The sequence below is a fragment of the Macaca fascicularis genome, chromosome 3 (genome assembly GCF_037993035.2).
Source record: "Macaca fascicularis isolate 582-1 chromosome 3, T2T-MFA8v1.1".
Classification (NCBI taxonomy): Eukaryota; Metazoa; Chordata; class Mammalia; order Primates; family Cercopithecidae; genus Macaca; species Macaca fascicularis.
Window position 1 is genome coordinate 41,470,612 of NC_088377.1, and position 72,089 is coordinate 41,542,700.

Genomic DNA, 72,089 nt, shown 5'->3' on the forward strand with positions numbered 1-72,089 from the left:
GGACCAATAGCCACCCCCTCTCCCCCCCTTGGCTATTGGGAGCCACCTCGCAGGGGGGTGAGCCACCCCCCGCGAGGTGGGGACCAGTAGCCACCCCCTCTCCCCCCCTTGGCTATTGGGAGCCACCTCGCAGGGGGGTGAGCCAGCCCCCGCGAGGTGGGGACCAGTAGCCACCCCCTCTCCCCCCCTTGGCTATTGGGAGCCACCTCGCAGGGGGGTGAGCCAGCCCCCGCGAGGTGGGGACCAGTAGCCACCCCCTCTCCCCCCCTTGGCTATTGGGAGCCACCTCGCAGGGGGGTGAGCCAGCCCCCGCGAGGTGGGGACCAGTAGCCACCCCCTCTCCCCCCCTTGGCTATTGGGAGCCACCTCGCAGGGGGGTGAGCCAGCCCCCGCGAGGTGGGGACCAGTAGCCACCCCCTCTCCCCCCCTTGGCTATTGGGAGCCACCTCGCAGGGGGGTGAGCCAGCCCCCGCGAGGTGGGGACCAGTAGCCACCCCCTCTCCCCCCCTTGGCTATTGGGAGCCACCTCGCAGGGGGGTGAGCCAGCCCCCGCGAGGTGGGGACCAGTAGCCACCCCCTCTCCCCCCCTTGGCTATTGGGAGCCACCTCGCAGGGGGGTGAGCCAGCCCCCGCGAGGTGGGGACCAGTAGCCACCCCCTCTCCCCCCCTTGGCTATTGGGAGCCACCTCGCAGGGGGGTGAGCCAGCCCCCGCGAGGTGGGGACCAGTAGCCACCCCCTCTCCCCCCCTTGGCTATTGGGAGCCACCTCGCAGGGGGGTGAGCCAGCCCCCGCGAGGTGGGGACCAGTAGCCACCCCCTCTCCCCCCCTTGGCTATTGGGAGCCACCTCGCAGGGGGGTGAGCCAGCCCCCGCGAGGTGGGGACCAGTAGCCACCCCCTCTCCCCCCCTTGGCTATTGGGAGCCACCTCGCAGGGGGGTGAGCCAGCCCCCGCGAGGTGGGGACCAGTAGCCACCCCCTCTCCCCCCCTTGGCTATTGGGAGCCACCTCGCAGGGGGGTGAGCCAGCCCCCGCGAGGTGGGGACCAGTAGCCACCCCCTCTCCCCCCCTTGGCTATTGGGAGCCACCTCGCAGGGGGGTGAGCCAGCCCCCGCGAGGTGGGGACCAGTAGCCACCCCCTCTCCCCCCCTTGGCTATTGGGAGCCACCTCGCAGGGGGGTGAGCCAGCCCCCGCGAGGTGGGGACCAGTAGCCACCCCCTCTCCCCCCCTTGGCTATTGGGAGCCACCTCGCAGGGGGGTGAGCCAGCCCCCGCGAGGTGGGGACCAGTAGCCACCCCCTCTCCCCCCCTTGGCTATTGGGAGCCACCTCGCAGGGGGGTGAGCCAGCCCCCGCGAGGTGGGGACCAGTAGCCACCCCCTCTCCCCCCCTTGGCTATTGGGAGCCACCTCGCAGGGGGGTGAGCCAGCCCCCGCGAGGTGGGGACCAGTAGCCACCCCCTCTCCCCCCCTTGGCTATTGGGAGCCACCTCGCAGGGGGGTGAGCCAGCCCCCGCGAGGTGGGGACCAGTAGCCACCCCCTCTCCCCCCCTTGGCTATTGGGAGCCACCTCGCAGGGGGGTGAGCCAGCCCCCGCGAGGTGGGGACCAGTAGCCACCCCCTCTCCCCCCCTTGGCTATTGGGAGCCACCTCGCAGGGGGGTGAGCCAGCCCCCGCGAGGTGGGGACCAGTAGCCACCCCCTCTCCCCCCCTTGGCTATTGGGAGCCACCTCGCAGGGGGGTGAGCCAGCCCCCGCGAGGTGGGGACCAGTAGCCACCCCCTCTCCCCCCCTTGGCTATTGGGAGCCACCTCGCAGGGGGGTGAGCCAGCCCCCGCGAGGTGGGGACCAGTAGCCACCCCCTCTCCCCCCCTTGGCTATTGGGAGCCACCTCGCAGGGGGGTGAGCCAGCCCCCGCGAGGTGGGGACCAGTAGCCACCCCCTCTCCCCCCCTTGGCTATTGGGAGCCACCTCGCAGGGGGGTGAGCCAGCCCCCGCGAGGTGGGGACCAGTAGCCACCCCCTCTCCCCCCCTTGGCTATTGGGAGCCACCTCGCAGGGGGGTGAGCCAGCCCCCGCGAGGTGGGGACCAGTAGCCACCCCCTCTCCCCCCCTTGGCTATTGGGAGCCACCTCGCAGGGGGGTGAGCCAGCCCCCGCGAGGTGGGGACCAGTAGCCACCCCCTCTCCCCCCCTTGGCTATTGGGAGCCACCTCGCAGGGGGGTGAGCCAGCCCCCGCGAGGTGGGGACCAGTAGCCACCCCCTCTCCCCCCCTTGGCTATTGGGAGCCACCTCGCAGGGGGGTGAGCCAGCCCCCGCGAGGTGGGGACCAGTAGCCACCCCCTCTCCCCCCCTTGGCTATTGGGAGCCACCTCGCAGGGGGGTGAGCCAGCCCCCGCGAGGTGGGGACCAGTAGCCACCCCCTCTCCCCCCCTTGGCTATTGGGAGCCACCTCGCAGGGGGGTGAGCCAGCCCCCGCGAGGTGGGGACCAGTAGCCACCCCCTCTCCCCCCCTTGGCTATTGGGAGCCACCTCGCAGGGGGGTGAGCCAGCCCCCGCGAGGTGGGGACCAGTAGCCACCCCCTCTCCCCCCCTTGGCTATTGGGAGCCACCTCGCAGGGGGGTGAGCCAGCCCCCGCGAGGTGGGGACCAGTAGCCACCCCCTCTCCCCCCCTTGGCTATTGGGAGCCACCTCGCAGGGGGGTGAGCCAGCCCCCGCGAGGTGGGGACCAGTAGCCACCCCCTCTCCCCCCCTTGGCTATTGGGAGCCACCTCGCAGGGGGGTGAGCCAGCCCCCGCGAGGTGGGGACCAATAGCCACCCCCTCTCCCCCCCTTGGCTATTGGGAGCCACCTCGCAGGGGGGTGAGCCACCCCCCGCGAGGTGGGGACCAATAGCCACCCCCTCTCCCCCCCTTGGCTATTGGGAGCCACCTCGCAGGGGGGTGAGCCACCCCCCGCGAGGTGGGGACCAATAGCCACCCCCTCTCCCCCCCTTGGCTATTGGGAGCCACCTCGCAGGGGATGTGAGCCACCCCCCGCGAGGTGGGGACCAATAGCCACCCCCTCTCCCCCCCTTGGCTATTGGGAGCCACCTCGCAGGGGGGTGAGCCACCCCCCGCGAGGTGGGGACCAATAGCCACCCCCTCTCCCCCCCTTGGCTATTGGGAGCCACCTCGCAGGGGGGTGAGCCACCCCCCGCGAGGTGGGGACCAATAGCCACCCCCTCTCCCCCCCTTGGCTATTGGGAGCCACCTCGCAGGGGGGTGAGCCACCCCCCGCGAGGTGGGGACCAATAGCCACCCCCTCTCCCCCCCTTGGCTATTGGGAGCCTCCTCGCAGGGGGGTGAGCCACCCCCCGCGAGGTGGGGACCAATAGCCACCCCCCTCTCCCCCCCTTGGCTATTGGGAGCCACCTCGCAGGGGGGTGAGCCACCCCCCGCGAGGTGGGGACCAATAGCCACCCCCTCTCCCCCCCTTGGCTATTGGGAGCCACCTCGCAGGGGGGTGAGCCACCCCCCGCGAGGTGGGGACCAATAGCCACCCCCTCTCCCCCCCTTGGCTATTGGGAGCCACCTCGCAGGGGGGTGAGCCACCCCCCGCGAGGTGGGGACCAATAGCCACCCCCTCTCCCCCCCTTGGCTATTGGGAGCCACCTCGCAGGGGGGTGAGCCACCCCCCGCGAGGTGGGGACCAATAGCCACCCCCTCTCCCCCCCTTGGCTATTGGGAGCCACCTCGCAGGGGGGTGAGCCACCCCCCGCGAGGTGGGGACCAATAGCCACCCCCTCTCCCCCCCTTGGCTATTGGGAGCCACCTCGCAGGGGGGTGAGCCACCCCCCGCGAGGTGGGGACCAATAGCCACCCCCTCTCCCCCCCTTGGCTATTGGGAGCCACCTCGCAGGGGGGTGAGCCACCCCCCGCGAGGTGGGGACCAATAGCCACCCCCTCTCCCCCCCTTGGCTATTGGGAGCCACCTCGCAGGGGGGTGAGCCACCCCCCGCGAGGTGGGGACCAATAGCCACCCCCTCTCCCCCCCTTGGCTATTGGGAGCCACCTCGCAGGGGGGTGAGCCACCCCCCGCGAGGTGGGGACCAATAGCCACCCCCTCTCCCCCCCTTGGCTATTGGGAGCCACCTCGCAGGGGGGTGAGCCACCCCCCGCGAGGTGGGGACCAATAGCCACCCCCTCTCCCCCCCTTGGCTATTGGGAGCCACCTCGCAGGGGGGTGAGCCACCCCCCGCGAGGTGGGGACCAATAGCCACCCCCTCTCCCCCCCTTGGCTATTGGGAGCCACCTCGCAGGGGGGTGAGCCACCCCCCGCGAGGTGGGGACCAATAGCCACCCCCTCTCCCCCCCTTGGCTATTGGGAGCCACCTCGCAGGGGGGTGAGCCAGCCCCCGCGAGGTGGGGACCAATAGCCACCCCCTCTCCCCCCCTTGGCTATTGGGAGCCACCTCGCAGGGGGGTGAGCCAGCCCCCGCGAGGTGGGGACCAATAGCCACCCCCTCTCCCCCCCTTGGCTATTGGGAGCCACCTCGCAGGGGGGTGAGCCAGCCCCCGCGAGGTGGGGACCAATAGCCACCCCCTCTCCCCCCCTTGGCTATTGGGAGCCACCTCGCAGGGGGGTGAGCCAGCCCCCGCGAGGTGGGGACCAATAGCCACCCCCTCTCCCCCCCTTGGCTATTGGGAGCCACCTCGCAGGGGGGTGAGCCAGCCCCCGCGAGGTGGGGACCAATAGCCACCCCCTCTCCCCCCCTTGGCTATTGGGAGCCACCTCGCAGGGGGGTGAGCCAGCCCCCGCGAGGTGGGGACCAATAGCCACCCCCTCTCCCCCCCTTGGCTATTGGGAGCCACCTCGCAGGGGGGTGAGCCACCCCCCGCGAGGTGGGGACCAATAGCCACCCCCTCTCCCCCCCTTGGCTATTGGGAGCCACCTCGCAGGGGGGTGAGCCACCCCCCGCGAGGTGGGGACCAATAGCCACCCCCCTCTCCCCCCCTTGGCTATTGGGAGCCACCTCGCAGGGGGGTGAGCCACCCCCCGCGAGGTGGGGACCAATAGCCACCCCCTCTCCCCCCCTTGGCTATTGGGAGCCACCTCGCAGGGGGGTGAGCCACCCCCCGCGAGGTGGGGACCAATAGCCACCCCCTCTCCCCCCCTTGGCTATTGGGAGCCACCTCGCAGGGGGGTGAGCCACCCCCCGCGAGGTGGGGACCAATAGCCACCCCCTCTCCCCCCCTTGGCTATTGGGAGCCACCTCGCAGGGGGGTGAGCCACCCCCCGCGAGGTGGGGACCAATAGCCACCCCCTCTCCCCCCCTTGGCTATTGGGAGCCATTGTGGACTCACATCTTGTTTACAATATTGTGAGTAGTATCATTTCTCTCTCTGGAAATGATTAACTCTTTCACAGACGGGTGTGTATCTTCAGAATATTGCTCAGGGAACAATGATAGAATTATTTATTAAATATGTAGAGTCAATTATAATAATTATCAATAATATTATCAATTAACATTTTCTCATTAATATTGATAATTATTTTAAATAGATGATGATGGATGCCAAAAATTAATTTTTAATAATTATGTCATTTATTAATATTAATTCTTAATATTAATTATTGTGTTTTTGCCAGTATCACTTTGTATTCATTTAAGTATAATTAGTTATTGATATCATTATATTATTATTAATAGTTTTATGATTATTAATTATTAATACTAATCGGTAACATTTTGAATCAACATTAATATTTAGTATCTTTATTGTCATTATTAATGTTGATGATTAGTATCAATTTTTATTGTATTTATTAATATTAACAATTAATAGGCTTGTTCCTGATATCCGGCCTTGAGAAGATGATATTCCTCCCAATATCGAAGAAAGTGTTCCCTCCTCTATGATGTTATTCCTAATAAGCAGGGGGTAGTGGCTGACATTAATGAAACTACCGCAGCGTGTATTCATCCTTTCGGTCATCTTGTTCCCTCTATCCAAGGTGCGAGAGGATAATATTACTCCCAATATCACTAACGGCGTCGACCTCCACTGTGATATTTTCCCTCACATCCAGCCGGGGAGAGGAAGATATTATCCCCAATATCACAGGGGTGTACATCCCCTTGTGATATTTTTCCTTATACCCTGGGATGGAGAAGATAATACTAGTGGCAATATCGCAGGGATTGTACACACCCACTGTGCTATTGTTCCGAATAACATCATATGACTCCCAGTATCACCGGGGGTGGGTACATCCTCCTGTGATATGGTTTCTTATATTCAAGGGGAGAGAATGATATTACTCCCAATATCACAGGGGTTGTACACACCTCCTGCGATATTGTTCCTAATATCCCGAAGAGGAGAGCATAATATTACTCTCGATAGCTCAGCGGGTGTATACCTCGTTTCTAATATTTTTCATAATATCCAAGATGGGAGAGGATGATAAGACTCCCAATATGCCAAGAAGTGTACAGCCCCCTGTGATATAGTTCCTGACATCCAGGTGGGGATAGGATGATATTACTGCCCATATCGCACGAGTTGTAAAACCCCTTCGACATTTAGCCTACGATTCTGAGGGGGAGAGGATGATATTACTCCGAATATCGAAGAAGGTGTACACCCCGCTGAGACACTTCACCCAATGTCCACGTTGGGTGACAATGACTATATGCCCAATATCGCAAGGGATGTACACAAACCCAGGGATATTGTTCCTTATATCTAGAGTGGGAGAAGACGCTACTACTCCCAATAACGCAGGGACTGTGGCTGTACACCCCTCCTGTGATATTGTTCTTAATATCCTAGGCAAGAGAGGAAGATACTACACACAGTATCACAGGGGGACTACACCCACCCAGTGATGTTGTTCTTAATGTACTCCACCTCCCTCCACCAGGGTTTATCGTTTCTAATATCCAGGGGAAGGGAGGATAACATTATGCCCAATATTGCAGGGGAGTGTACACACCCTCTGTGATATTGTTGCTAGTATCCAAAGGTAGACACGATGATGTTACTGGCCATATTGCAGGGGGTGTACACCCTTCTGTGATATCCTTTTTGACATTCAATGGGGGAGAGGATAACATGAATCCCAATATCGCTGAAAGTGTACAGACCCCTGTGATGTAGTTCCTAATGTACAGGGGAAAGAGTATTGCTCTCAATATCACAGGGGATGTAACCACCCTGCCCCCTTTATGTTGTTTCTGATATGCAGCGGGGTGGAGGCTGATAGTACTCCCAATATCCCAGAAGTTGCACACACACCTGTGATATCGTTCCTAATATCCAGCGGGAAAGAGGCTGATTTTACTTTCGATATCGCAGTGGGTGTACACCGCCCCCAAACCTCGGGTATCGTTCCTAATATCCAGGCGGGAAGAAGATGACATGGCTGACTATATCGAAGGGGGTGGACAACTCTTCTGTGATATGGTTCCTGATATCCAGGGGGTGAATGGATGATATTACTCCCAATAAAGTAGGAACCGTACAGCCGCCCTGGGATTTTGTCCTTAATAACCACAGGGGAGAGGTGATATTACTACCAACATCGCAAGGGGTGTACACACCTCCTGTGATATTGCTTCTCATATCCAGGAAAGGAGAAGATGGTATTAGTACCAATATTGAAGAGATATACAACCCCCATGGGATATTGTTCTAAAGTTACAAGTTGAAAGAGGATGAGACTCCATCCAGTATAACAAGGGGTGTACACACCGCCTGTGATGTGAATCGTAAATCCTAGAAGAGAGAATGACGTTGCTTCCAAAAACACACGGGGTGTACACCCACCCTGTGACATCGTTCCTGTTATCTAAAGGAAGAGATGATGATACTACTCCCACTACCAGAGAAGGTACACACCCCCCTGTGATATTGTTCCTCATAACTTGTGAGGCAGAGCATGATATTACTTCCAGTATGACAGTGGCTTGACACCCAGTCTGTGATATTGGTTCTACACACCAACTCTGTGCCCCTCGTTTCCCAGGCGTTCTCTCCACACTTTTGGAACCTCGGAGGAGGCTTTGTCTTTGCTTACAGATGAAGTGACGAAGGGTCTGAGAGCTTAAGCAAGTTTGTTACTGGAAAGCGGTTCCGATCCAGACCCCAAGAGAGGTTTCTTGGATCTCACAGAAGAAAGAATTCGGGACGAGTCCATAAAGTGAAAGCAAGTTTATTAGGAAAGAAAAGGAATAAAAGAATGGCTACTCTGGCCAGGCGCAGTGGCTCACTCCTGTAATCCTATAACTTTGGGATGCCGAGGAAGGTGGATCACCTGAGGTGAGAAGTTCGAGACCAGCCTGGTCCAACATGGCAAAACCCTGTCGCCACTAAAATACAAAACATTAACTGGGCGTGGTGGCAGGTGCCTGTAATCGCACCTACTAGGAAGGCTGAGGCAGGAGAATCGCTTGAACCCAGGAGTTAGAGGATGTAGCGAGCCAAGATCATGCCACTGCATTCTAGTTCGGCCAACAGAGCGAGACTCCATCTCAAAAAAAAAAAAAAAAAAAAAAAGAAAAAGAAAAGAAAGAATGGCTGCTCCATAGGCAGAGTGGCCCCAAAGGCTGCTGGTCGCCCATTTTCATGATTATTTCTTGATCATACGCTAAACAAGGGTTGGACTCTTCATGAGTGTTCCAGGAAAGGGGTGGGCCATTCCCAGAACTGAGAGTTTCTGCCCTCCCTTCTGAGACCATGTAGGGTAACCTCCAGATGTTGCCATGGCATCTGTAAACTGTCATGGCGCTGGTGGGAGTGTCTTGTAGCAGCAAATGCATTATAATTATCACATAATGAGCCATGGGGACAATCAGAGGTCACTCTAGTGGCCATCTTCTGTTTGGTAGGCTTTGCCCGGCTTCTTTACTGCTACTTGCTTTATCAGCAAGGTCTTTATGACCTGTATCTTGTGCCGACCTCCTATCTCATCCTGTGACTAAGAATGCCTAGCCTCCTGGGAATGCGGCCCAGCAGGTCTCAGCGTCCCTTTACCCAGCCCCCATTCAAGATGGAGTCGCTCTGGTTCTCGTGCCTCTGACAAGTTGGCCTGGGTAGAGTGTTCTCTAGTGTGTGGTTGTTGGAGCTGTTCCTAGCAGTAAGATGGATTGTCAGTAGGAAACAGGCCTCTGTTAGCCCGGGGGCTGACACTCTGCCCCAGTATGTTGGCCTCATTTTAGTGGTGGCAAAACTGGGGCTCAGAGACATCAACTCCCTCATCCCGAACCCCCAGACTGTCAGTGGTGGGCTGGGCTTTGAATGTGGGGCTTGAAGACCCATCATCTCCTCTGGTCCCCCAGTCTCTGCTGCCCAAGAGGAACAGGATCCCAGGATCCCGGCCCCTCATGGCACCAGCCAGGGTGGGTGGAGATGGGGAGGCACAGTTCCAAAGCCCCCCAGACTCTGAGGCAGGTCGGGGGCCGAGAGCAAGCCGGACCCGCGGACCCCACCCCGAGAAGAATGGCTGCAGACCTGGCCCAGCGGGCAGGAGGTCTGTGTCCTCAGTCAACGTGACAGCGCTTCCCACTCCTCCATCCAGGCCGTGCTGTCTTCACGTTTCCAATCATGCGGCCTCCTCTCCAATTCCCAAGCCCAACCCACAGCGATCTGGGGTCTACATGAGGTTTGTCAGCAGCTCTGACCCGCTGCTTCCCGCCAGCCCCGCGGCTGGTTCTGTAAAGCTGATACCCCCTGGTGGGGAGGCTCGGGGCAGGGCTCTGGCTGCAAGCATGGGGTCCCAGAACCTCCTGGCTCTGTCACCTCTGCTGGGTGGAAAACCAACCCAGGACTGAACCAGTGACACCTGTGGCGCTCGCAGAACCTCCTGGCTCTGTCACCTCTGCTGGGTGGAAAACCAACCCAGGATTGAACCAGCAGATGGGTGCCTGATTCCTTATTATCAGAGCTCCGCCCACTGGCAAGTCTCTCTCCGGACCTCAGTTTCCCCTTCCATTAAACGAGGGGCTTGGGGGATACCAAGGAGGGGTAACTGCTTAGTGAGGATGGGAGGTTTCTTCTGGGGAGATGAACACATTTTGAAACTAGATGGTGTGAGTGGTTGCACAGGAATCTGAATGCACAAATGCCACCACATTAATCGCGTTGAAATAGTTAATTGCATGCGATGTGAAAGTCACCTCATTTAAAGTGTTTAAAAGAGGGGCCTGGGAGAGTGCAGTGTACGTGAGAATCACGTGGGACACCCACAGTCTCTGAACCTCGGTTTCCTTGCCGTAAACTGGCAAAGAGACCGTGTGAGCTGTGTTCCCTGGGGCCATGAGATTCCAAGAAGGAAAACCTGGGATTCCTGGGACTGGGATGAAGGCCGGGGGCCAGAAGGGGAGGGGCATGTAGGGAGGGCTGGGGGGCAGCCCAGATAAGGCTTTCAATACAGGGTAGCAGCGTCTACACAGGCAGAGATCCCAGCGTCTCACTTCCCGCAGGGCTGACCAGTGGCCAGAGGTGGGACTGGCCAGGCTCGGCCCAACCAAGTCTGGGAGCAGAGGACACTGAGTGAGGGATCCCAGGGGCCACCCTCACTGGCCTGTGGCTCTCCTGACACCACAAGAGAGGTCCAGGAGCTGACCTGGGGTCCTAATGGGGGACACCTTCCTGGCTGTAGGCTGGCAGGATGGTGTGGTGGTCAGTGTACTGGGCTCTGTGTCTCCGCCCCTACGTGCCGTGTGACGGTGGGCCAGACACCTAACCTCTCTGTGCCTCTATTTCTTCAATGGCGAACAGGGACACTAGCAGCCCCCACACCTGATCACAGTGGCCTGAAGGTTAAAGGCAACAGCGGCACGAGACCTAGAGCAAAAGCTCTGAGCAGGGAGAGCAGGGAGCTGCCCAGGGAGTTCCACCACCATCTCCCATCTGGCCGCCGAGGAAACCGAGGCTCATGGTGACCTGGCCCAGGTCTGTTAGACTCAGGGTCCTTCTCATCCCCAAGATCAGAGGGCTGCCACCAGGGAAGGAGCTGGCCCCTAGACACAGCCCAGGAAGCACACAGAGAAGGATGCCCTGGGGACTTCGGTATGTTATTGCAAAAAAAAATTTATTGCTATTTGAACTCTGCTTTCATGCCTCCATTTCCCAGAAAATGAGCCACGGGAGACACCAGGAGAGGCAGGAGATCATCCTCCTTGCACAAAACCCGCTCCCTCGGATGCTGTCCTCAGCGAGGGTGGCTGGGGGCCAACCAGGGGGCCCACCGGCAGAGTGGCAGAGGAGGTGGGTTGACCCTGCGGACGTTGAGTTCTGTGGCCAAGGTCCTGGCATTCTGGTAGAAGAAGAGCGACTTCTTGCGGTCCAGGAGGAAGTTGTGGGAGATGGTGGCCGGCCGCGTGTAGATCTTCAGCTGTGCCTTCTTGTTGCCCAGGTCCACGGCAGCTGCCAGTGCCAGCTGGTAGTACCTGGCTGCATCAAACGGGTCCTGAAGGGGACAGGTCATGGTCAGCAAAAGGGGGACTCGGAGCCCGTCTTCCCAGAGGCCGTTCCTGTCTCCAGGTCATTCCACATGTCCAGCCAATGCTGGCTCACCCCATGAGCCCCGAAGCCTGTGACACTGCTGTGGTCTCAGCTGCAGGAGGTGGGGATGACCCTGACACCCCTGGAAGCCTTCCTGAGTGTCCCTATGCCCCACTCACCCCAAGCCTCCTGCCCCAGTGCCACCCTCTCTGCAGGCAGTGGCTGCTTTCCCCATGGGCTGAGGTCAGGGCAGATCCTGCCTGCTCTGACAGTTCCATGCAGGACCCTTGGCTCCAAGCCACAGCAGGGGCACAGCGTTGAGTGACCCAGGCTCCCCTCTGGCCCCTGTCCATGCTGACCATTTCCAGGCCCTCCACGGGACAGGCCAGGTACAAAACCATCTCACAGGTGTCCTCTCTGGCAATGTTCCCTGAAATACTGACGGAGTGTGACTCCCCAGACATCCACTCCCATTTTCAATGCATCTTTGGCTCAAACTCACCATCCCTGGGTTGGGATGCTGTCTCCCAGACCTCCTCCTTGACCCTCCCATCCCCCACCCGGCTTCTCCCCAGGCACCTCCTCCACATGGGGGTCACCCAAGGGACCTCTCTAAGACCCATGCCTGGCCTGTTCCTCTTTACCATCTCAAGATGGCTCCCAGGGCCAATGAGAAAGTCCAAGATGCAGCAGTCCATTCCCTCACTGCCCCACCCCACACACGGAACAGGGGCGTGAGAAGGCCCCGAGTCACCGCCACTGCTCATCCAATGCCCCCCAGCCCAGCCGAACACTGGACTCTGTGCTGGGTGCATGGCGGAGCCTAATGTCCTCGCTCCCAGTCTGAGGGACCTGGGAGCGAACACTGACCACACAGGGTGGCTTGGGCTGTGGCAGAGGGAAGCCCAGGAGGCCCCAGACTCAGCCGGGGTGGGCAGCAAGGGCTTCCTGAAGGGGTGGGGGCTTCCCAACAAAACAGGAAGGAGCCAGCCAAAGCATATGTCTCTGCGTGTGCCTGTGCATGTGCCTGTGCGTGTTTGTGTGCCTGTGTGTGCATGTCCCTGTGTGTGTGCGTGTGCCTGTGTCTGTGTGTGCATTTCCCTGTGTGCATGCCTGTGCCTGTGTGTGCGTGTGCCTGTGCTTGTGTGAATTTCCCTGTGCATTTCCATGTGCCTATAGTGTGTGCAGCAGCTAGTGAGTGGCAGGCTGAGCCAGTAAACATCTAATCCACCCTATTCCAGGGCTCACTCTCACGTGTGGACTAAAGGGGACCCCATTTTAGAGGCAATTGGCAAAGATGCCCATTTACCCCTGCTTCTCTGCCTTCTCAGCCTTCCAGGCTCCATCCAGCCCGGCTTTTTCTCCCACTCCTCTGGGCCCTGGGTCCAGAGTCTCCTATACAAGGAGGAGGGTGTAGCCTTGGAAAGACAGCCACCCTTGGGGAATTCCAAGGGGGCCTCCCTGTGGGAAGCTGGCCCGCGCTGACAGCATAGTCACGATGAGGCCCAGAGGGCTGTGCATGGGAAGGAGGTGAAGGAGGACTGTGCATGGGAAGGAGGACTGTGCATGGGAAGGAGGGCTGTGCATGGGAAGGAGGTGAAGGAGGCCTCTGCCCCTCGACCCCAACCGTGGACTTCGGCCTCTCAGGTACTACTTGGCCCTTTCCTTTCTCCTGGACAGGCGGAGTGGGCGGCAGGCTTGACCAAGAGAGATAAAGGCCTCTTCTGGGAGGCCCGTCCCCCTGGGTCCCAGGCAAGCCCCTGGGCAGTGAGCAGCGTCCCTCTGGGCCTGACACTTGGCACCTCCCTGTCTGGCTGGGACTTGGGAGGCCACAGGGACCACTTCTCACCACCAGGTGTCACCAGCACTGGGCTGAGGCCTCCCGGGCAGCCCCAGGCCTGCGGTGGGGAATACAGGGCAGGGTCTTAGGGCTGCCCCACCTCCTCATGTTGTTCTAAGGCCCACAAGATCTTGGCCCCTGGACTGGAGCGCCCTGGCCCCTCAGCCCATAAGGAGCACTGACGCGACGCCGGTGCGATGCTGAGGAGGGGTCGCGCCTGCTGGGCAGAGGGGTGGAGACACCCCAGGTCTGAGTCTGCCAGTCCCAGCTCTCCACCCCTGCAGGGCTGGGGGCAGAGGGAGCACAGCACCTCCCCTCGAGACACACCCGACCCAGCAAGGCCTCAGCCTGGCTGGCAGGAGCCCCACCCCACTGCCCCTGTCCTGAGCTGGGGTTTCCCTGTCTGTGAACCCAATGGTAAGACACTGGTCCCACCCCACCCTTCCTGGGTGGTGTGAAGATTCAAGGTGTCTCGGGACTCCAGGAAGGAGTTGCTCAGTGCAGGCTGGCACCCTGGGCAGGCTTCCTAGAGGAGGTGCCAGGATTTGGGTTGGATCTTGCAACGTGGATTCAATGTGAGGATGATGCCGTCCTCCGAAATGTCCTTCTCCCGACCTGTTTTCTTTGTTAAATGCAACTTGACACTTGACTGTCAAGTCTCAGTTTTGCTGTCACCTCCTCCAGGAGGGCCCCCCTGACTACAATCCCCCTTCTTTACCCAGAGGCCACCGTTGCCCACTCATGTGTCAGCCTCCCTGGCTGAGACTGAGTTGTTGAGGGTGGGGCCTGGCCAGCTTGGGAGCTAGGTTGTATCTGCTAACCTTGCCAGCTCCTCCAGCTGGGTGCAGGGCTCCAGGGAGGCCACTGGGTCATTCCTACGGAAGGCTGGAACCCAGGCCTCTGGGGTGTGGGTGGAAATCCAACTCCAAGGGGGCCGGGAACACCCAGAGCCCTGCCCCTCCCACCCACCTTCAGGTCGTAGAAGATGATGTCACCGAGCACCAGATACACCTTCACGTAGTAGAGGGTCTCCTCGTTGAACTCCAGCGGCGAGTGGCAGAGCTACAGGGCCTTGAGGTAGAAGTGCTCCGCCAGCTTGCAATGGCCCAGCCGGTGGTGCAGGGCAGCTAGCCGGTGGTAGGCCATGTGCTCGTTCAGCCGGTCCCCTGGGGTGCAGGCCAAAGGGGCAGGTGTGAGGATGTGGCTCCCTGGGGCAGGGAGGACACATGCCCCTCAGGAGCAGGTATGTAGATCCCAGGCAGCACACCTGGCTTGCCTCCAGGCACCTGTGGTCACCTGGGCAGCTCTGGCCAGTCCCTTCCAGGTTCCCAGACTCGCTTTCCCATCTGCAAAGCAGAACTAATAAGGCCTGCCCATGTCTACTGTGAGGCTTATGGCAAAGTCGGACTTGGATGGCCCAGCTCTGTACCTACACATAGCCACCTGCCTTTGCTCACTGGGTTTAACCAGGGGAGCCCAAAAGCCATGCTGCCCAGGTGCTCCCGGACACCCCGGCTCCAGGCAACCCACAGATGTGACATCCGACTCCTCCTGGGTGTGGCACGATCACAGCCCCCTACCTTGGGGAGTCAGCTGCACACCTACTGTGTACTGGGCTACGGGGCACAAGGCACTGGGGCATGTGGCCTGCCTAGGGTTCCCTGTCTCTGGAGGGGGACAGACGACCCTGGCACAGCACCAGGGGATGCCTGGCCTTAAGGGGCAGACTGCTGGAAGGGGAACTGGGATTTTATCAGCCAGAGAGCCGTGTGGTTGATGAGGGTGGGAAGGGCACAAGAGAAAGGGAATGTGTCACTCAGCCTGGCACATACAGGGACCAACGAGATGCCTGGCATGTCTGGAAGGCAGAGGGCACACTGGGCGGCCCTTGTGGTCAGCAGCGGGAACAGGCAGAGGAAGCAGAGCTCAGTCAGGCAGGGAGCTCTGCACTGCGTGAGAGACCTCGGGCTGTGCCCCACAGCCGGACGGGGAAGCCAGCTGGGCAGATCTGCCTGCCTGGACAGGAGACCAGGAAAATCCAGCAGCTGTTTCAGCTCCTGGCCTGCAGACCTGGAGGCTGGGCTCTGGCAAAGTGTGGGTCCTGGCAGGGTGGGGCTCAGGGGACTTACCCAGAGTGATGCTGAGTGCTAGGGCCATGTAGGTAAACTCCAAGCCCTCCTGGGACTCCTCCAGCGTGGCCAGGAGTGCCACCAGCTTGTTGCACAGCTGTAGCTGCAGCTCCGCCTTGTGGTTGTCCGTAGTCACTGCCAGGGGCAGGGCCTGGTCCTACCACACAGGCAGGTGGGGTCAGGCTTCCCGCAGCACCCACCTTGCCCACAGCCCTCCTCAGAGCTCAAACATGTACTTGGAGCTTCCCACGCCCCAGCTACCCCTGCACCTCGACACAGCTCTGTGCTCTGGGATAACACACAGTTCAGACACCAAGTTGGGGGCTGAATAGTCACCTGAGGCCCATCCAGCTACACCTGACAGCCTCAGACCAGCCTCTCCCACCTGGGCACCGGGAGTCTGACTGGGGGGAGCCAGCACTCCTCTCTGCTCTAAAAACACCACATTTATCTGTGCCCAGGGCTGAGCCACACCGTGAGCTCAGAGGAAGGGAGAAGCCGTCCCACTTCGGGGTGCATGCAGACCTGGGCCTCCCACTGATGCTGTGTGTCCTTTGACATGTCCCTGTGCCTCTCTGAGCCTCAGTTTCCTCATCTGGAAGATGGGGACAGGACTTCCCACTCATGGTTGCTTGAGGTCATCAGGTAGATGGGTAGAGCCATTGTCACGTCCAGGCCCCGAGCGTTTGTCCCGGGCAGGGGCATGGTCAATATTCCTGGTGAGACCACTTGGAAACTAATCATGTATATGGGTGGCCCTGCCTCCAGGTGGGAGGCCTCTACCCTGCCACACCTGTACCTCAGCCTCCAGGTGCCCCACTGAGGCCCACCCACATCAGCCCACAGGCCAGCTCACCCGGTAGAAGGACGTGCCTTCCTCCCGCTCCCAGGCCCCATTGAAGAAGATGTCTCCAGCTGCCTCAAACAGCTCCAGCCCCAGGTTGGGGTCGCCTGTGTACAGGTCCACATTCTGTGCCACCTGAAAGGAGACAGAAGTTCCCTCAAGACCCACACCTAGCGAGGTGGCTATGCGCACCTTTGCCAGCCTCCTTCCTCTCACACACTACAGGTACACTTGAGTATTTTTCAGACCCTGCGCATGAGGGCTGCCCCCACCACTGGCATGAGGACAATGAACTGATGCACCTGAGTGCCAGGAGGTGACTGAGCAGCTGCAGCCTAGGAGCCCGACACCTGTGAATCCTACCACCAGGGCTAGCCCTAGCCCACTCCCCCTGCACTCAAAACAGTCTCCGTGGCCCCCAGATTGCTGGGACCCCAGCCCCTGGCTCCTTTCTGCATTGCCACATCCCTGCCACATCCGCAGTGTTTGTGGGTGGGCCTTGTCCCCTCTTGGCCATGAGCTCTTGATCCCTCTCCTCAGCTCAAGGAGGTATACAGTAGGTACTCAATAATGAAAGCTTCACCAGGCTCGTGGGCTTCACAATTTGTTCCAGATCACACTGTGTTTGGGAAAGCGTCTGAAAACAGCCGCTATGATAGATTCATTTTGTAAGGAGATTTGCCACGTGTCGCTTGGAGCAAGCTCTTCTGTGTGTTAACTGAGTGGTCACATTATTTGAGCATGTGCTGTATACCAGCAGGTGCTGGGCACTGTGAGGGGCCGCGCCTCTGCCCTCAGGGAGAAGATGCTGGCCACTGGGGCAGGATGTGAGGGAACCAGTTGGAGGGAGGGAAAAGGCACACAACAGGTGCTCAGCAGTGGCTTAGGAATGAGTGGATGGATGGATGGATGGATGAATGGATGAGGAGATGTAGACACATGGATGGATGGATGGGCGTGTGGCTAGATTAATGCTTGGATGGATGGATGGATGGATGGATGGATGGATGGAATGATGTGTGTATGTCTGTATGTATGTATGGGTGGGTAGATAATGTATGGATGGGTGGAGGGTAGATGATGTATGTACATGTGGATGGATAGATGGTGGATAGACGAATGTATGGGTAAACAAATGGAGAGATAGATGAATGGAGGGATGGATTAATAGATTGATGGGTGGATGGATGAATGATGGATGGATGGACGAACGGTGAATGGATGGATGGGAGAAAGGATGGATGATGGAAGGATGGATGGATGATGGAAGGATGAATTAATGGATGGGTGGATGGATGATGGATGGATGGAAGGATGAACAGGTGGATGGATGGATGATGGAAGCATGGATGGATGATGGAAGCATGGAGAGATGATGGATGGATGGATGGATGAATGGATAAATAGATATGTGGATGTATGATGGATGCATGGAAGGATGAACAGGTGAATGGATGGATGTTGGAAGGATGAATGGACAGATGGATGAAACAACAGGTGAATGGATGGATAGACGGGTGAATGGATGGATAAAAGGATGGATGAATGATGGATGGATGAATGGACGGATGGATGAATGGACAGATGGATGGATGATAGATGGATGGATGGATGATGGATGGATGGATGGATGGATGGATTATGGATGGATGGATTATGGATGGATGGAAGGATGAACAGATGAATGGATGGATGATGGAAGGATGGAAGGATGGATGGATGAATGGATAAATAGATAGATGGATGAATGATGGATGCATGGAAGGATGAACAGGAGGTGAGTAGATGGTTGATGGAAGGATGGATGGATGATGGATGGATATATGGACGAATGGATAAGTGGATGAATGGATAAATGGATGGATGGATGAATGATGGATGGATGAATGGTGGATGGATGAATCGTGGATGGATGGAAGGATGAACAGGTGAATGGATGGTTGATGGAAGGATGAATGGACGGATGGATGGATGAACAGGTGAATGGATGGATGATAAATGGATGAAGGATGGATGATAAAAGGATGGATGGATGAATGGACAAATGGATGGATGATGGCTGGATGGATGATGGATGGATGGAAGGAAGAACGGATGAACGGATGGATGATGGAAGGATGGATGATGGAAAGATGGATGGATGATGGAAGGATGGATGGATGAATGGACGAACAGGTGGATGGATGGTGGCTGAATGAATGGATGATAAAGGAATGAATGAATGATGAATGGACGAATGGATGGATGGATGGATGGATGGACAGGTGAATGGAAGGATGAACAGGTGAATGGACGCATGATAGAAGGATGGATGGATGGATGGATGGATGGATGAGCAGGCGAGTGGATGAATGATGGAAGGATGGATGGATGATGGATGGATGGATGATGGATGGATGGAAGAATGAACAGGTGAATGGATGATGGAAGGATGGAAGAATGGATGGAGGGATGGATGAACAGGTGAATGGACGGATGGATGATAAAAGGATGGATGATAAAAGGATGGATGATGAATGAATGGATGGATGGATGAACAGGTGAATGGATGGATCATGGATGGATGGAAGATGGTTGGATGGATTATGGAAAGATGGATGGAAGGATGGATGGAAGGATGGATGGATGATGGATGGATGGATGATGGATGGATGGAAGAATGAACAGGTGAATGGATGATGGAAGGATGGAAGAATGGATGGAGGGATGGATGAACAGGTGAATGAATGGATGGATGATAAAAGGATGGATGATGAATGAATGGATGGATGGATGAACAGGTGAATGGATGGATCATGGATGGATGGAAGATAGTTGGATGGATTATGGAAAGATAGATGGAAGGATGGATGGAAGGATGGATGGATGATGGATGGATGGATGATGGATGGATGGAAGAATGAACAGGTGAATGGATGATGGAAGGATGGAAGAATGGATGGAGGGATGGATGAACAGGTGAATGGATGGATGGATGATAAAAGGATGGATGATGAATGAATGGATGGATGGATGAACAGGTGAATGGATGGATCATGGATGGATGGAAGATGGTTGGATGGATAATGTAAAGATGGATGGAAGGACGGATGGAAGGACGGATGGATGGATGGAAGGATGGATGGATGGACGGACAAGGAGGTGAATGGATGGACGAAGAGGTGAACAGAAGAATGATGGATGGATGGATGGACAGAAGGATGAACAGTTGGATGGAAGATGGAAAGTTAGACGGAAGGATGGATGGACGGACGAACAGGTGAATGGATGGACGAACAGGTGAATGGATGGATGGACAGGCGAATGAATGGATGACAAAAGGATGGATGGATGATGGATGGATGGATGCGTGGAAAGATGAACAGGTGAATGGATGGATGATGGGAGGATGAAAGGATGGATGGATGGATGATGGATGGATGGATGGATGGAAGGACACACAGGTGTATGGGAAGATGATGGAAGAATGGATGGATGGATGGATGATGGATTGATGGATAGAAGGATGAGCAGGTAAACAGATAGATGATGGAAGGATGAATGGATGGGTGGATGGACAGGTGAATGGATGGATAGACGGGTGAATAGATGGATGATAAAAGGATGGATGAATGATGGATGGATGGATGGATGATGGATGGATGGATGATGGATGGATGGATGGATGGAAGGATGAACAGGTAAACAGATGATGGAAGGATGAATGGATGGGTGGATGGACAGAGAGTGAACAGCACAGGGGTCCTCCTGCATCCCTTGTCACTCACCTGGATGTACAGGTCCACCAGCTCGCTCTGCCGCAGGATGTAATAGATCTTCCCTGCTTGTAGCCAGGCATGTGCCTCCTTCTCTTTCCTCTGGAGGTCAATGAAAATCCCCAGACTTCGTTTGCTGTAGTCCAGAGTGGATTTGTAGGCCCTGGAATCAGACGCAGGTGTCAGAACAAGGGCTCTCATCCTCCTGGAACCAGTCTGCCTCCTCCCGTGGGTCTGGTGACAGATGAATCTGGCATGTGGGGACTGGGAAAGGCCCTCTCGTGTGTGCAGTGTTCTGCTCTTCCCAGGCTGCTGGGAGGGCCAGGGTGAACTCACACGGCATGGAAAAATGAAGGACATCGTCTGAGGGAATCAAGCATCATGCTGCCCTGTGGCAGGAGGAGTGTGCTAGTCCATCTCCCCTGCCTCCCAGACATGGCCTGTGTCTTCTCCAGATGCACCAGGAGCCGTTAGTGTTCAGAGGCTATCTAGGCCGATGGTTCTCAAGGTGTGCAGGCATCACAGTCACTCGGAGGCCTGACTGTAGAGCTTGCTGGCCCTGCCCCCAGAGCTCCCGGCTCCACAGGCCTGGGGCAGGCCCTAGAACTCCCACTTGCCACAAGCTCCTAGGTGACATGGATGCTGCTCTACTGGTCGAGGGACTACACTTTGAGAAGCATGGCTCTAGCCCACTGGCCCATTTTCCTTCTGTGAACCTGAGGCCAAGACTGGAGCCAGTCTCCCAGGTCCCCATGGAATCTTGATCCTTCCCTGCTCTCTCAGTAAGTCCAACACTCGAGGGGGTGTGACTGCAGCAATGTCACTGGGCCCTGTGGGTGGGGTGGCCAGGGCCATGGTTACCCCACCAGGTCAGGATGCTTGAGGGAAGCTGAGTAGGCCACATATGGGACGTGAGACCTTGAAACCCTGCCCCAGGGAAGCAGGTGACATAACTGGCTCTGTCTTCTGTGGAAGAGAAGCCACAGGTGGCTGCTGTGGTCACACTTAAGGGGACAGATGAAGACCAGGAATGAAGATTCGGGGCAGGCAGAGGTCAGATGACAAAAGTCACTATAGTAGGAAGAACAGCCCAGAGTGCACCTACTGCCTCTGCTGGGGTTGAGATGACCTTTGACCCAACAAGGGAGGCTCAAGCTGGGACTCACGGGCCAGCAGCAGCCCTGGGACGACCCCAGGCCCACCAGCTCAGAGCATCTGATGCCAAGGAACCAAATGATCAAAAGGAGAGGGGCTGCTGGCGCCCTGGGCCAGCTTCCCTGTGCCCCTCTCCCTGCCCTGCCCGCCCCCACCTCTACCACTGCAAAGCCAGCCCTTACCACTCCGTGCCCAGGGACAGGTAGAGCTGACTGATGGTCTCCAGGAGCTGCCCCTCCAGCACCTTGTCAGACACCTTGTGGGCCAGGGAGAGCTGGAGCTCGTGGTAGATGACACACTGGGCCTCGCTGGGCATGACGGCGCTGTATAAGTAGCACAGCCACTGGATGGCCGGCAGCTGGCCTGGGCAGAAGACAAAATGGAAGACGTTAGTCTCCCAGCATCGAAGCGAGGCTGGCTGTGCTCGGAGGCCCCTGCTTGCCTCTTTCACACCTCTGTGAGCCTGGGCCCCATAGGCGGGGAGCCTGAGCGCAGACAGGCCATGCACCCGTGCCAGGGCAGATGCCGAGCACACCGTGACATGGGCACACCTTGGTGCAGATGCTCATGGTACAGGCCGGCCTTCTTTACAATTCCCAGGGCCGAGGTCCTGGCCAGGCTCGGCCCCTGCACCAGGCCATCTATTTCTGCTTCACAAAGCCCCTCTGGCCAGGACCAGGGCCGCCTTCAGCCTGAGCTGATGAGGCCAGGGGCACAAGTAGCCCCTGTCGCAGATGGAACCCTGAGAGCAAAGCCAAGTGTCATGTCTGCCACACATGGCATCATGTTGGGGGAATGGGGTTCAAAGTCGGCCCCTGGTCTTCCCACACATGCTTCTCTCATGCAACCAGGCTCCTCCCAAAGCCAGGGCACTGGGAACGGTGGAAAGCTTCTGATTCTCTAGCGTCAGAAACATTCCGGAGATTAACACCGGAAACCAGGTACGCCGAATGGACATCTGTCACACACACCCCCCAACAACTGCTGAATACACAGTCCTCTCGAGCACCCATGGGACATTCCCCATGACAGACCATGTGCCAGGTCACAAAATGAGCCTCAGTGAATGGAGAAGGACTGAGACCAAAGCAGAGGTGTTCTTCAGCTGTACTGGCATGAACACTCGAAATCGACAGTGAAGGAAATGTGGGAAATTCAAAAATATGTGAAAATTACACACTCCTAAACAACCAGTGAGTCAAAGAGACCATCCGGGAAACCGAAAACTAATTTGAGAAGAATGTAAACAAATGCACAGCCCGGGCCAGCGCGGTGGCTCACGCCTCTCATCCCAGCACTGTGGGAGGCCGAGGTGGGAGGATCGCTTGAGTCCAGGAGTTTGAGATCAGCCTGGGAAACATGGTGAAATCCTGTCTCTATAAAAAAAAAAAAAAAAAAATTCAAAAATTAGCCAGGTGGGTTGGTGCACATCTGTAATTCCAGCTACTCGGGAGGCTGAGGCATGAGAATGGCTTGAACCTGGGTAGAAGTTGCAGTGGGCCAAGATTGCAACACTGCACCCCAGCCTGGTCAATAGAGCAAAACTCTGCCTTAAAAAATATATATATAGCAGTGTATCAAAAATTCCAAGATGCAGCTAAGGCAGCGCTGAAAGGGAAATTTATAACTGTAAATGTCTACATTCAAAGAAAGAAGAAAAATCTCAAATCAAAAACCTAACCTTCCACCTTGAGAAACTAGAAAAAGAACTAAACACAAAGTGAATAAAAGGAAGAAAATAATAAACGTGAGAGTGGAAATGGGAAGTAAAAATACAGAGAATGGAAAAACAAAAGAGATAATCAACAGAACCAAAAGTGGATTTTTTGAAAATAATAACAAAACTGACAAATCTTTCACCAGACTGACCAAGAAAAGAAAGATGGGACACAAATGACTAAAATCAGAGACTGAGCACCATGGCTCAGGCCTGTCATCCCAGCACTTTGTGAGGCCGAGTTGGAAGGTTCGCTGAGGTCAGCATTCAAAACCAGCCTGGGGAAACATGATGAGACCCCATCTCTAATAAAAATGAATAAATAAAAAATTAAAAACCCAAGTTTCTAAAATCAGAAATGAAAGAGGAATCATTATTGCCAACCTGACAGAAATAAAAAGATTCCATGAAAACACTACAAACAATTGTACACCAAGAAATCAGACCATCTAGACACAACAGCCAAACTCCTAGAAGGACACAAACTACCGAAAATGACTCAAAAATGACCCCAAGTAAGCATGTGGGGTATCAACCCCACCCTCGGTCTCCTCGACCGTTCAGCGCAGGGTGGGGAGACAGGGAAGCATGATTCCCGTTCCCTGGCCTGCATTTCCGAGTCTGAATCCCCCAGCACGCCGGGGAGGGCCTCGTAGGAGGAGGTGCCACAGGCTGTTGTGCCAGGAGCAACCGGAGGCTGCAGTGGGGGCTGGGGCGCTGGGTTCCTGGAGGGTCTCCTTCCAGTCAGAGAATGCCCCTGGGGAAGAAGCCTGGGTCTGAAACCCCCAACCCTCCTTAGGCAGATGTGTGGGACCGGGGCCCCTTCACACGGTCCTTTCCAAAATCTCATCCCTCCTAGGGCCAGGAGTGGGTGCCAGGCCTCTGCTGGGAAATGGGCAGGTTTGGTCACAGCCCCTGGGGCTCTGGTCCAGGCCACAGGAGACACCTCTGAGTGGTCTCACGATGCCATGACAAAGCGCTGCAAGGCAGAGGGGACTCAACAGTATCCCTTGACTCAGCCATTTCCCTGGACTCAACTTCCTCATCTATCCTCTGCGGCCTAGATTTCGGACAGCCCTGCCCACCTGCTGTCCGTTCACTGCTCAGTCTGTAGTGACTGTTCGATAGCACCCCATGGCTCCCCAGTGCTCTTGGGGAAAAGGCCAAGCCACAGCCTGAGGCCCCAGGCCCTGCTTAGCTCTCCAGAAGAGCTTCTCACCATCCAGCACCTAACCCACCCACTCCCAACTCTGCACCTCCCTGCATAAGCCCTGCTCACTCACCCCTGCTCACACCCCACTCATCCCTGCTCACACTCCCGCTCACTCACCCCCTCACTCACTCCTGCTCACACCCCAGTCATCCCCGCTCACACTCCCGCTCACTCACCCCCGCTCACTCACCCCTACTCATCCCCACTCACACTCCCGTTCACTCACCCCCATCACACCCCGCTCACACCCCACTCATCCCCGCTCACACTCCCGCTCACTCACCCTCGCTCACACCCCACTCATCCCCGCTCACACTCCCACTCACTCACGCCCATCACACCTCCACTCACTCACCACCACTCACACCCCACTCATCCCCGCTCACTCACCCCCACTCGCTCACCCCTGGGTCTTCACACAGGCTACACCTCCAGCCCCTCCACCACCACCAGCCCCTCATCCACCACCTATTACTTGACTAAATCCTCTCAACCCTCTGGTCCCAGACTAAAGAGGCTTCCCTAACCCGGGGCCAAGTGCTGCCCCGCCATCACGCCACTCACCCTTTTGTCGCTTCTGTGGCCTGAAGCTCACATTCCCACGCTCAGTCTCTGCCACCTGAGGACCCCACAAGCCCCATTTGTGGGTGGGGCCTGGCACACTCTGCACAACAAGCTGCTTTTGCATGAAATGCTCTGTGGCTTTGGGCAATCACCCGCCCCGTGTCCTCTGTGAAGTGGGATGACAGGTGCGCAGGCTGCCGAGATACCAAGCAGATAACACAGGCACAAGAACTGGTGTTCAGGGCCTGGCTCATGGAGGGGCCCCAAGTCCCAGCGTAGCAGAGCCTGCCTTGATCCCAGGGTTATGTCTAGGGATTCCCAGCACGCAGGACTTTCAATGCTCAAGGCAGGATGGTCCCTGGGCAAACCAGGAAGAGCTGGCTGCCTCAGTAGGGCACAGAGGGCCTGGCCCTGAATGGGAACCGCCTGTCTCCAGGGCGCTTGCCAACATCTCCTACTGGCCATGACTCAGCACTTTCGATGGTGGAAAAACCATCACTTGTTTCCGAATCACAAACCCCAGGTGTGCCCTGACCCATGTGGCCCCAGAAGGCTCACAAGAGGAACTAGGGCACTCACTCTCCACGTGGTCCATCTCCACGGTGACCAGAAGAGCCCACTCGTAGTAGCACTTGCCCTGCTGGGCTGGGCCCTGGCGGGTGCAGAGGTGGCCCAGCTACAGGTGTACGTGGGTGAAGTCCCGGCCACACTCCCTGCAGGGAAGCCTCGAGAACAGCCGCACAGCCCCCAGGAGGTAGTGCTGGGCCAGGCTGCTGGCACTCACATGCAGGCACAGGGTCCCGAAGTTGGCCAGCACCACTGCCTGGTTCCTCCGCTGGCCCAGGTCCCAAGCCGCCTGTAAGGCGTAGTAGTAGCCCTCGGCTGCCTGCCTCGTCAGGCCCGTCCTCTTCAGAGCCACGGCCACCATGTTGGCAATCACACCCTCCTGGTCCTCGCTGGCCACCACTGCATCCTGGACAGACTGCAGGAAGTTCAGGGCCACCGGGCTCTGTCCATGAAGCACGTGAAGCCAGGCCAGGGCCACCAGGCAGTCCATGATGGCACAGACTCCGGCAACAGCACTGGCTTCCACAGCCTGCGTCATGAAGGTGACGGCTGGGCCGTGGTAGCCACGGTGGCTGTACGGCTGGGCCAGGCTGGCGTGAAGAAGGCCACGCAGCGCCTGGCCTGTGTCCGGGGATAGGGAGGCCAGCGCTCGCCTGAGGTAGTGGGAAGTCTGGGTGGGGAGGCTGTGGGGCTGGAGGGCGTTCTGGAGCACCAGGTTCACGCTTCTCAGCGAGCCGGCCAGTGAGTCCTGTGTCCTCAATGAGACCACCTTGACACAGCTCAGCACCAGGTGGGGCAGGCACTTGCGGCCAGGAGTAGGAGCCAGGAGTAGATGTCAGCCAGGAGTAGGGAGCAGTCTGAGAGCCACGCAGCCTCTGGGGCTCCCGAGTCCCTGTGCAAAAGCAGCAGCCGCTCCAGGAAGGGCAGGGCCTCCTCGGGCTGCTTGAGGTGCACATGCTGCCTGGCCAACTGGAAGCAGGCCCGGGCCTCGGCCTGCAGACTCTGGCCACCCATCGCCTGCTGCGGCGCCAGCTGCAGGAGCTCTCCCTCCACCTCGGTGCTGCAGATGTGGCCGGGCGTCCCCAGAAGCAGAGTCACGGCTTTGGGAACCACCTGTGTACACTTCTCCGTTCTGCTTCCGGTAAATGCTGGCCAGGTTGGCGTACACAGCCACCACCAGGAGCAGGTCCCCAAAGCTGCCCTCCAGGGTCCCCAGCGCTTCCTCCAAGTACACCCGGGCCTGGGACAGCTTGAGCCTCCTGCTGCACAGCCGCCCCAGGAGGAAGCAGAGTCTGGCCAGGGCCATCAAGAGGCCAGCTTTCTTGGCTGCCCCTCGGGCCTGTGCCAGGCACCCAGTCAGCTCCTCCTTGTCGCTAAAGCTGCAGAACATGCTGCTCAGCCATAGCAGTGCCAAGTTGTACAGGCCACGGAAGCTGGCCTTGTACCTGAGGGCGTTCAGGAACAGCAGCAGTGAGCTCAGGGCCTCTGAGTCCTCCCAGTCATCCTCAGATTCCAAGAAGAAGGAGGGCTCCTCGGGGTCCTGCAAGCTCACGTTGCTGGATGCTGCACAGAGATCCCAGGACGCTGGCTCCTGGGGACAGCCTGGCCAGGTCTTGCATTGTTCCAGAACATTCTTCACCTTCGGCAAGGTGTCCTGTGGCTCCAGGCCCAGGCAAGGTGGAGGTATTTCTGCAAGTCACAAAAACACCTAGACAAATTAGAGTCCAGCAGTGAGTCCTTTGTCCACTGGGGGCAGGGTCCCCACATCCCCACCCTCTGTGTCTCTGGCGCAGCTTGCCATGAGCCCTTGAGAATTATGTGCAATGCAAACCCGGGCCTGGAGCACGTAGAAACTCCGGCACTATGGGGACAGAGAGAACACTCGGGCCCGTGGCCCGACTCTCCTACAAAATCACCCTCCTGTCCTGCTTTGTCACCCACCTGACAGCATGGATTTAGGAGACTATGTCAGCTCAGTGATCCCTCAGAGCATTCTACCTTCCACTCAAACATTTCAGAAAAAAAAAATTATATCCACAGAGAGAGAAAAAGAAAGTAAAAATGGGGTGAAATGTTTGGGGAATCTGAGGGAAGACCATACGGGAATTCTCTGTACTATTTTTGCAACTGTTCTATAAGTCTGGATTATTTAGAATTCAAGAGTTAAAGAAAAAAAAAAACAACACTATCTCCCTTTGTGAATCCATCCTGTCTTTCCCCTGGCAACTTAAGGACGCTCTCAACTAACACATCTGTTTTTTCATAAACACTAAAAGAACCCTTGCCTAGTTTTGACTTTCTGTGCTTGGCAGAAGTGTGTGTGTGTGTGTGTGTGTATTTCATATATATGTGTGTGTGTATATATGTATGTGTGTGTGTTGTGTATATATAGAGAGGGAGAAATATATACGTGTGTATATATATAAATCTATATTGTATATTTACTATGGTAATATGTATATCTGTGTGTGTGTGTGTACATATATTACATACCCCATAGCCTGTCCTTAACCAGTTCTAAACTTAGTGGGAAAAATACATACCTAAGCAGAGAATTTCAAAATAATATGATGAATGTTTTGATACAGGGATGTGTTGCTATGGAACACGCTGCTAAGACACAAAACCTCCTAGATGGGGCAATGAATGAACGAAGTTTTGCACCTGTAGTCACCCCCTCTGATATCCCCACAAATGTTTATAGTTATATGCATTTGCTTCCCCCAGGGCCCCCGATTCATAAGGGTTAGTCCTAGAGCCTAGCAAGTTCCTACTACAGCTGGAACACATATGCCATTCAAGAAACAGTGGCGGAGTGAATGACGAGTTAAGAACCATTTGTCAGCCAGTGCTCAGTAACACAACATGCACTGGTATGCAAATTATATTTTTGTTGAAAGCAAGGGCAGGATCACAAATTATCTTTCCAGAGAAAGCAAACCTCAAAAGCTTCTTTACCCTACTAAAGCACATTATAAGAAGCTCCCCTTATATAAAAGAAAACCTCCTCGTTCATTATCAATGGCGTGTAAACCAATAAGCCTTCACCTGTGATGACATCTCTTCCATCCCCAGGGCTAGATAAAGGAGGTTCCGGAACCCCTGGTAGTTGTGAAGGCAGCTCCCAGCTCTGACACTCTTGAACCCTGCGGGCGCGGAGGTCACACAGCAGAACAACCGAGGGAAGCATCATCAGGCTTCGAATATGTTTGAACCAGAGACGGCAAATAGGCTTCAACCAGCTGAAGACACCAGAGATTCATGGTGGCCACCTGAGGGGTTTTGCTCTTAAAAAACAAAAATTAAACATAAAACTAAAAAATTAAGAAAGGAAGGGGTCAAGAATCCATCAGGTCTGACTGAGATGCGTATCAGTGACTAACACCCCGTAAGGCAAAAGTGCTCTGGTGCGCTTTGGGTTCTTTTCAGCAGTATTCAAAGGCGTGTGCTTCCCTAAGACTAAGCCACGGGATACCCCCAGCAACACTGCCAGGAGAAACGTCTACCATGGATTTGGCAAGAAATACAGTTGTCTTTAACAAATTAACACTGAATAAATCCTGACTTATTAGAGCCTGCGAGAATGACCTTCTCAATGATAACAGTTATCACTACAATCTCCAAACATCTGCGATCCTGCAAGGAGGAACTGTGACAGCGCAGGTCACATGTCCAGAATGCTTCCCAGACTGCCTGTTACAGAATAAAAGAAATGAAACCCCCCCTAAGAATGTCTTCTCTCACATTTAGCCAGTTGTTCCTTTGTGTGCATCTCTGTGCTAAAATGGGCATTCTTTCCCACAGCCTGAAGTCATATGCTACAATAAATGAGACTCACATGAAGCCAGAAACGTGCAGATGCGAGGAAACCAACACAAATGAAATGGGCTGGAGAGTGTGGCCAGGAGGATGGTACTTCCCAAGAAGCAATTACTTCATCTCTGCCCATGAAGCAGGCAGCTGTCACTGTCCCCCAGGCCCACACCAGCCACTCGAAGTACGTTCTAACCAAACTACCTCCAACAATCAACATCAATACACCACACAATTGGCTTCTGAAAGGACACCTTGCAACCAACAAGAAACTGTTAGCACAACTTTGAAAACCTGTGCAACTAAAAACCTTGGAAAGGGATAAACACTGCCACATTTTGACTCAAATACTCTTACAGGGTGGCACCGCAATAATTCACTGAAACAAAAGAATGAATGAGGAATACTTTTATATAGGAATCAGAGGAAGCATTACTAAACATTTAAAGAAATAGGTAAAGAAACTGCTAGGTTCAAATGCTACCGTGAGACACTGTCAGGGCCTTAGGCAAATTCACTTCTCTTGGTCCTGTTTCTAGGTTCATCAAAAACCAGCTTTGGACTAGGGAATCTGTTGCTTCCCAAAGCCTTCCTTCTGTGATTCCAGCCCAGATTTTAGGACTGCTCTCCCACTTGGTATATGAAAGCACTTTCTAGTATAATAGCAAGAGTACATTTCTGTGTTGAATGCGGTTTGGGACCTACTGAAAGGAATGAGGCACATCCCCCATATATCTCCCAACTTCCTGAGCCCAGCACACATTCCTCCATATTTCTTTCAAACTTCAGAAAAACATCACCTGGGAGATCTCCGATAAGGAATGCTAAATGTATAATGTTAACCAATTGTAATGCTGTAACCAACAGAATTACCTTGTTCCCTGTAACTTTACATATCCTGTTTACATCGGGCTATAAAAAGCAAGCACTCGCATTGTTCGAGGCCCTCTTGTATGCTGTGGAATGGAGGGACCAAGTTCCAACTTGTAGTAAAGATCCTTGCCGCTTCGCTTTGACTCTGGACTCTGGTGGTCTTCTTTGGGGAACAAACGGTCTGGGCATAACACTACTCTATGAGGCAGAATATCACCATGGAACTTTAAGCATGACGACAAGGCGCACTCTAGATAAGAATAACACATAAGATGTGGCCATACACCTGTGCGTGCCTGGCAGGGAGATGGAGAAGTCTCACTTAATGAAGCCGCGGTGCCTGTTGCACCTGAACATCCTCAGTCCACGTCAAGTTCACAATGTCCTTCTGACATCAAACCACATGTATCCCATACTTTTCCATACTTTCTACCCAAGATTAAAATATGCAGAACACCGTGATAAAGACGCCTCCATCCCCAGCATGTTGGCTCTCGTTCTGTAGAATTACGTACTTGAGGTACAAAATGATCACCAGGCTGCAGCTGCAAGCAAGACTGGGCTCCGTGGGGACAGCCACTCCTGTCGCCACAGTCTGATGCAGCTGCAGAGAAGCTGTGGCTGAGGCCATTCACTTTGTGAGAGAACCACACAGGAGGGAAAAGGTAGGGAAGGTCGGGAAGAGGGCAATGTCAGGCCTCTGAGCCCAATCCAAGCCACCGCATCCCCTGTGACTTGCACGTATACACCCAGATGGCCTGAAGTAACTGAAGAATCACAAAAGAAGTGCAAATGCCCTGTCCCACCTTAACTGATGACATTCTACCACAAAAGAAGTGAAAATGGCCAGTCCTTGCCTTAAGGGATGGTATTATCTTGTGAAATTCCTTTTCCTGGCTCATCCTGGCTCAGAAAGCTCCCCCACTGAGCACTTTGTGACCCCCAGTCCTGCCCGCCAGAGCCAGAGAACAACCCCCCTTTGACTGTAATTTTCCTTTACCTACCCAAACCCTATAAAATGGCCCCACCCTTATCTCCCTTCCCTGACTCTCTTTTGGGACTCAGCCCGCCTGCACCCAGGTGATTAAAAAGCTTTATTGCTCACACAAAGCCTGTTTGGTGGTCTCTTCACATGGAGGCGCATGACAGGCAGGTGCAGAGCCAGGGAAGGACCTGTGATGAGAACAGAAAGGAATGCGCCTCCCTGTACGCACACTCGGATTTTATGACAATGTGGGCATGGGGCTGAACAGGATGCCTGAGAACATGCCTCCAAGTTCTTTTGCTGATTTTCTAAATATTGGTGTAAAATCTGAACTCAGACAAATTTCTTTTTAAATCGTTTCAATCAACATCTTTGGTGCTCAGCATCATGTCTACATGATCATCTAGAAAACCAACTTCTGTTCTAAGGCTCACATCTTCCTATTAAGTCCCAGGGATTTTACAAGGGAATGCACCTCTCATTCGCATCAAGAACACACATAACTACCATTCAAGAAATGCTTAATTTGCTAACATAATTTTTTAAACACCCAGATTTGAAATACAATAGAGAAGACAACTTTTTGATAGCTCTGCTTTCCAACTGCGAACTGCGGGTCGAGAAAATAACCTGCCATGATTTCTAACCAGTCAACAACCTGTCTTCCCTGGCTGCAGTAGGAGCAATCTTTCTGAGCTCAGGATGAAAAAGAACCCAGCTGTTCAGGGGACAGGTAGTCATCAGTTCTCAGCGGGCTTCCTGGGTCCCAAATCCCCATGTGATACGTGGAAGTAAAAAGCTATCAATGACCAAGCATCTGAACTCTTATCCCACCTCGACATCTGCTTCTCCTGCCATGTAAATTTAAAATTAATAAGCCTGCTATTAGAGAACAGAGTTGGTACTGCATCTGTCTTCCTAAAATTATGGATAATTACCAGCCCACAATAGCTTCTAATCAGATTTGAGTAGTCCCTTAGATAGGAAGCTAAAGTGCATCAGCCCTAAACTGAGAAGAAAACAGAAACTGGAATGTTCTAGATTTGATTTTCTCCCCCTTGTTCTAAAGTTGCTCTTCCCGAATCTCCTTCTACTGTCTTGTTTATAAAATGTATGAGAAACAGGGAAATTTAAAGACATGATAGAAATGGCCACTTTTTCTAGGTACAAACTCTGTGAACATTATTTTCAGCTGCTGGGCTTTTTCTCCACAAACTGTGAGCCTGGAGGACATTTTCCCACTCGTGGTTACACATTCAGAGTCAGGGAAAGTGGCTTTAGCAGTAAAGAGGGGAGTGCACTGAGAAGTGACCGGACATTGAGAAGGGCAGATAGGGACTCTACCTCGGTGGCCTGCAGCACTCCTGGGCCTCGGCCTTTACTTTTCTATCTGTACAAGGGATCTAAAGGCCTGTGATTCTAGGCCATGACAGCTCTTCATACACACACACACAAACATCACATGCCTATGTGAAAAGCTGTGACACTTGGCTGATTTCCTGAAGAAGTTATCTTGTATCATTTCTACTCATGTACTCCACCTCCTTCCAGACAAGTATCTGAGGATGATGGGCTATCCCACAGCCATGTGTGTAACCTCTGCTGCTTACAATCCCTGTTCACATAGCATTTTCCAAAAGCATATGGTGTGAAGTGACAGAAGAAAGAAGAATAAGGTTCTTTCAGCCCATTCATTCATTCATTCATTCAACAAATATTGACTGACTATCTACGTGCCAGGCACTGGTGATATAACAGGGAACATATATTTTTGTAGGTAGAGACAGACAACCAAAAAGTATGTTAAAGAGTGATCCATGCTATAGAGGAAAATACACCAGGAAACAGGAAAGAAGAATACCCCTAGCCACCCTACACTGGGGTGACGCTAGTGTTTACAAAATGGAAACAGCGGCAGGGTGCGGTGGCTCACACCTGTATTCTCAGCTCTTTGGGAGACTGAGGCAGGCAGATCACCAGAGTTCAGGAGTTCAAGATCAGCCTGACCAATATGGCAAAACTCTGTCTCTACTAAAAACATAAAAATTAGCTGGACGTGGTGGCACACACCTGTAATCCCAGTTACTCAGGAAGCTGAGGCACAAGAATCACTTGAACCTGGGAGGCAGAGGTTGGAGTCAGCCGAGATCATGTAACTGCACTCCAGCCTGGGTGACAGAGCAAGACTCTGTCTCAAAAAAAAAAAAATAAAAATAAAAATAAAAATAAAATGTAAACAGAGAATATGATACCAAATGAAAGAACATGAACGATTAATTGTAACAAAAGCCTTTGTAAGCTGATACTTTCCTTCCTGGATCCTTGTCTCTTACAAATGGAAAAAAAGGGTGGGTAGGGGGTAGCATCAAAATGATGTTTTAAGATGGCTTGGGGTTTCAGATGTCTGACAGCCATACTCACGTACTTCAAGGAAAAAGCTCTAGCTCTATAAGCCATCTGGGCAATGGTTTAATGTCTTTTTCTTTTTTTTTTCCCCAGAGAGTTTTTAAAATACAGGAAAATGTATGTGTTTATTTGGCTGCTCTGTGCCCGCACACGTGCAAACTGTGCTAACAGGTTTTTCCATGTTTTGCTGAATTTGCCAGCTTGCCATAAACAGGCTTCCATGTCTTAATTGTCTATAAATAGCACAAACACACGAAAATGCAAAGCAAGACAAGCTGCCCCTTCCACTGCTGTTGCCATGATGACAGCGAGTGACAATTGGCCAAATCAATACCCAGAGACTGAAGCTGTCTGGCAGAGAGCACAAGGTCGACTGCTTTTCCCATAGCATTTAAAGAAACAAGCGGAAACGGCTCTCCACACAGGACAGACACGTCCTTTGTTCTTTGAATAAATACTGCCAATGCCCAAAATACTTTCTCCATCACACTATCTATATGGAATTCAAGTTCCTTCCAATACTATGAGTAACGCCAGTGATAGACTATGTTTAGTCATAATGACCCATTAGAATTCTTTTTCCTCTAAAATGTTGAAATAATAACATTGAGTGTGCACTCACAAACTCAGGCTCTGAGTTTGATCTCGTTTGGTTCTTGTTGAAATCCTGTAAGATCAGTACCATATTCTCTCATTTTTCATAGATGAGGAAACTGAGGCATAGAAAGGCTAAGTAAGTTGTCCATGGTCACAGGTTATTTAGGAACTTTTCTCCAAACTTTCAAAAGTTAACCACTGCCACTATTACAAATGGGTTTTTGTTTGTTTGTTTTTGTTTTTGTTTTTGTTTTGAGACAAGGTCTTGCTCTGACCAGGCTGGAGTGCAGTGGCGTGATGATGGTTCACTGCAGCCTTGACTTCCCAGGCTCAAGTGATTCTCACACCTCAGCCTCTCCAGTAGCTGGGATTACAGGCATGAGCCACCACACCTGGCTAATTTTTTATTTTTTCTAGGGATGGGGTTTCACCATGTTGCCCAGACTGGTTCCAAACTCTGGGCTCAAGAGATCCTCCCAGGTCAGCCTCCCAAAGTCCTGGGATTACAGGTGTAAGCCGCTGTGCACAGCCCTACAAATGTGACTCATACAAAGTCAGAGCAGTGAGCAGGAAGAGAACAGAGACTTCAGCGAGTCTCCTGGCTGTGGCAACACCATATCCCTCCTCCATACCGTAATGTGTCTACACCCATCAAGCTCCTAGACGTTGAAGGCAGGCCAGCTCAGAGACGAAACAGCAGTCAAGAAAGAGAAGATGCAGACATGTGTCTTGATTTCACCTCGAGTGTATCTCTCTGCCCTGCAGCTGCACAAGCAGAAACCAGGTGGGAACTGAACAATGAGATCACTTGGACTCAGGAAGGGGAACATCACACACCGGGGCCTATCATGGGGAGGGGGGAAGGGGGAGGGATTGCATTGGGAGTTATACCTGATGTAAATGACGAGTTGATGGGTGCAGCACACCAACATGGCACAAGTATACATATGTAACAAACCTGCACGTTATGCACATGTACCCTACAACTTAAAGTATAATAATAATAAATTAATTAAAAAAAAAGAAAAAGAAAAAGAGACAAACAAACAAACAAAAAAAGAAACCAGGGGCCATGAGTCAGAGGCAGTGTGTTTGGTTCCTGGCAGGTAATCTTTTGGGAAACCATCCCATACAATTAGTGTTACACTTCTCAAAAAGAAAGTGTGACTTTTATAGAAAAATCGATTCCATTTGGGAGAAAGGCCTAATAAAACCACAAAAGGGTAATACATTCATACAACAACAAATTCAATTCATCTGTCACAAACTGAAATCCCAAAGCCCTCTGGGCACACAGCTGCTTTTCTGAGCTGAAATTCAACTCCAGTTGAGAAGCAGGTCAATTTTTCTAAAAAGATTTCTTTTTCACATGCCTTCAATAAAAATTCCTTTCCCTCGCTTGTCATTTTCCAGATTTAATGGCTCTGTTGGTCTTCCTCTCATTTAGGCCATGAGCACTGGCTGCATGTCTGCTACAGCCCGGACTCCAAGGGAGGCGCCCTAGGGAACACAGATGACCTCAGCACAGCGACAACGGGGAAGGAGCACACACGGGGAAGGCAAGAGGATACAATCGCAGACTTCACACAGAAAAGAACGTGGTATCCATACCCTGTCCCATTTCTAGAAAACAACGATGCTGAGTCAGTAACATTTATCGAACAGCCTGCAGTGTGGAGGCAGGCACGAGGGGGCTCCATGCGAGGAAGAGCACCTTCAGAAGGGGGCGTGCAAACAACGTGGAGGCAGGAGACGCCCCCACGCACAAGGGCCAGCCTGGGGGCCTGCAGAAATGCCCATGCATCTAGGAGGCGGGAGAGAGGACAAGATACTTAAATGCTCCAAAAGGAATAGAAGCCTCCGAAGAACCTCCCCCGAAATGGGGCAGGGATTTACAAAAGACCAAACCCAGCATGCGCAGTTACCTGAGCATAGCGCCACCAGAGCGAGGTATCAAGGAAAAAACAGGGTCCTTAGAAGCCTGAGCCTCTACTCCCAGCTCTGCAACTCATTCACCCTATGACCTTGGTGAAGGCTCTTAGCTTCTGTGAGCCACAAGAGAATCACGGGAAAACAGAAGATATGAAAACTGCTCTGCCTTTGTCACAGAACTGCTGAGGGAATAAAATCAGATCATGGATTTTAAAATTCTCTGTGAGTTACGAAGTAAAATACAAACATATGAAATCATTCTTACCATTAGTAACAGCACTGTAAAATTAAGAGCAGAGGTAAGATCACAGCATTTTCCACCTCCCGACTCCCGAGAGAAATAGTGAGTCCAGCCGATGTATTTGGGCAACCCCAGTATCTAGGCTTTGAGAGCCTCAAACCGCTCATGAACTCTGACAGTATCACTCCAGTCCAGTGCTCATTAAGTTCTCCAAGACAGCCAACTGACCTAAAATACTACAGCTTTTTCAGCTGGGCTTGAAGCCCTCCACGCTCACAGCACAGCTAAACAATGAAGAGGTTTTCTGCCACTAGACTCAAAAGCTGGCTTTTGTAGATTCCCATAGAAAGAACATTCAAGGCCAGGCGTGGCGGCTCACGCCTGTAATCCCAGCACTTTGGGAAGCCAAGGCAGGAGGATCACCTGAGGTCAGAAGTTCAAGAACAGCCTGGCCAATATGGCGAAGCCCCGTCCCTACTAAAAATGCAAAAATTAGGCAGGGCGCGGTGGCTCAAGCCTGTAATCCCAGCACTTTGGAAGGTCGAGACGGGTGAATAACGAGGTCACGAGATCGAGACCATCCTGGCCAACAGGGCGAAACCCCGTCTCTACTAAAAAGTACAAAAAACTAGCCAGGCGAGGTGGCGGTGCCTGTAATCCCAGCTGCTTGGGAGGCTGAGGAAGGAGAATGGCATAAACCCGGAAGGCGGAGCTTGCAGTGAGCTGAGATCCACCCACTGCACTCCAGCCTGGGAGACAGAGCGAGACTCCGTCTCAAAAAAAAAAAAAAAACCCAAAAATTATCTGGGCAAGCTGTCGGGCACCTGTAATCCCAGCTACTCGGGACGCTGAGGAAGGAGAATCGCTTGAACTCAGGAGGCCAAGGTTGCAGTGAACTAAGATCTTGCCACTGCACTTCAGCCTGGGCGACAAGAACGAAACTCCATCTCAAAAAAAAAAAAAAAAAAAAAAAGAGCATTCGTTTTTGCTGATGTTCATGATCCTGTGCTTAACACAGAAATCATACAACACTGAAATCCTGAAAAACATATCATAAAAATCATTTACTGACTGTAAAGACTTTCAATATAACCTGTAACAGTGAGTTCCTCTCCTCTTTCCAGCCAGCTCCACTAACGCTCTGACCCTTAACAATGCTTCCACTAACAGAGAGGAAAATTAATAGGACCACTTACCCCTCTCAGCTGACAGCTAAACCACTGTTTCTCCCTGGGCTCACTAAAGATGACCTTTACCCAAAACCAGGCTGCAAAGACCGCGTAAATGTTGACTAACAATTTCAAAATTCCCATGTTCTTTGTCCACTCCTAAGGAAGATGAACTGAAGCCAGGTGTCTCCAAGTCAGAACTAACAGAGGCCTTAAACATCAGATGGCCCATCCCCTTCTTTGACAACCGGGGGATCTAAAGCTGAGATTATGGAAGAAAACAGCCTGTTTAATAACAAAGTGAAAACCAAAGTCTAGTCACCTAACCTCTGGTCCAGAACTCCTGCGATAATCCAGCACCCATACAGGATGAGTCTCCCTAACCAGAAACTCTGAAATCCACAACTTTTTGAGTGTCGATGTGATGCTCAACAAAATGTTCATTGGAACAGCTCAGACTCTGGATTTTTGAATTCAGGATGCTCAAACAGCAAGTACAATACAAATATACAAAAATCCAAAAATGTAAAAAAATCTGAGACACTTCTGGTTCCAAGCAATTTGGATGAGGGACATTCAACCTGCATTTTTTTTTTTTCCTCTAATGAAGGAAATTAAAAATGAGGCCTCAGCAAAGCCATTCAATCCATACTAAAGCCATTCAATAGTTTAATTAGTACCCATTTAAAGTTAAGTGCTACCCGCAGATATTTAAAAGGATGAATACATACATGCCTATAATCCCAGATCTTTGGCAGGCTGAGGTGGGAGGATCACCTGATGTCAGGAGTCCAAGACTAGCCCAGTCAGCATGGTGAAACTCCATCTCTACTAAAAATGCAAAATTAGCCAGGCGTGGTGGCGCACACCTGTAATCCCAGCTACTTGGGAGGCTGAGGCATGAGAATTGCTTGAACCTTGGGGGGAGCAAGTTGCAGTGAGCCGAGATCACACCACTGTACTCCAGCCCAGATGACAGAGCAAGACTCTGTCTCCAAAAAAATAATAATAATAATAACTAATTTAAACTGTGTTTTCACATGGAGCCCATGTTCTCAGAACACAAGCCCTGCTCTGTGCTCCAAGGGCACACAGGGTGCCCCTTTATCTTAATACTCACCATATTCCATGGCAGCCATTGGTACGTGTGTCTCCATCGCACTAGACTTCCTGCGCATGAGGCAGGGATCATATATTATTACCTTTCTGTCCCCAATGTCTGACCTAGAAGACACTCAGTAAATGATTCCTGAACTAAGTTAGTTACTAAGATATGTTAAACTTGTATTAACAAAATTGATTTAATAAGTTTGCCAATGCAGCGTTCATACCACACAGCTTAAATCTCAACCAGCGGGTTTATCTTGTGTTCTGCTAGATTATCACCTATTAACATTCAGGAGGCACCTAGTATGTGCTAGGCATTACTAATTGCTGGGGACCTAGCAGTGACAAAACAACATTCCTTGTTCAAAGAGAATTTCTAGTATAAAGAGGAATAGAAGGAACAGGCTAGATTGATGAGAGAGATAAGAAAAGGACAGGCTGCCATGGGAAGCACCTGGTCTTGTCTGGATGGTACATAGTTAACGAAGACTGAGTGCTTCATATAGCGCAAGATCATCTCCTCCAAAGAAGCTAACGAAGCTTTGATTCCCCAGTAGCAGAAGTCACCACAAAGGTGTGCACAGCCCCATGCTTAGTGTAGGAAATGAAACCAAACAAACAAACAAAGCTCCAAATTCCAGAGGAAATGGTCCAATTATGAAATTCTCTGGCTACATTCAATTGAAATTCAAGGTATTCAAGAGGCCAATATTTAAGTGATAAATTAACCCAACCACTTAAAACTAAAGTAGTCTTTGGTTCAAGGGGTAAAGGTATAGTACCTTTTACAAATTTATTGGCTCCTAATATTTACATTTAAATATGATGATGGTGTAATAATAACTTTATTAAGTAGTTACTATGTGTTAGGCACAAAACTAAGCACTTTACACACACATTTGCATGATCCTGTGGGATGATAATGACCCCTTGTCATCCCATTTCATAGATGAAAGTCAGGTTTTTATAAGCTTAAAAATTTGCCCCAAATGACACAGCTAGTTAGCAAAACCCAGGCAGCCTGACTCCATAGGCCTTGCTTAAAGAAGTAATATTTATAAACTGTTCAGCACAGCGGTGGTACAAACAAGAGTTCAATAAATGCCTAAAGAGTACTTCATACCCAAAATCGTTTCCCGCCAATCAAACTAGACTTACTCTGGTTCTGCATAACCAACTGTCAAATTATTGTTCCATGAAGAAAAGGTGGAATGGGTAGAGATCAGAATAGAGTGAATAACTGGGAAATATACTTGATGACAGGTAGTAACAGGATGTGGCATTTAGGCTATTTCCACATTTGTTTGCATAACACTTTTTTTTTTTCACAGTTCTAAAGCACAAGAGCCATTCTAAGCTGGTGAAAGCATAAGGCATGTCTATGAGCCAGGACTCCAATTCACTGTGGATCAGTGCATCTCAACCTTTATGGTATATCAGAACCACCTGGGGGTTTTTAACAGCACTATAGCTGCGTAGGCTCCATTCCTGCGGATTCTATTTCAACTGGTCGGGAGTAAGCACGCATGATTTTTTCACAGCCCCCCAGATGCAGCTAGGTTTCCAAACCACTGTCCAAGATGCTCTCACACTTCCGCTCAGTTCAACACACACTCACTGAGATTCTAAGCACTATGAATCGGGCTAAGTTAACAAGTCAGGCTCCACTCCCTAATACTGTTGGCAAAGAAACCAATATCAGAGATTTATTCCAGTCCAAACCAAATAAATTGCCAGGTGAAAAAAATGCCCTGGCATAGTTTGCCATACAGAACAGCTTCCTATATCTTCCCGGTCAGTAGCCTAGAGACTGACTCTGAGCCATGAGAATTCAGAATCAGGGGAAAATGCCAGTCTGAGGCATCTGCCACACTCCTAATGTTATGCCCAGACCGTTTATTCCCCGAAGAAGACCACCAGAGTCCAGAGTCAAAGCTAAGCACAAAGGATCTTTATTACAGGTTCGAACCTGGAACTCTCCCTCGCTCGTGAAACGAGACGGGCAGGAGAGCTCCCCCACTCGGCTCCGAACAATGTTAGATAGTCTAAGAAAAGTGGGCATAGAGTTATTATACAAATCAGATATATGATTGGCTAGTGTTTGAACAAGGCGATTTGGCTAACTATGATTGGTTCCTGCCATTTCTGATATTTTGGTTCAAACTTTGAGGCGGGAGAGCAGGTTTATGGCAGCAAGAGTTTATCTTACTTAAACACGTCTTGTGACCTTGCCTCAGAACTTACAAAATCTCTGGTATGTGCAAAACAAAATCTCTGGTACGTGCAGAAAACCAGGTACTCACAGAACTTACGAAATCTCTGGTATGTGCAAAGATTAGAGAGCAGAACAAGGGTGTAGCGGGTGGGGGGCAGGTACACATCTATCTTTGTGTCCTTTCATTTCCCCCTTCTCATAAGCAACTGGATGTCCAATCTTGGATTTCCAGAGTCTTATAATATAGCCTCACTTTCTGGGTGCAGGAGAGGCTGGTGATGGCTACGGAGGACCATTAGTTGGATGGTATCAAACCTTTCTCTGACAAATTGTAAAATTTTATTTACCACACAGGGGCCTATAGTGAATAGAAGTAGTAAAGACATTAGGGGGCCTAAAAGGGGTGCCAGAAGGGAAAACATTGAAGAGCTCCACCAATTGTTAGCGGCTGTAGTGAATTGTTGCTTTTTCATTTCTAAGCTTAGTTCGTGTAGGCGTTGGACTCTTTCCTCAACTAACCCTGACTCATTTATATAGAAACAGCATTCTTCTTTGAGGAACATACAGGTACCTCCTTTCTCAGCCGTGAGTAAGTCTAAGGCTCTGCGGTTTTGAAGGGTGACCTGTGCTAGGGAGGTGAGCTGCCGCTGAAGGGAGGCTAGGGAATAGGCGGAGTCTTCCATAGCAACAGAGAATTGTTGTAACAGCTTGTCGTTTTCTATCATGGAGTGTTGTAGGGCCCCTCCTGCTAACCCCGCTGCGACGACAGAGGTGGTTAAGGATATTCCGGCAATTAGTGGTAGAAAAACTGCTCGTCTATGTCGCGCAGTTTTAGTTGGGGCGGTCCCTGCCCAGCCTATGAACTCTGCCAGGGTTAGCAGTGTCAGTCGGGGAACTAGGGTAACAGGGATACACAACTGTCCGTCAGAGATGCTTTTGGACAGAGTTTTTAACAGAGTCATATTACACCAGAAGAACACACCAGGGGGAGCATATATGGGACTATTAGGGTATGTAGCCGATTGGTTACAGAGGCTGTTGCTAAATGCCGAATAACAATAGGGGTATTTCTCTTGGTATGGGTCACGGTACAGGGCCACATCGGGTATCGTGACTATCGATGAGTTAAAACCTGTATAGTTTGTGGGAGGGGAGGATAGAGGAACAGCCGTTAATGGTGGTCTTCCTAGGGTTGCACACATAAAGCAAGAGGACAGGTCGCCTAAACCAGTGAGGTTGGCGAATGCTAGCCCTTCCCGTAATAGAGTTAGCCAGGAGAAGGGCTGCAAGTCTTGTGATAGCTTGGTTTCCTGCCTGTGGATTTGTGTGTGGATTAAGGGTTGAATCTGGACTAGACTTCTCCACAGATATAAATGGCTACTGGGCCAGGTACTAGTTGATGAGTAATATACTCCCCCATGTTGTGGGGTTGTCCACCGAGAGTCCCATGGGTCTCTAATTATCCAAGTGTAAGTGACGGGAGACTCAGTTTTGTAAAAATACCACCCTTGTCGTTCTCTCCAGTATCGGACAGAGTGCGTCTTACAGTAGCTATATGGGCAACCTGCACTCTGGTGCCACCAATAATTTTTACAATTATATTCAGTTTGATCATATTCAAAACAGATCATGGGTATTGCTGGTCGGGCAATCTGGAGCCTAGTGAAATTGAGGTAAACTATAGTATTACACCCTGAGGGGGGGCAGTCTGCGCTAGCTAGCAGTTTACCCGCTTGGGGGGTTTCCCCGGGGTGAGTTTTGTTCTCATAGAGCCAGAACCTCCAGACATAGGGATTAGACGGCGCAGCAGTGAGGAGAGTCAGATGCATAAGGCATAAAAGCATAGGTAAGCTAGACATGGTTATGGCTATGGGGATGACGGCGCAGGGTTAGCTTTAAGGGATTGTTCTTAGCTTTGTCTATAGTCCATGTAACCGGTGCTCCAGACGGCTCGAGAAGGTCGGATGTTGGGTCCACTGGTTTGACGTGTGTGTAGTGGATCCACGAAGCGATGCCTTCTACTTTGAGAGCGGTGGGAGTAGTCAGGAGTACTTGCAGTGGTCCTTTCCACCTGGGTTGAAGAGTTTCTTGCCGGTGGCGCTTGACTAGGACCCAGTCTCCCGGCTGGAACGGATGAGGCGTCGGCGGAGGTCCTGCCTCGTACAGTTCTCGTAGTCTGGGCCAAATTTCCTGGTGAATTTTCTGTAAGGCTTGTAAGGAGAACAGGAGCTCAGAGACATTTTCAGTTTCAGGTTTGAGTAAGTCATCTTTTAGACTGGGGACCAGGGGTGGGGGTCTGCCATACATGATTTCATATGGTGTGAGGCCTAGTCTGTAAGGGGTATTTCGGGCCCGAAACAGAGCGTAGGGGAGAAGTACTACCCAATTAGCGCCAGTCTCCATGGTCAATTTAGTTAAGGTCTCCTTCAGAGTCCGATTCATCCTTTCTACCTGTCCTGAGCTTTGGGGCCTATAAGCGCAATGTAATTTCCAATTTGCCCCCAGAATGGAAGCCAAATCCTGACTTACCTTAGCAACGAAGGCTGGTCCATTGTCTGACCCTATTTGGACGGGAAAGCCATACCTGGGGAGGATTTCTTCCAAAATTTTCTTTGCTACAACCTGAGCAGTTTCTCTCTTAGTTGGGAACGCTTCTGTCCATCCTGAAAAAGTATCTACAAAGACAAGTAAGTACTGATACCCATATTTTCCAGGCTTTATCTCAGTAAAGTCTATTTCCCAATAGATACCAGGCCTAGTTCCTCTACACCTAATTCCTGCGGTGGTCTGGGTTTGGGGGCAAACGTTGTTTAGTTGGCAGGCTTTGCAATTTGTTGTGACATCGCTGGCCAGTTCAGCTATGCGCCTGATTCTAAACTTGGCGTGCCTGATTAAGTCCATCATTCGCCGGGCACCCAGGTGGGTTGTCCGGTGGATGTGTTCCAACACCTGCCATCCTAATTTTTCTGGTAGGATGGTTTCGTCATTTATATCAGTCCACCACCCATTTTTAACCTGTTTTAGGGGAAGCGTGTTCATCCATTCGCGATCCTGTTCGGTATAGTCGGGAAAACATGGCAAATTTCGCGGGCCAGGATCGGGGAGCTGGAGCGCGAGGAGCTGACTGGGAGCTTTTGCTATGCTCCTTGCGGTTTGGTCGGCTAAGAAGTTGCCTCGAGCAATTGGCGTAGTTGGTTTCTGATGCCCAGGGCAATGTACGATAGCCAATTTCTTTGGTTTCCACAAAGCAGTTAATAGAGCTAGGATCTCTTGCTTGTTTTTTATTTCTTTGCCTTCGGCTGTTAATAGTCCCCTTTCTCTGTAGATGGCCCCATGTATGTGCGCAGTAGCGAAAGCATAGCGGCTATCCGTGTATACTGTTAGTTTTTTCTCTGCCCCTAGGGTGACGGCCTGTGTAAGGGCTATCAGTTCGGCTCTTTGGGCCGATGTCCCTGGAGGCAAGGGTTCCGCCCAGATTACCTCAGTCTCTGACGTTACAGCCGCTCCTGCATACCGCTGGCCTTGGTGGACGTAGCTGCTGCCATCAGTGAACCAGGTGAGTTCTGTGTCGGGGAGCGGACGATCTTGCAGGTCCTCCCGCACCCCATGCACCTGAGCCAGTATCTCAGTGCACTCATGGGACGGGGCGTCCAAGTCTGGATTTGGCAGCAGTGAAGCAGGGTTTAAAGAGGTTGGGGGCAGAAAAGTTATTCTGAGGGGGTTTAACAGCAGTCCTTGATAGTGGGTGAGCCGGGCGTTACTCATCCATCGGTCCGGCGGCTGCCGGAGGACGCCTTCAATGGCATGCGGGGTTATAACGCGCAACTCTTGCCCCATGATAAGTTTATCAGCGTCTCGGACCATTAGGGCGGTCGCCGCGATTATCCGGAGGCAGGGTGGCCAGCCAGCAGCCACTGAATCTAATTTTTTTGACAAATAGGCAACTGGCCTCTGCCAAGGGCCTAGGTACTGTGTTAACACGGCTTTTGCAACACCCTTACTTTCATCCACGTATAAGTGGAAGGGCTTGGAGACATCAGGGAGCCCCAGCGCGGGGGCTGATAACAAGGCAGTTTTGATTTGCTGAAAGGCCAGCTCAGCCTCTTCCGTCCAATTGAAGGGCTGCCGTTCCTTTGTTGCCTGGTATAGGGGCTTGGCTAACTCAGTAAATCCGGGTATCCATAACCTACAGAACCCTGCCGACCCCAGGAATTCTCTCACTTGCCGTGTTGACTGGGGTCTAGGGATGCGTAGGACTGTTTCCTTTCGGGCTTTGGTTAGCCAGCGTTGCCCCCCTTTTAATAGGTACCCCAGATAAGTTACCTCCGACTTGCAGATCTGAGCCTTTGTTGCTGAGGCTCGGTAGCCTAGCTCCCCCAGAGTCTTCAGGAGGTCCTCAGTCCCTTGAACACAAGTTTCCGGGGACCTGGCCGCTATTAAGAGATCATCAACATATTGCAAAAGAGTTATTTCAGGGTGTTGCCGCCGGTACTCACCCAGATCTTCATGAAGGGCTTCATCGAACAGGGTTGGCGAGTTCTTGAACCCTTGTGGCAGTCTGGTCCATGTTAGCTGACCGTTGATGCCCCTCTCAGGATCCGTCCATTGAAATGCAAAGAGTTCTTGACTTTTGGGAGCCAGAGGAAGGCTGAAGAAAGCGTCTCTTAGATCAAGAACGGTATACCACTGTTTTTTGGGATGTAAGGCACTCAGAAGGGTGTATGGATTGGGCACAGTGGGATGTATGTCCATGACCCTTTTATTAACTTCTCTTAAATCCTGTACTGGCCTGTAGTCCGTACTGTTGGGTTTACGAACAGGTAACAGTGGAGTATTCCAGGATGAGTGGTAAGCCCGTAGGACTCCCTGGTCTAGGAGTCGGCGGATATGGGGCGTAATTCCTTCTCTTGCCTCCAGGGGCATAGGATATTGCCGAACCCGAACCGGGTCCGTCCCTGGCTTAACTTCCACAAATATGGCAGGTCGATGTTTAGCTAGACCCAGGCCCCCAGTTTCTGCCCACGCTTCAGGGAAACGCTAGAGCCAAGAGTCAATTCCCTGATCGGGGGGCTTTTGCTCTTGATGGAGTCGGTACTCATCTTCTAAGGTGACAGTCAGGATAGATATTGGCCTGTTTTGGGAATCAGTTATCTTGGGCCCTTCTGGCTCAAAGTGGATTTGGGCCCCCATCTTTGTCAGCAAGTCCCTCCCTAGTAGAGGGCAGGGGCTCTCTGGGATGACTAGGAAGGAATGGGAGACTTTTCCCGTTCCTAATTCTACAGTCCTCTGGGTTGTCCAGGGGTATTTTTTGATGCCTGTGGCCCCGTGCACCCAGGATGTTTTCTTAGACATTTTTCCAATTGGTTTGGTTAGGACTGAGCGTTCCGCCCCAGTATCGACCAAGAAGCGAACTGGGGACCCCTCCACTTGCAAAGTTACCCTGGGTTCGGGGAGGGGGTCCGAACCCCATCCTCCCTAGTCAGAGTCCTGGGTAACGAGTACGGAGGTAGGGTTAGCTGGTCTCCGTTTCTTTGGGCAGTCCTTAATCCAGTGGCCACGTTCCTTGCAATAAGCACACTGATCTTTTTCTAATCCTTGCCTAGGGCCTTGCTTTTTCTGCTTTCTGTTTTGGCCATTTCCTGCCTGGGGGAAAGCTGCTACTAAGACTTTGGTCATTTCTTTGGTTGCCTTGAACTGTTTTTCTTCTGGAGTATCCCTATTATTATAAACTCACTGGGCCATCTGAAGGAGGTCCTGAATCTGCTTTCCCTCTAAACCTTCTAATTTCTGGAGTTTTCTTTTAATATCTGGTGTTGCCTGGTTTACAAAGGACATTACTACCGCTGCCTGATTTTCCGGTGCTTCCGGGTCCATAGGGGTAAACTGTCTGAAGGCTTCCATTAATCTCTCTAAATACACAGCGGGGCTTTCTGTCTTACCTTGTAACACAGAATATACTTTAGCCAAATTGGTGGGCTTGCGAGCTGCAGCCCGGAGACCCGCCATTAGAGTCTGGCGATAAATGAGCAGTCGTCCCCTACCTTCTGCCGTGTTGTAGTCCCATCTGGGCCGGGTCAAAGGGAAAGCCGCATTAATGAGGTCAGGATTTGCAGTTGGCTGGCCGTCATCTCCTGGAACCAGTTTTCTGGCCTCAACTTGGATTCTTTCCCGCTCCTCCGTTGTGAACAGGATTCGGAGGAGCTGTTGACAGTCATCCCAGGTCGGCTGGTGAGTAAACATGACACTGTCTAACAACGAGGTTAGATCTTTGGGATTATCTGAGAACCGAGCATTTTGGGACTTCCAATTGTATAAATCACTGGTGGAAAAAGGCCAATACATGAGACGGGAGAGCCCGGTATCATCGAGTGATCCTATTTCTCTGAGAGGCAGGGCTACAGTGGAGTCAGGGAGTCGGGAAGCTTGGTCCCGCTGTACGCGGCCTCGTGTTCGGCCAGCTGGCCCCCCCAGGTTACTTTCGCTCTCAGCTGCTTCCGCTTCTCGGTTTCCCTCTACGGAAGCACCACCCTGGGGGACTGGGTCCTGCGGGATAAGGTGCGGATATGGTGGGGGAAATGTGGGTTCTAACGTTAGGGGGTCCTGGCTGTCCAGCAGCACAGGGGCCGAGGGAGCAGAGGGAGTCTTTTGTCTTGTAGGTCGCGTTACTAGGACTTTGCAGGGCTCAGGGATGAATGGAGTTATCCAGGGTGGTGGGTTTTCCACAAGATCCTGCCACACTAGAATATAAGGAATTTGATCAGGATGTCCTGACTGCCCTGGCAGGAAAATCTTGGTTTTTACCTTAGTAATAATAGAGAGACAGAAAGTTCCTTCGGAGGGCCACCCTACGCCGAAAGAGGGCCACTCCGAACGGCAGAAAGTAACTAGCTTTCCCTTCTTTAGTTCTACGCTTAAGTTACGCCCCCGAGCCTTCACATCCTTAAAATTGGTAACAAGGAGTGAGAGCGGCGTGCTCTGGTTGTTGCCCATCTTTGGACTGCTCCTACAAAGAGAAGGGGGGACGAAAATGAGTGTGAAGCAGAGGGGAGTATCCGACAGGTCCGGTCCTGGAAGGGGAAGAAAAGGTTTTATGTTTCGTTTTGGGCTTACACTTAACACTTAACAATAACGGACAGACAGTAATAACGATGAGCATTCGCGAGCGCGTGTCGGACTTCCGACCTGAGTCAGACAGGGCAACCGAGGATGGAGGCCCCCAGATGGGCACTGGGGAACGTCTCCCACCAGTCCCGAGTGGCTGTCTTCTAGCGCGTCCGCCAAGACCGTGCCACTTACGGAACAGACCAATACAGATTACAGATTACGGATTTCGCGAAATTTCAGGGAGACAGACAGAGACAAAGACAGGGACAGTGACAAAGCCGGCTTACCTACAGATTAAGATCCGTTGACTTGGGGGTCTGGTGGGCTTGGGGGAAATCCCGGACGAGCCCCCATTTGTTATGCCCAGACCGTTTATTCCCCGAAGAAGACCACCAGAGTCCAGAGTCAAAGCTAAGCACAAAGGATCTTTATTACAGGTTCGAACCTGGAACTCTCCCTCGCTCGTGAAACGAGACGGGCAGGAGAGCTCCCCCACTCGGCTCCGAACAATGTTAGATAGTCTAAGAAAAGTGGGCATAGAGTTATTATACAAATCAGATATATGATTGGCTAGTGTTTGAACAAGGCGATTTGGCTAACTATGATTGGTTCCTGCCATTTCTGATATTTTGGTTCAAACTTTGAGGCGGGAGAGCAGGTTTATGGCAGCAAGAGTTTATCTTACTTAAACACGTCTTGTGACCTTGCCTCAGAACTTACAAAATCTCTGGTATGTGCAAAACAAAATCTCTGGTACGTGCAGAAAACCAGGTACTCACAGAACTTACGAAATCTCTGGTATGTGCAAAGATTAGAGAGCAGAACAAGGGTGTAGCGGGTGGGGGGCGGGTACACATCTATCTTTGTGTCCTTTCACTAACACACCCCCAAAAGCGCCCAGCTACATTTCACACCCACTGTCTTAACAGGGGTCGAAATAGAGAAGAGCAGTGCAATACAGAAAACAGAGCCTGCTGGGCGTCAAAAGCCTGGGGAATTCCAGTCCTAGCCCTGCTACCAATCAGTCTGGTCACTTCTCTCTGGTTCTGGTGTGGCCAACAGTTATGCGAGAGGATGAGGCATAAAAACACAGATGTCAGGCAAACTCCAACATCCAAAATACATAGAAATTAAAAAGCATTAAGGTGATATCAAGGAATGTATGGCATCAACCAGAACAGTATTGAAGTATTCGTTTTCCCATTTTTAAGAAATCAAAAGTGGAAGCAGAAAATTGAGCAATCGGCCTACCAAGTTGACTGGGGCAACAGAATACACTCACGGATTCTGCTCACAACAGCGGGGTGACAGACCAAAAGAAGAAATGCAGAGCGTCCCTCTCTCCTCTGTCCACCCATGCCATGAGCACGTGAGTGCATCCACACGCAGTGCCCAGTCTCCTGTTCCACTGACGCCAGCGTCCACTCACCACAAGCCTACCAAGTGCCACATGTGCTATGATGCTCCCTCATCTCATCACCATAGACATCCCTGCTGGAGGTGAGTATGTGACAGACGAAAATCACGGATGCCTAGGGAGGTTGAGACCCGCATTCCCACTGTGGTGAGGGCGTGCTTGAGAGGGACCCCACGGCTGGGCCCTCCATGCCGCTCTCCTCAGTCATCACTCCCAGACCAGAGCAACGAGGGTGAATTTTCTTCCTCTCACTATTTTCAGCCCCTTGGCTGACCCACCATTCCCCAGAAAGCTATCGAGTTCGGGCAGCTCTGAGGCCACAAAGCCATAAACGCACGGGACACACAGCCCATCTGTCTCTAACGGGTCTTTTACTTGTCATGCTGGTCATTTCTAAGAGCAGATGGGTTAAGAAAGACTTGGCAAGTTACCATGAAATGACCCCTCCACTCCTCCCTGGGGGAAGGCTGACTAGCGAGCAGTCAGGCCGGCTTTCTTCCCCCACTCCTGCGTTCCTGTCCCTAAGGAGCCACAGACAATCCCAACAAATATAAGCAGGAGACAGCCGCCTCCTTCCTACAGCTGGAGGGGGAAGGGTCCTCTCGGGTCTTTCAAACTGAATGAAAACCAAACTGTGAGCTGTACTGACCCGGGCCTCACCCATGTTGCAGGCGTGTACAACACAGGTGCCCAGTGGTATCATCAGGCAGAACTACGAATGTGCTTTCCATCGTTTTCATACACTGATTCCAGAACAGCTATCCACACAGCTCCACTTCTCACACATACGACGTGCTTCAACGGATTACACAGCATGTTCACCATGGCCCTCATCCGCTCCTCCCAGCAGCCTTGTGTGATCCCTTGAGGATGCTTCCTCATACTGAGGTTTGAAACCAAAACTTTCCCAAGAACATCCAGCTAGTGTTAGAACCAGGAGATGAGGGCTTCTGATTCTAGAACCAGTATTTGTGCCACTATTCCACATGGGCCCCTCCAGGGATTTCTGCCTGATCTTAAAATGCAGACAGCAAATCCATCTCTCTACAGTCCTGAGGTTCCCTATAGACAAGAAGTCAAACTTCTAACAGAAAGCTTATACTTATTTGGAAGGCTACCTGGGATATTTCTTTTAAGTTAGTTTGTTCATGTTTTGGAAAGATTGTTCCAATGGCAATGCGGGGCATGAAGTGAAGAAAGGATTCCATGATGAGGCAGAGAAACAATTCGGTGGCTCTTACAACAGTTCAAATGAGGCTTGAGGCGCAACCAGAAAGGACAGAGGCAAAATGCACTGGAAAGAAATGCAAAATGAAACCCACTCAGACCCAGGATGGATAAAAGGGGATTAAGCATGATGGTGGTTTCTAGTTTGAAAGGCTGATGAACAAGGATGTCATTAACTACTGCAGAGTGGTATCTGGGGCCTAGGTTCACCAGTTTGTTTAACCATTCACCTGCTGAGCAGTCTCTGGGCTGTTTCCAGTTTCTAGCCTCTATAAATAATGCTGCTATAAACAGATACATATAGGCTTTTGTGTGAACATAAGTCTTCATTTCTCTGGGATAACTGCCCATGAATGTGAGTGCTGCCTCCTACAGCAATTGCACATTGAGTTTTTTAAGAAACTGTCAAGCTGTTTTCCAGAATGGCTGTACCATCTTCCATTCCCACCAGCCAAGTGTGAGTGATTCCGTTTCCCCGCATCCTCACCAGCATTGCTCTTGTTACTACTTTTTATTTTAGGCATTCTGATAGGTGTGTAGTGACGTGGCTTTAGTGTGCATTTTTCTGATGGCTCATGATGTTGAACATCTTTTCATGTGCTTATATGTTATCTGAAATGTCTCTTCAGGTGTTTTATTCATTTTCAAAGTAGATGATTTGGTTTCACAGCTGAATTTGGATAGTTCTTTATATATTATAGACATGAGTCCTTTATCAGACATGTGGTTTGCAAATAGTTTCTCCCAGTCTCTAGCTCCTCTTTTCGTCTTCATTTTGCATTTTACATTTTAGTCCATGATCCATTTTGAGTTAATTTTTGTATGAGGTATGAGGTTTAGATCAGAGTTCAGGTTTTTTTCCTAGGAATAATCAGGTAGCCAGTAACTTTTTTTAAGAGACAAGGTCTCACTCTGTCACCCAGGCTGGAATGCAATGACAAGATCAGAGCTCACTGCAGCCTCGACTCCTGGGCTCAAGTTATCCTCCAGCCTCGACTCCTGGGCTCAAGTTATCCTCCTGCCTCTGCCTCCTAGAGTAGCTGGGACCACAGGCAGGTGCCACCATGCCCAGTTAATTTTGTTAGTTTTTGTAGAGACAGGGTCTTGTGCCATGTTACCCAGGCTGGTCTGGAACTCCTAGGCTCAAGTCATCATCCCACTTATATGGGACCAGGCAGTGGCACATGCCTGTAATCACAGCACTTTGGGAGGATGAAACAGGAGATACACTTGAACCCAGGAATTCCAGACCAGCCTGAGCAACAGAGGGAGGCCCTATCACTGCAAAAAATTTTAAACATTAGCTGGGCATGGTGTTGCACACCTGTGGTCCCAGCTACTTGGGAGGCTGAGGTGGGAGGATCTCTCAAGCCTATGGGGCTGAGGCTGCAGTGAGCCATGATCACACCACCACACTCCAGCCTGGGAGAAAGTGAGATGCTGTTCCAAAAAAAAAAAAAAAAAAAAAAAGCAAAAAAAAAAAAATGCTAGAGCATCACCCATATTAAAGACAGGCATTGTCTTTTTGAAAATTTAATTTCAGTTATATAATGGACATGTAAAATATCCAGTTTGAAAGATTGAAAAATACATAACTCTAAGTACTCTTACCTTAAAATTCTGATTCCTACCTAAGATATCACATACTGTTTACATAAGTATCATAATACCTGGACAACAACTAAAAATGTGTAAGAGGGAGAAAAATGAGCATGTATGCCTACAAAAGGATATTTCCCCCTTATTACATAAAAAAGTCATCACTGCAAACCCCTGTGACTGTATCTAAAGCAAGCCTACTGTTTTACTTCTCTGTATTATAAAATGCAAGGCTAAAATTCAAATACTACACATTTCCTGAAGCCAAGGGCAGTTTACTTAAAATAAATGCCTAGGATCTATATCAAAAATATGAAAAAGCTAGCTACTTCATAACCATTCCAATCTAAGTTCAGCTTTTTCTTTTTTAATTGATACATAATTGTGTATTGTACATATGTATGGAGTACACATAGTGATGTTATAATACATGTAATGTATGTGATCAGCATAATTAGCATATCCACCATCTCAAACATTTATCATTTCTTTGTGTTGGTAACGTTCAATATCCTTCCTCTAATTATCTGGAACTATATATTCTATAAATATATATTTTTTTGAGACAAAGTCATGTTCTGTTGCCCAGGCTGGAGTGCAGTGGTGCCATCTCGGCTCACTGCAACATCTGCTTCCCAGGTTGAAGCTATTCTCCTGCCTCGACCTCCCTTATAGCTAGGGTTACAGGCACCCAGCACCACGCCCGGCTAATTTTTGTATTTTTAGTAGAGACGGGGTTTCACCACGTTGGCCAGGCTGGTCTCAAACTCCTGACCTCAGGTGATCCACCCACCTCAGCCTCTCAAAGTGCTAGGATTACAGGCATGAGCCACCGCTCCCAGCCTGAAACTATATATTCTTGTTAACTATAGTCATCCTATGTTATAGAACACTAGAATTTATTCTTATCCAAGTATAATTTTGTATCCTTTAACAAATTTCTCCCTATCTCCCTCTTCCCCCACCCTTCTCACGCTCTAGGATCCTCTGTCTACTTTCAACTTCCATGAGATCCACTCCTTTTTACCTTCCACATAAGAGAACATGTGGTGTGTAACTTTCTGTCCCTGGCTTATTTCACATAATATCTTCCAGTTCCATCCACGTTGCTGAGAATAACAGGACTTCATCCTGTGTTATGGCTGAATAGTACTCCACTGTGTATAAAGACCACATTTTCTCTATCCATCATCTGCTGTTGGACACCGAGGTTGATTCCATATCTTGGCTATGGTGAACAGTGCTGTAGGAAACATAGAGGTGCGGATGCCCCTCCGACACTGATTTCCTTTTCTTTGGGTATCTACACTGTAGTGGGACTGCTGGATCAGTCTGTAATTTCATTTGCAGTTTTCTGGGGACGCTCCATACTGTTTGCCATAGTGGGTGCCCTAGCTTACTCTTACTCTTTTTCTTTTTTCTCTTTTAGACAGAGTCTCACTGTTGCCCAGGCTGGAGTACTGTGGTGTAATCTCAGCTTGCTCACTGTAGCATCCGCCTCCCGGGTTCCAGGGTTCTCAAGCCTCGGCTTCCAGAGTAGCTGGGATTACGGGCACTCACCACAGCACCCGGCAAATTTTTGTATTTTTTAGTAGAGATGGGGTTTCACCACGTTGGCCAGGCTGGTCTTGAACTCCTGGGCTCAAGTGACCCGCCCACCTCAGCCGCCCAACAGTGCTGGGATTACAGGTGTGATCCACCGCTCCCAGCCAATTTTTGTGTTTTTAGTAGAGACGGGGTTTCACCATGTTGGCCAGGCTGGTTTCAAACTCCTGACCTCAGGTGATCTGCCCGCCTCGGCCTCCCAAAGTGCTGCGATGTCAGCGTGCGCCCCGCGCCCAGCCCCCAGCTGCTCTAGTGTACACCCCACTACAGTGTGTAAGAGCTCCCTTGTCTCCATAGCCTCACCAGCACTTGTTATTTTTTGTCTTTTTGATAATACCCGTCCTAACAGGTGAGATGATACCTCACTGTGGTTTTGATTTGCATTTCTCTGATTATAAGTGATACTGAGCATTTTTTTTTCACATATTTTTTGGCCATTTGTACATCTTCTTTAAAGAAATGTCTGTTCGGTTGGGTGTGGTGACACAAACCTGTAAGCCCAGCACTCAGAACGCTAAGGCAGGAGGACAGCTTGAGCCCAGACCAGCCTAGGCAGCATAGCGAAACCCTAGCTCAAAAAAAGAAGAAAGGAAGAAGAAGGAGGAAGAAGAAGAAGGAAGAAGAAGAAGGAAGAAGAAGAAGGAAGAAGAAGAAGAAAGAAGAAGAAAGAAGAAGAAGAAAGAAGAAAGAAGAAGAAAGAAGAAGAAGAAAGAAGAAAGAAGAAAGAAGAAGAAAGAAGAAAGAAGAAGAAAGAAGAAAGAAGAAGAAAGAAGAAAGAAGAAAGAAGAAGAAAGAAGAAAGAAGAAGAAAGAAGAAGAAAGAAGAAGAAGAAGAAGAAGAAGAAGAAAGAAGAAAGAAGAAAGAAGAAGAAAGAAGAAAGAAGAAAGAAGAAAGAAGAAAGAAGAAAGAAGAAAGAAGAAAGAAGAAAGAAGAAGAAGAAGAAGAAGGAGAAGAAGAAGAAGAAATACCTGTGTCTGTTCAGCTTTTTGACCTCCACAAATTAAGAGCCCATTTTGGAATCTGACGACCTGCCTGATTCAGAGACAATCTGTGTTTGGTTCTACTCTGCTACTTCCTATGTGACTTTGGGAAGTTCCCTTAGCCACTTTGAGCTCAACCTCCTCAACATTAACCAGGAATAAGTACCACCTGCCTCTGCTGGTTAACGCTGAGGACTGAAATGAGAACCTCCACAACGCCACTTGACAATGCCACCTGGCAGGAGCCCCTCAATGCGGGGCTGGTAGGATCATCTGAAGCTAAGTACAACTTTCCTTTCCACTGTCCCAGGCTCACTCTGCATACGATTAGCAAAGAATAGTGAATAAAGGAAACCAAAATACTTGCTTAATTTTTAATAAGAAATTTTTAAAAAGTGGGGGTGGTGGCAAAATAGGAGGGAGAGGAGAGGAAGGAAAAGCAGTCGATCACAAGTTCTAGTCCAGGGCTCATCCCTGGCCTCCTCACTCAGGAAATCACCAGTCCCCACCTCCTGGGGAGGGGTACTTTCTCGGCTGGCTTCACCCACATGGAAGGCACTGCCACAGGTCTTCAGAAACCAGGAGCACCTTGAAATGGGCAATGTGCTTTGGGTAGGAGACCTACAATTTTCCCGAAGGAAATCACAGCACAAAAGTGACCCACATGGAGGCACCAACGGCTGTAAATACTTGGTGGCAAAAACTGATGTCATACCTTCTGTACAGGAGACACACACCCAAATAAAACTTGCCAAAGTAGCAGAGAAAAAAATACAGCAGACAGCCAGTGCCATTCTGTTACAGAAATATTTATATCCCAACGCCAGGGACCTCTCTGGAACACTGTCTTTATTTCCACGTTTCATGGAAGATATTTGAGTGCACTCACGTGTGTCTCAACAAACTTCCAGTCCCTGCTCTAAACCCTGTGGCTGCTCAGCGAAACCCAAAAGCAAGTATCAGTTTTCCTTCCAAGTGGGAAATTTCCTGACCTAGCGAAACCAGCATCAAATCCACTTATTATGAGAGAGCTGATTACAGGCGAAGCCCTCTAGTCCCAGGATGACTCCCCTCCTGCAGGAGCGGGAGGGATGGGCATAGCACTGGCCTGTCAGACCACATCTCCAGGCAGTTTGAAACCATGGCTGCTCAGCTGAGCCATGATAAAAACCAAAACCAAGTATCTCTGAAAAGTGTACATGTCAAGAACCAGACCTCGGACCAGACTCAGCAGAAATGGATGTTGCAAGGTTTGTTCAGAGACCTCCTCTCCATGCCCCCTCTCCTCGGGACCTCCCTCCTTGCACTAGGAGCCCAGGGACAATGGACCACTCCCTTACCTCTAGCGCAGAGCATTTTCAGGAACAGCTCCCAGACTGTACCAGACCCTGAAATGTATTCACTGAATGCACTATTTCTTGGAATGATCGTAAATCACCTGATTATAACAACAACTGTTTTAAAAGTGTTCTCTCTCTCTCTCTCTCAGGAATCGTGCCATGAGTTTGAGCAAGCAGCTTTGCTTCTCTCTACTGCAATTCTATCATTTGCAAAATATTAACAAATATTGTGTTCACCCATAGCATTCTTATAAAAAGCCTTAAGACCCACTTCATGTAGCCTGTCTGGAGCACAGACTCTGTCACGTGGTAAATGCCCACTGAAGGTGAGTTACCTCTAGCTATTATAACCTGCCACTCCAGGGAACAAAAGGAGTCGATCAGGCCTCACCGTATCACCATGAAAGGATGTCCATGTAGACTGCGCAGTGGGAGTAGGGGGACTCAATGTTGATCAGGTACTATTTTGTTTTTTACAATGTGTACATATATATTTGTAGGTACACTGGAAAATATCTAGAAGGAAATACACCCAGTGTTAATAGTGACTACCCCAAAGACACATTCATCCAAACACACAACAGAAAATCACTCAGTATCTTTCTGCCTTCCATATCATTTGAACTATTTTCAATAAGCATCTATGGCTTTTGTAAAGTTTTTGAAAGGAATTTATTGCATTTTTTTCTGGAGAAACAAGTAGGAGCATGAAAAAGGTGGAAACAGAAGGTAAAATGTACCTGGTTGTGTGTACTTGCCCGGGGCTGTTAGCTTTCCTCCTGTGTCTTTGGCTGGCCTGTAATCCCCTAGTGGTGGAAATGCACCCTGACACTTAGCCATCATCCCCACAACACTCAGCACCGCATAGAGACCAGGGCAGTGATGCCCACTCGGACTGTGATTCTACTTATAAAGCAAAGGACCAGGGGCCAGATGCGACTTGTCTTTGGTAACTCACCAGCTCTTGTTTGAACCAGAACAAAGCCAGGTCTCCTGATGCCCAGAAAAGAGCTAGTGCCTGTCCCACTGGAAACGTGGTGAAAATGTTTTGCTTGCTGTGAAAAGATGCACTACTGGAGAAGATGGGTGCAACTTCTCATGGAGACACTCGGCCCAGATCACCAGGAAACAGGTCCGTCAGATGAGACACTAAGCCCATCCACCGGAAAGGAAATCTGGCTGGTCAGTGGAGGGAAATTCACACAGCCCAACAGCAGCAACAGCATGAACAAAACAAAAAACACCTGACTGGAAAGCCATAGCCTGCGTAGCTTATTCGAAACAGAGCCACAGTCCTAGCAGCACACATCACTGCAACACAGAGCTTCAGTCAGTGTGCGCACACTTTAAGTAGAAACGTAAAATGTCCATGTTTTTGGAACAAGGAGGCTATTTGTGTGTGTGTGATGTCAAAGAAAACAGCTGAGAAGAAACTGTTGGCAAGGAAATAGAAATAGGCACCCTTACACATTGACAGTGAGATAACGGTATGGACCTAACGGAATGGAATCCGGCAACACCCATCAATATTTAAAATGTGCAGAACCCTGGATCCCACAATTGCATTTCTAGTAATGCATCCTATGAACATATTTACGCAAATATGCAAGAATTATGCACAACTCAGCATTGATTAATCGAAACGGTTGGGAACAACCTAAATACTTACCGGTGGACAACCGTGTTTATCTTATGCCAACATCTGTGTTTTTAAAAACAAGACACATAGGCTGGGCTCAGTGGCTCACGTGTGTAATCCTAGCACTTTGAGAAGCTGAGACAGGTGGATCACGAGGCCAAGATATCCAGACCATCCTGGCCAACATGGTGAAACCCCGTCTCTACTAAAAATACAAAACTTATCTGGGCATGGTGGCGCACACCTGTAGTCCCAGCTACTCAGGAGGTTGAGGCAGGAGAACCGCTTGAACCCGGGAGGCGAAGGTTGCAGTGAGCTGACATCACGCCACCCTGGTGACAGAGCAAGACTGCCTTGGAAAAACAAACAAACAAACAAAAACTGGCAACAGTGGTCACAGGGCAGTGATGGGAGTAGGACTGCCTTTCACTCTCCAGGACCTTTTGAATGTCAGTCATATTACATATTCAAAATATATGACTACAGCAAATATTTTCAAAGTAACTATGAAAAACTGGGAGAATAATAATATCTAACACATAGGACTGCTGTATAATTAAAGGATGAAAAACATTAAGCACTATCAGAGTTCAAAGGAAGAAAGATTAATTCTAGCTTGGATGTCAGAGTGGGGATCATGTAAAGGAAGTGAGTATTTCAAGTCTTGAAGGATGGAGAAGATTTAAAGAGGCAGAAGTGTGGAGATGATGTCCCAGATGGAGATAAGAACATAGGCGAAGACGATGAAGACATGAGAAGGTATAAATTCTAAGTGCAGCTCTCAGGCTGGGCCTCAGAACAGGGCTTAGGCAACAAGCTGGAGTGCAAGGCTGATGGTGGGAATGGAAACACTGAAACCCAAACTTGCATATCACGCCCTGATCATGAGCCTTGAATGCCAAGCCAGGGAACCCGTCCTTGATCTTAACAATGAAAAATCACTGGGCCGGGTGTGGCGGCTCATGCCTGTAATCCAGTCCTTTCAGAGGCTGAGGCGAGAGGACTGCTTGAGGCCAGGAGTCTGAAACCACTCTGGACAACACAGCAAGACTCTGTTCTTACAAAAACTTTAAAAATTAGCTAGGCAGGATAGCACACCTGTAGTCCCAGCTACTCAGGAGGCTGAGGCGGGAGGATCACTTGAGCCCAGGAATTTAGGGTTACAGTGAGCTGTCATGGCATGCCTACATTCCAGCCTGAGCAACAGAGCAAGGGCATGTCTCAAAAATCAAATCAAATGAAATAAAATCACTAAAAGTTTGTATAGACATAAAGTATAAACTCATACCATATATGATTTAATCAAGATATATAATATAAATTAGAGGGGGAAAAGAGAAATTAGGAAGCTATTATAAGAAAACAAGGCTCAACTAAGACATGAGCAAAGGCCCTGGGATCACAGCGCTATCTTTATATAAAGGAATGAACTACCACATTTATTTTCATGGCATCACCAACTTAGATACAGGCTACAGTATTCTGGAACCATCTCTGTATCAGTCAAATCAGATGGCCATAATACCGTAGGCAAATACCAGAAAAAACACCATAGGCTGTGTGGTTTAAACATTAGTTTATTTCTCACAGCTCTGGAGGCTGGAAGTCCAAGATCAAAGTGTTGGCCAACTCAGTTCCGGGACAGGGACCTCTTCCTGGCTTGCAGACAGCCACCTTTCTTCTTGTTTCCTCACACCAGGGCAGTGGGAGCTCTCTGCTTTCTCTTTTTTTTTTTTTTTTTTTTTTTTGAGACAGAGTCTCGCTCTGTCACCAGGCTGGAGTGCAGTGGCACAATCTCAGCTCACTGCAACCTGACTCTCTGGTTCAAGCAACTCTCCTGCCTCAGCCTCCCGAGTAGCTGGGATTACAGGCACGTGCCACCACACCCAACTAATTTTTGTATTTTTAGTAGAAACAGGGTTTCAGGATGGTCTCAATCTCCTGACCTCGTGATCTGCCCACCTTGGCCTCCCAAAGTGCTGGGATTACAGGTGTGAGCCACCACACCCGGCCTGGTTTCTCTTCTTCTAAGGGCACTAATCCTGTCAGACCAGGGCCCCCGCTCATGATCTCATCTAACCCTAATGACTTCCCAAAGGTCCTAACCCCTAATACCATCACACAGGCAGTTAGGGCTCCAGTACAAGAATCTGGGGGAGACATAAACATTCAGTTTAGAACAATGTCTTTTCAATCCTGTTGAAAAAAACAACCAAATGAGTAGGCGACAAAGTACCTTATACGTAAGCAAGTCAGGACTTTTCATATTTCTGCTAACACATTAAGGTCAATTCAAAATATCTGATAACAAAAGTCAGAAGCAGAGATAAATGAAAGTTAGTTACTCTGCATTTTAGGCCCGCATTGAGCTGTCTTCCAATGACATTGTGGCACAAAGGACACTGCTTTCTATTCCTGGTTTTGCCACCAAAAAAGATGGAACATTTCCCTGTATTTCCGTTTATCTTGAAAATCACTGGGCTGACCTAGCAGACCTCCAAGGTCCCTTCCATTCACAAATTCCACAAATAACTTCCTACCAACAGATGCTACACAAATAAACTACACTGACGAAGGGGAAAGCTAACACTAGCAAACAATGAGATGCACACAAGACAAGACGTATAGGGAACTGGATCAACCACAAAACTGGTGGACGATGAGCCGGCGGTGGATGAAAACACATTCCCTAACGGTGGACAGAGAGGCAATGGCGCCGAGGTAGTATTGTTGAGGATTTCCTATTTTAAATCTTCAAGATCAATGGCCCAATTGTTTATATTCATTCTGATTAAATGTGAACGTGAAAACTTCCTCCAGGGGACACAGACATCTAAAAACTTCCCAATGTATCCAATTTGTCACTTGATATTTTTACTGACAAGAAGAATGAGGGACTGAATATACAAACAGACCATGCCTGATCATATGTATAAAGACAGAACTCAGACCACAACCTGTAGCTGCCCACCCAGGAAACCAATCCCCTATCTACAGTCAACAGCCAGGACGCCAGCCAGGCTAGCACATCAGACAGGAAGCCAGACTGCTCTCTCTCCACAACCCAGAAACTAAACCACAACTCTGTCCCACGTGGCCAGGACTTGACTCAAAACTGACAGCCACCCTAATTTTGGCCCCTGTTTCCAGTTAGGATAATGCAGAGAAAGCCAAATATGCCCCTAACCAATCATATAGGACACCCCACTTCTGCACAGCTGCCTCCAGCCCCCACAACAGCCTCCACTGGGAGCCGTTCTTTTCCATCCTGAAGTTTCCCCACTCCTCATCCGCCACTCACTTGCATGTCAGTCTCTGCCACACGCAAGTGACGGTGCCCACTCCCTTGCCACAGCAGCTCTGAGAAAGTCGCCTCTGCCTGTCTCATGCGGGCGGCCTTCCTTTATTTCCCCCAAAGAATAAGTCTTAAATGAGGGGCTTCTCTCTATATGGCCAAGCTATACAATTCAGAAGCCCAGCATGGCAGATTCCAAGCCTGGAAAGACCATACACCCCTCAGGTCCTCTTTCCACAAAACACAGCTTCCTTGAGTTCTTCAGTCACTCCCCACAAACCAGGGAAGGAACCACGTGTTATGGAAAGATCAAGGGCCTTGAAGTCAAACTTCTGAGTTCATCAAGTACTTCATCTTTCCACTTAAGAAATTACATGGCCTTGGCCAGGCGTGGTGGCTCACACCTGTAATCCCAACACTTGAGGAGGCCAAGTTGGATGGATCACCCAAGGATGGGAGTTCAAGGCCAGCCTAACCAACATGGAAAAACCCCATCCCTACTAAAAATACAAAATCAGGCAGGGCGCGGTGGCTCAAGCCTGTAATCCCAGCACTTTGGGAGGCCGAAACAGGTGGATCACGAGGTCAGGAGATCGACACCATCCTGGCTAACACGGTGAAACCCCGTCTCTACTAAAAAATACAAAAAACTAGCCGGGCGAGGTGGCGGGCGCCTGTAGTCCCAGCTACTCGGGAGGCTGAGGCAGGAGAATGGTGTGAACCCGGGAGGCAGAGCTTGCAGTGAGCTGAGATCTGGCCACTGCACTCCAGCCTGGGCCACAGAGCAAGACTCCGTCTCAAAAAAAAAAAAAAAAATAGAAAATACAAAATCAGCCTGGCGTGGTCGCACATGCCTGACATCCCAGATACTCTGGAGGCTGAGGCAGGAGAATCACTTGAACCTGGGAAGCAGAGGTTGTGGTGAGCCGAGATCACGCCATTGCACTCCAGCCTGCGCAATAAGAGCAAAACTCTGTCTCAAAACAAAACAAATGACGTGACCTTGAACAATTTTCTTAACTTCTCTAAGCCTCTATCTTCTTCTTCAATAAAATAGTTTTCCCTCCAAGATTGCATTAAACGGAATCACACATGTAAACCAGCTGACAAATATCAGGGGCCCAACAGCTGTGCGCTCCTACTGCCACCCCACTTTACCCCAAGGGAGAAGCGCAAGACGTCCAGGAAAAGCCTGTTGATCCCTACACCTCAGCATCCTGTGTTCACACAAGGCGCAGTGGCATCCAGACTTACCGGGGTCACCCAAATACAAGACATGTTTTGATTTTTCAACTTAGGTACACATGGCTTCTAACGTTCACCATATATCATCCATAATTTAGAAGAGATTTTCCTACACTACCCCGTGGTTCTATTTTAGCAGACTTAGATGTGCCATAATAGCTCACTCTCTTAAGCCCTCTTCAGTATCAAAAACAAAACTTTAATCTGTAACACAGTTATCAGCAGTGAAAGTGGAAAAGGTACCTATGAGTCAAAATGACCCTCTGCCCCGCCCCGCCCCACCCTACAAAAAGCTGTTCAGGAGTATTTGGGCTGCTTATGAGAATGCTGTCTGTATTCCCAGGGACAGACCAACGCCTACCCTGGTTAGAAGCCGCGCTGCTCAGCCTTCAGGGTAGAAAGCTCCCCACACCCTCTACCCAAGGAGAAGAGAAGCAAATGGGGTGGCCAGGCTCCAGGATGTGGATGTTTAGTGTGGTTTCTGCAGTCTAGGTCACCGCCATGGGTGAAGCTCTTCCTTCCTTCTTTTCCACCCAAGTGGCCAAGGTCCTACGGCTGCTGTAGGGCCTCTTCCCTATGAGTCAGCCAAGCCATTCCCCTTCCCCATTCTTCTTCTTCTTCTTTTTTTTTTTTTTTTTTTTTTTTTTTGAGATGGAGTCTCACTCTGTCACACAAGCTGGAGTGCAGTGGCGTAATATTAGCTCTCTGCCACCTCTACCAACCGGGTTCAAGCAATTCTCCTGCCTCAGCCTCCCAAGTACCTGGGATTACAGGCACGCACCACCACGCCCAGCTAATTTTCATATTTTTATTAGAGACGGAGTTTCAACTTGTTGGTCAGGCTGCTCTCGACCTCCCGACCTCAGGTGATCCACCTGCCTCGGCCTCTCAAAGTGCTGGGATTACAGGCATGAGCCACTGCATCTGGCCGGGTCAGCCCAGCCATCCTGACTTTGTTCTGGCAAAATTACTCTCTTCCACGTCTACCTTCCAAGTAGCTAAATCAGAGATCTGGCCCTTGGGGCAGGCTTGAAGAATCCCTGTTTTTGGTCCTCAAGAGGTCCTACCAGGGTCTGGGACAATTTCAAGACTTGTGTTCTTAAAGAGGAAAGAAACCTTACATACACGGCTCTCGCAGAGCTCAGGCAAGCTCATATCAGAGGCAAGGCTTGGGAGGCGGCCCTAAGGTTTGGGTGTGCCATCTATGATACCAGCTAAGAGATCTGAAGCCAACTGTCTGGGTTCAAACCTGAATTCCAACAGCACTGGCTGTGTGATGTTAGACAACGTCCCCAGCCTCTCTGTGGTTCAGGTTCCTCACTGTAAAAGGGCCACAATAATAGAGCTGCTGTAAAAATTAAGTGAATTGGTGCATATAAGGTATTCAGAACAATGCTTGGCACATGGGGGAGTTCAATAAACACATATTGAACAGAGTAACTTAGCAATTAGTAAATATACTCATGCAGGTCAGGCGCGGTGGCTCATGCCTGTAATTCCAAAACTCTGGGAGGCTGAGGCGAGAGGGTGACTTGAGCCCAGGAGTTTGAGACTAGCATGGGCAACACAGCAATATTCCATCTCTAAAACTGTGTGTAACATACATGTCTATATACACTCAAATGTTCACAGTGTATTTATAGTATACAAAATAGCTGGAATACAGACTGAACTATTCACAATGGCTACTTCTAGAGAAGGGGGAATGCAAATTTCAGCTTTTTACCCCACACATACATTCTTGTATCATCTGAAATATTTAAGCAAATTGTATGTATAAATTTGCCCCAAAACACATAGCAGAATAATGTAGTTTTGACTCCAAAATCTTCAAATCATGATGGAATTGTCCTGTGAAAGTAAAGTTATAGAGATGAAAAGCCTCCCTCCAGCCTAAATGCTCTTTCATATGACCTATATTACACAAACCAATGCAGACGCCCCAATCCTTTCCCCACTGTCATAAGAATTTTTCAGTGAACTGCATTCCCCTTTACAAACTAGATGATAGTTAGAGTTACCAGGCAAGAACGTGGATCCAGTTCTGCTTTTTCAAAGCCCAATGTTCCTCACATAATAGCAATGCATTCTTCAACCGGTCAACTGCCCCCAACACCTGAGCTCTCTGTTGTACACAACTCAACGAGGCCTGGGAGAAAGCAGGTGCAAATTTCACTTACTCAGTAGCAACACATCCCACCTGATTCCTCTGCTGGGCTAGTTCTCAAGTCATCTTTTTCTAAGCTTTCATTCGGCTCTACTACACGTTCCTAGTCTGGGTAAAATACTGTACCAGGGTTTTTTTGGTTTTTTTTTTTTTTTTTTTTGAGACGGAGTTTCACTCGGTCGCCCACGCTACAGTGCAGTGACGCCATCTCGGCTCAGAAGCCAGCGCCCGGGTCCATGCAGTCCCCTCCGCGGCAGACGCGGGGAGCCGGGGAGCAGTGGGGACCGGCCCCCACCCGCAGGGCGACCGGGACCCCCGCGCGGGCCCAAGCGGTATCGCAGCAGGCGCGAAGCCCCCGGTGCCACCCGAGGCCGAGACAAAGCCCAGGCGCAGGAACCTCATATCCCGACCTCGAACCCTGCGGAACACAGCTCAGAGGCGCCACACCCGGGGCAGAGACCCCCGCCCGTTCCGGAGACCCCGTCGCCCGGTCTCACCTCAGGCCACCGGCTCGCAGCACTCGCTCCTCGCCGCGGCGCTTGGGGTGATTGGAGCGCAGCTGAGCAGCCAACAGAGCCGAGGCAGCCTCAACAATGGAGTCCCGGGGCGGGGCCGCCGCCGCCGCTTCAGTCCGTGTTTCCCGCTCAGGATCCGGCTCGGATCAAGGAGCTGCAGCTGGCGCGGGGCTGCGACCGGGACACACACCCTGCAGATGCACACGGCCCCGCCCGCCGCCCGCCGCCCCGCCCCCAGCGGAGCTGGGCGCCCAGGGCCCGACCCCCGGCCAATGGAGAGCGAGCCGCGCTGAGAGGGCGGGGATTGGGGGAGCAAATGGAGGTTGGGCGGGGCGGCGCTGGGACTGGGCGTACCGGGTCCCGCGGGAGGACCGAACCCAAGAGCTGGCCGGATTCTGGCCTCCTAGAACACCCAGCTCAACGTCCACCTGCAGTCTGCTCTACAGGACGCGCTCATCTCAAGGCCAGAACTCAGGCTTTTAGGGCAGACAGCGAGAGACAGGCTTGCTTTACAAAAAGTGAAACTGAGGTCCAAGGAATAGGATTGCCTGCTGCCCGAAGTCACGTAGTCCCATTCACTCGTTCACCTTGTCATTCAGCAAACATTTGGAAGCACGTATGGTGGGCGTTAGGAGTGAAGTAGGGCCGGGCGCGGTGGCTCCCGCCTGTAATCCCAGCACTTTGTGGGGCCGAGGCAGGTGGATCACTTGAGGCCAGGAGTTCGAAATCAGCCTGGCCAACAAGATGAAACCCCATCTCTGCTAAAAATACAAAAACTTAGCCGATCGTGGTGGCGCGTACCTGTGATCCCAGCTACTGGGAAGGCTGAGGCAGGAGAATCGTTTGAACCCGGGAGGTGGAGGTTGCAGTGAGCTGAGATGGTGCCACTGCATGCGCTCCAGCCTGGGCGACAGAGTGAGACTCTGTCTACAAAAAAAAAAAAAAAAAAAAAAAAAAAAAAAAAAAAAAAAAAAAAAAAAAATATTAATAGATGCGAAGTAGAAGCGAACTTAGGCCTTCCCTGAAGGAGCTCGGCCAAGGAGTACCTGAAATGTCTCTGCATCTCTTTAAGGTCTGATAAAGGAACCAGGAGCGAGCACTAATCACTTCCCTTTCCTGCCTCAGAGCTTTCATGTGTTTGCTGTTCCCCACCTGAAATGCCAAGTACCAATGGTATTTATTTATTTATAGAAATGGGGTCTCCCTATGTTGCCCAGGCTGGTCTCAAACTCCTGGCCTCAAGCTATCCTCTCGTCTCAGCCTCCCAAAGTGTTGGGATTACAGGCATGAACCACTGTCCCCAGCCCTGATTATCTTTAAAACCTATTTCCTCATCTTATTTGAGCTTCCTGCTTCATGTGCCCCCACACCCTTGGTTTTCCTGTACCTCCATAGCTGCTCTGCCAAACTTGTGTTTATCTGGGCTCAGGCCAAATGCCCTTCCATTTGCAGTGGGCACTGCCACAGGAAATGTCATGCCCTTGCGGGCTTCACAAACCATCCACATGCTCTGCTGCCTGCCAGAGACATCCATCCCAGTCAGATGCCCAGCCCTGACCTTTCCCAAAGCCCCAGCTGGACACAGGGAAGCATCTCAAATTTTCCGTGGGCCAAAACAAAGTGGTTTATTAGTGCCCTAACCTGCTCATCTACATTCTTGTGATTGTCTGTAAACAGCCCCTCTATCCACCCAGCTGCTCAGGTGAAAATCTCAAATCCTCCTCCAGTCCTTCCTCCCCGAACCTCTCATGCAGCCCTCTGCCTTCCTAGGACGCTGAGCACCCCTCACTTCCAGCACCAGCTGGGGTGCTGTCTCAGTCACTGCCACCCACTTGGCATGAAGTGTGACCTCTCTCCCACTGTGGTGGCTTACGCCTGTGGTCACAGCACTTTGGGAGGCTGAGGTGGGCAGATCGCTTGAGGCCAGGAGACTGGGACCAGCCTGGTCAATATGGTGAAACTAAAATACAACGATTAGCCAGGCATGGTAATGCGTGCCTATGGTCCCAGCTCCCCTACCCAGGAGGCTGAGGCAGAAAAATTGCTTGAACCTGGGAGGCAGAGGTGGCAGTGAGCCACCATCACAGCACTGCATTCCAGGCTGGGCAACAGAGTGAGACTCTGTTGCAAATTTAAAGAAAAAAAAAAAAACGAAGAAGAAGAAGAAGTAGGAGAAGTGTGACCTCTCTAAGGCAAGGCAGTGTCCCACTCTGATTCACTTCCATGTGTAAAACAGGACCTGCACCCTGAATGCACTCACTCAGGGAGGCTGCTGGGATGGGCGGATGCACAGTTAAGGTCTTCATGGTGGCTGGGGCTGACCCCATCCCCATCGCTCTTCCCACACACACCTGCACACTCATCACTCCGATGCTCGCACCCGTCACAGAAAGCCTGGCCCCTAATCTGATTTGCCTAAAAATATCCCCAGTTGAACAACACAGGCTTCCCTACCTCTCCCCTGCTAGGGCCCCACTGTGTTCTGGGATGTACTCAGGGATAAGGAGAACAAAACCTCAGGGAGTGAAAGGACATTCCAGGGTGCAGGCCTCTGCATCCCCTTCCATGCCCTCACCCCTGCCTGACACACCCTCACCCCTGTACCTGGCCAGCTCCTACCAGCCCTTAAAGTCTCACCGAGTTCAGTGGTGGCAGCCACACCCTTAAGTGACTGACCCCGCAATGACCTATGCCCTTGCATAGTCTTCCTGACCTTGGGTATGAGCAAAACCGGTGACTGGCTTCTAACCCATAGAGCCTGGCAAAAGCAATGGGATGTCACTGTCACAGTGCATCACCTTCGCACACTAGAGAGAAAGGTTCCACCTGCAGGCGCTCCAGGAGGGAGATGCTCTGCTGAGAAAGGACCTTTAGAGGGGCCCCGTAGGCAAGGAAGCAAAAAGCTAGGCCCTTGCCAAGCGGGTCCGAGCAAATGAATTCTGCCAATAACCGCGGCGGACCTGGAAATGGATTCTGCCCTGGTGGAGCCTCAGATGAGGATGCAGCCCAGCTGCTTAGAGTGAGATCCCAAGCACAGGACTCGCTAAAATGTGCTCAACTCCTAGCTTGCCAAAATTAGCTTAAAGGTGTGTGTTGTTTTAAGCTTCTAAGTTTCCAGTTATTGCCTGTGAAAGTGTTAAAATATGAGACAATAACTTAGGTGTCCTCCCCATCACACACATTCTTCCTTCTGGCATTCATCACAATTCTACTTATTGATTTAAAATCTCCCTCTTGACTGGGTGCAGTGGCTCAGGAATTCCAGACCAGCCTGGCCAACATGGTGAAACCCCATCTCAACTAAAAATACAAAAATTAGCTAGACGTGGTGGTGCAATCCTGTAATTTTAGCTACTCTGAAGGCTGAGGCAGGAGAATTGCTTGAATCCAGGAGGCAGAGGTTGCAGTGAGCCGAGATGACACCATTGCACTCCAGCCTGAGTGACAAGAACAAAACTCTGTCTCAAAAAAAAAAAAAAATTGTCTCTTGCCACTAGCATGAAGGTCCCATGAGAAGAAAAATGGGAACTCTTGCTCATAACTGTCCCAAATGCCCAGCGTGGTATAGTCTAGGGAAGGTAGTCGATGGTGGAGGCTGCTGGTTAGAGGGCCCAACTGGCCCTCCCAACTGCCTTCTTCCTGGTCACATTCCATTATAGAGAACAGAATAGTTTCTTGCCTTTCCAGAGTCCCTCTTAGTGGGGATTGGCCAAGTGACATTGTCTTGCCCCGGGAGACATAAGTGGAAGTTGGCTGAAAGGTTTCTAGCCGTGGTGTGCTGGGACGATTTGAACCAGGACATGACAGCTGACCGTCCATTGTTCGGGAATTCTGCAAGTTGGTTGTTCAACACATTCAGTACTTCAAAATGTTAAATAATATAAACTCGCAAATTAAAAAATGCATTAGACCAGATGCAGTGGCCCACATCTAACACATTGGAAGCCTGAGACAGGAAGATCACTTGAGCCCAGGAGTTCAAGACCAGCTTAGGCAAAAAAGGAAGACCCTGTTTCTACAAAAAATTTGAAAATTAGCTACACATGGTGGTGTGTGCATGCAATCCTAGCCACTCAGGAGGCTGAGGTAGGAGGATCGCTTGAGCCATCTGTTCAAGGCCCCAATGAGCTATGATAGTGCCACTGCACTCCAGCCTGGGTGACAGAGCCAGACCCTGGCTCAGAAATAAACATATTTCATATATTAATAAATTTATAATAAATGTATACATATACACATTTATTTATTATAATTATATACTTAGACATAAATATATATTTCTTGTTTTATTTATGTATTTATTTATTTTGAGATGGATTTTAACCCTTGTCACCCAGGCTGGAGTGGAATGATACAATGTGGGCTCACCGAAACCTCCACCTCCCGGATTCAAGTGATTTTCCTGCTTCAGTCTCCTGAGTAGCTGGAATGAAAGACACGCACCACCACGCCTGGCTAATTTTTGTATCTTTAGTAGAGATGGGATTTCTCCATGTTTGTCAGGCTAGTCTCGACCTCCTGACCTCAGGTGATCTGCCCACCGTGGCCTCCCAAATTGCTGGGATTACAGGTGTAAGCCACTGTGCCCAGCCTATATGATATGTTTATATATTATAATTATGTATATTAATTTTATATAATCATATATAAATATAAATATAAAAATTTTCCTTGCCTTCCCTTGTTTCTACCTACAGTCAGTCCCATGACTTCAAATACTATCTACATATAATAATTTTAAATGTATATTTTATATATATATATATTTTTTTGTTGTTGTTGAGACGGAGTCTCGCCCTGTCGCCAGGCTGGAGTGCAATGGCGTAGTCTCTGCTCACTGCAACCTCTGACTCCCGGGTTCAAGCGATTCTCCTGCCTCAGCCTCCCAAGTAGCTGGGCTAATAAGCGCCCACCACCACGACCAGCTAATTTTTGTATTTTTCGTAGAGACAGGGTTTTGGCATGTTGGTTAGGTTGGTTTTGAACTCCTGACCTTAACTGATCGCCCACTTCGGCCTCCTAAAGCGCTGGGAATACAGGCGTGAGCCACCTTGGCCAAAATATTTTTCTGTTTCCAAACATTTTACAAGAGAGGAAAGCGGAGAATAAATCATCTGTCATTCTACTGTAAAAAAAACTTTGTGCCTCTCTTCTTTCCATCTTTCCTAAGTGTACATATTACCAAAATATCTTTAAGTTGAGGTCCCCTTGTGAAAACATTACAGAATGTTGTGTCCTCAGCCACCCTCCTGTCTTTTCCTAGTCCTGGCATTTTAGAACGATCTGGGGATGACCCAGGATACCCACTGTGGCCATGTCTATTGGAGGGTCTAGTGAGTATCAGCCCCGGGGTCATCTCATCCCCAAGGACAGCCTGAGGTAGGGGGTAGAGTCTCTCAGGGGAGCAGTTGGATGCTCTTGGCCTTAGAGGAATCTCCTGGTATAGTTTCATCTAAAATGGTGACCCCTTAGGGTTATTAAACTTTTAGGACATTAAAATGAATGGACAATACAACATAATGCCATTAAAGCTGGGTCTTTAAAACTGTTCCTCCAGCCGAGGAGTTTTTATTCCTCGGAGACACATTGATGGTCTGTCAATGGGATGCTGATTTTTTTTTTTTTTTTTTTGGAGACGGAGTCTCTCTCTGTCGCCCAGGCTGGAATGCAGTGGCCGGATCTCAGCTCACTGCAAGCTCCGCCTCCCGGGTTTATGCCATTCTCCTGCCTCAGCCTCCCGAGTAGCTGGGACTACAGGCGCCCGCCACCTCGCCCAGCTAGTTTTTTGTATTTTTTAGTAGAGACGGGGTTTCACCGTGTTAGTCAGGATGGTCTCGATCTCCTGACCTCGTGATCCGCCCGTCTCGGCCTCCCAAAGTGCTGGGATTACAGGCTTGAGCCACCGCGCCCGGCCTGGGATGCTGATATTGAGAGGAAAAGGCAGAAATGATTTCTGCTCTCTAGATTGTCTCAGACTTGTGAAGAGAGAAAAACTGTCCCAAAGGACAAGGAAAACCCACCCCAGAGAGGATATGCAAGAACCTGAATATGAAAATGCACTGAAGGCGCACAGGAGGACAAAGAGCAGTGCCAGTGCCTCCTAGGTGGTCACTGAGGACTTTACTGAACAGGATGGGTGTCCCGAGGGATAGAATGGCCTGCCGTGACACTTAGAAAGGTCTGTGTTGGAGTCAGCGCTGCCTCTCCCTGAGTTTGTTACCTTGAAAAGGCTTGTCCGCTTATTTGAGTTTCAGTTTTTCATTGACTGTAAGATACATGTTGTCAGTACAGCTTGAAAGATAAAAATACTATTTCCAAAGAAGCAAGATAAAATGATGCATTTTATATGCTAAAAATTTGTATTTCTTTCTTCCCCAGAGTGAGTGTAGTAAGTTTCAAAGGTCTGTTCTTTTCAAGGGTAATTTCAAATGGAATTTTAAGACTTAGCTTTGTCAATGTTACTGGTGAAATAAAAGTGTGTTAGATAAATTGATGATTTACAAAGATTCACCAAAATGTCAGTTCCCCTCTTGTAGTACGGTGAAGAATTTATGACAGTGGACACATCTGTATCCTCTTATCTGGATATCAGAGGGGTTTCTTTTGGTTTTCTTTTTTTTTTTTTTTTTTTTTTTTTGTCCTTTTGGAGACACTGTCTTGCTCTGTAGCCTGGCTGGAGTGCAGTGGCGCCATCTCTGCTTACTGCAACCTCTGCCTCCCGGGTTCAAGTGATTCTCCTGTGTCAGCCTCCCGAGTTACTGGGATTATAGGCACCCACCACCACACCCAGCTAATTTTTGTATTTTTAGTAAACACGGTGTTTTAGGCCTGGCACAGTGGCTCATGCCTGTAATCCCAGCCCTTTGGGAGGCCAAGGTGGGCGGATCACGAGGTCAGGAGTTCCAGAGCAGCCTGGTCAACATGGTGAAAAACTGTCTTTACCACAAATACAAAAAAATTAGCCGAGCCTGGTGGCAGGCACCTGTCATCCCAGATACTTGGGAGACTGAGGCAAGAGAATTGCTTGAACCCAGGAGATGAAGTTTGCAGCGAGCCAAGATCTTGCCATTGCACCCCAGCCCAAGCAACAATGCAAGACTCCGTCTCAAAAAACAAACAAACAACAGCAAAAAGGCGGAGTTTTGCCATGTTGGCCAGGCTGGTCTCAACCTCCTGACCTCAGGTGATCACCCGTCTCAGCCTCCCAAGGTGGTGGGATTACAGGCCTGAGCCAGTACACCCGGCCCACTCTATTTTCTTTTTATTCCCTAAATTTTAATATGTTTGAGTTTGTCTGTTCCTTTATCACTGTTTTCTTACATAAAAGAAATTCTGCCTAATCCT

At 50.6% G+C, this 72,089-nt stretch overlaps 1 protein-coding gene across 1 annotated transcript; it reads right to left on the bottom strand.

Annotated features, from left to right (window-relative positions):
- Window positions 1-11,058: 11,058 nt before the first annotated feature.
- On the bottom strand, window positions 11,059-26,970 carry LOC135970061 (SH3 domain and tetratricopeptide repeat-containing protein 1-like; the record flags this gene model as incomplete). The annotated part of the gene is given in 9 exon segments (XM_065541592.2): window positions 11,059-11,455; window positions 14,300-14,496; window positions 15,460-15,616; window positions 16,316-16,438; window positions 20,071-20,221; window positions 21,396-21,576; window positions 25,287-26,082; window positions 26,085-26,403; window positions 26,405-26,970. Coding segments are annotated over 9 exon segments (2,748 nt in total), but the record flags the coding sequence as incomplete, so codon positions are not given.
- Between the last annotated feature and the right edge of the window lie 45,119 nt (window positions 26,971-72,089).